Source organism: Glycine soja, chromosome 1 (assembly GCF_004193775.1).
Source record: "Glycine soja cultivar W05 chromosome 1, ASM419377v2, whole genome shotgun sequence".
NCBI lineage: Eukaryota > Viridiplantae > Streptophyta > Magnoliopsida > Fabales > Fabaceae > Glycine > Glycine soja.
Genome location: NC_041002.1, coordinates 43591418 through 43663506, shown reverse-complemented (window position 1 = coordinate 43663506; position 72089 = coordinate 43591418). Strand labels below are relative to the sequence as shown.

At 33.4% G+C, this 72089-nt stretch overlaps 2 protein-coding genes, 1 long non-coding RNA gene and 2 pseudogenes across 3 annotated transcripts; 2 read left to right on the top strand and 3 right to left on the bottom strand.

Annotated features, from left to right (window-relative positions):
- Positions 1 to 4562: 4562 nt before the first annotated feature.
- Positions 4563 to 5274, bottom strand: LOC114416455. Its single transcript, XR_003667473.1, has 2 exons — positions 4929 to 5274; positions 4563 to 4835 (listed from the first exon to the last, which is right to left on the bottom strand). It is a non-coding gene; the product is annotated as an uncharacterized LOC114416455 (long non-coding RNA).
- A 22698-nt stretch (positions 5275 to 27972) lies between these two features.
- Positions 27973 to 28896, top strand: LOC114380367. Its single transcript, XM_028339416.1, has one exon. It carries the CDS (start codon positions 27973 to 27975, stop codon positions 28894 to 28896), a length of 924 nt encoding a protein of 307 aa, XP_028195217.1.
- An 11283-nt stretch (positions 28897 to 40179) lies between these two features.
- Positions 40180 to 42849, bottom strand: LOC114380293 (annotated as a pseudogene).
- Positions 42850 to 50078: 7229 nt separating this feature from the next.
- Positions 50079 to 50531, top strand: LOC114380211. The gene has a single exon (XM_028339231.1). It carries the CDS (start codon positions 50079 to 50081, stop codon positions 50529 to 50531), a length of 453 nt encoding a protein of 150 aa, XP_028195032.1.
- A 13619-nt stretch (positions 50532 to 64150) lies between these two features.
- Positions 64151 to 65508, bottom strand: LOC114380140 (annotated as a pseudogene).
- Between the last annotated feature and the right edge of the window lie 6581 nt (positions 65509 to 72089).

Genomic DNA, 72089 nt, shown 5'->3' with positions numbered 1-72089 from the left:
AATACCACTGAAAGATGAATGTTAGCTACACTTTCTCTCACACTCTCCCTCAAAGATTTTCTCTATAATTGATTAGAAATTATTGGAAATCATTAATTTTTGGTAGATTTTACTTCTCATTTAATATAAATTAGGAGAGAGAATCATTAAATGATAAGCAAAACCTATCAAAAATGGTGATTTTCAATAAATTCTAATCAATCATGGAGAGTCTTAAAAAAAGTGCCACTAGCATTTCTTATTTTGTAATAGGCTTAGGATTTGTTTGATTCGTAAACTTATGGTACCATACAGGACAAGGAAAACAACACATGACAAAAATATACATTACATGACAATTTTTTATCATGTATATTGTTTGATGAATAATGGACAACACAAGTAAAATAATATAAAAATACTAAAATACCTAATTAATTATATTAATATAATCTATATTAAATTTAATGAGTTTACCGAAATAAAAATAGAGATAGATTAGAATAAAAAAAATTAGTGTTTCCTTTTTAAAATGATTAAGTTGGTTAGTTACTATTTTTTCGATTATTAAAAAGATAGAAATAAAAATATGTGTGTCTTTTTAATACTTTGTACCTGGGATAAAAAATTGTTTCATGATTTTTTAAGTAATAAAAAATAGAGATTTTGTTTTGTTCTGATATGCTTGATTTGTGTTGTCCCCTTATCCTTTTTCAAATCAAACATGGAACAAAAATATTTATTTTATCTAATATCATAATTTTTAACAAATCAAATGGATCCTTAGATTTAAATACTTCTACTTTTTTACTTATTCTAACTTTTGACATTTGCTTTATGCACTCAATTTCTTGCTTAGTACACCTCCAAAAATTTTGGTATCCCCATTTCACCCCTTTTCCCTCTCCCACTCTCTTCCTCTTCATTGTATCGCACCTTCTCGTCATCGCCACTAATGCCTTCCCTCGCTTGCATCATCACCACAACCTTCTCCACATTTGGATTCTGGATTAAAAGTTATGGTTTCATCATTCCATATTGAATAATCCAAAATACATTTGGTTTCTAGCTTACTCAATCCAAAATTATGAAACCATAACTCTGAATCCTAAATTTGAAGGTGGAGGATGTTGTGACGGTGACATAAAGGTGCAAGGGAGGGAATTAGTGGCTACAATAAGAAGGTGTGATGTAGTGAATGGGAAAATGGAGAGAAGAAGAAAGTGAGCGAGGAAAGAAGGATAAGATGGGGACATAAAAAAAAATTTGGATGCACTAAACATAAATAGGTAGCATAAAGCAATTGCACTAACTTTTGTTTCTTAAATTTCATTGGGCCTAACCCTACTTTTTTGCTACTTATGTTGTTTGCTTATATTTATATTTTATTTATTTTGCTACGTTGGATATATTCCATTATCCTAACGCTTCCTTATTTTTTTCTTCGTGTAGTTAGACCTAAGTCCATATTTTTTCATTTGGATTAATTGTTAAGTTATCCTTTAGATAAAAATGAATTAATTCAAGATTTACACTTCAATATTAGTCCTATGTTTTCAAGAGTGTTGGCTATGATATTGATTAATCCCAAGAGGTTCATTTCAAATATATAAAAAATGATTTCATAAAAGTTTAGATTAATTCCTTTTTTTTAAAAAAAAAAGTTAGATTAATACAAGCATGGTGCTCCATTAATTCAATGCTTTGGGATTTTTATTTTTATTTTTTTGTGCGGAAAGAAGGAAATGAACCCCAAAACAACTAAAACTCGCATGGATAAGTGGTAGAAATTACATACGCCAAAATGACATAAATAAGAAAAGAAGACACAACATGAAAAAAATATGAAGTCTATCGGATTGTGCATAGCCAGCTAAAGCATCAAAAACTTAATTCTCTTCCCTAACAGTATGAGATATAAGTTTGATTGAATGGTTAAGAAAGTAACTAGGGAAGGGAGAAAATGTCATGGTTTGATCTTTCCTGCTAATAAATAAAACTAATCAGTAACATTTATTGAAAAAAAAATACACCAAGAGAAACTACCTCCAACTGAAAGGAACCATATGAATCAATCCAGAACAAGGATGAATTTTAACCTGCAAATCAGATTCTACAACAAAAGTTTTAAAATAACGACTCCAAGCAATTCGGATTCCTAGCAGAATCGCCCAAAGCTCAGCTTGCACCACAGAGCTAGCACGAGCCTAATTTGGAAGCAAAGGCAAAAAGAACTCATCCACTATGGTCTCTTAAAAACTCCACCTGCAGCTGCAATACAATACTCCTTTGCTCCTGAACAGAACCATCACAATTAAGCTTGTATTATTGGCTAGGAGGAGGCACCCACGAAATAGCCTCAGGAGAATTATTCATAGCAATGTCGGTATAAAAGAAACTGCTATGTTGGAGACTCATCTAAATGGCATCAGTTTGCCTCAAAATACGCTGATCGATATCTGAGGGATGATGTCTCACATTCTACAAAATTAGCGTATTTCTACAACCCCAAAATTCTGTTTGTTGGGAAAATCTGCTAAATCCCAAAATTCTCAAATTAAAAAATTAAATTATTTTTTCAAATAAAAAGCGCTCCATCAATCCTCTATTGCAAGGAAAGGTTGGTTAAGAAGACAAACTGATAATCTTCAAATATAAGAATAAAAAAAACTCAATTTTTCCAAAAAAAGAATATATATGCAACTTTGAAATTATTCATTATACCCAGAAATACTAGGAGCAAGAATCACTCTTAATTAGAGTACAAACACACACAAATTATCTTTCTAATACATTTTTTACAAGTTAAACAATAAAACAAAATTACATTTGTTTTGCATATTCAATTAAGGATGACAATTTTCTAAAAATCAAGTATTATCACTTTAATTAATTGACTTCCAAGCCCAAAATTGATTTCAAAGACTTTAGTTGAAAAAGGTTTTGTTTTCAAATGTTTTTTTCCCCAAATGGTGAAGACACCTTATTTATTAATCTTATTTTTTTAAAATATTTTTTATATGTACGATTGTTATACTAAAGTTGGAACCAAAGATTTAGTCTCTTTTATATATGTACGCTTGTATCATAGAATCAAAGATCTCATGCATACTATTCAATCTCTCATCATTAAACGAGCCCTAATGACTACAATCAATTTAATTAGCCTCTAACATAATAATAAAAAGTCAAAATAGGCTAGTCAAAATAGCAACTTATAAGTTACTAAAGTGTCTTACTACACTTTTGTTCATTAATATTTTTTTACTGTCTTATGTACATAATATTAGCGATCAAATAAATTACCACACAACGATGTCAAAGATAAAATTAATTAACAAACAGTTATTAAAGTTAAGAATTACTCCCTTTGATTTTTTTGTACATTTAATTTTTTGTAATATTGTTAATCTAATTAATTGATGGTACGAACTTTTTGAGCTGCAGATTCTTTTTCCTACAAGGTCGAACATTAATTGCCATGTGATATCAATATCAAGGGTCAGATGAATATTTTATTCTTTACTAGTATAACGTACTATATATTCACAAGTGGTCCCCTCAAATAAATTCAGTCTATCAAATTGTGAGACATAAATTGTGACTTGTAAGTGCGTGAAATTCATCTCTTGTTACTTGCGCTCTACCCCTTTTTTCATCTTCTTCTCCACCTTCTCTTTCTTCTTTGTAAAGCTCCCTTTTTCTTTGGTGTATCTTGTAAAGCTTACTTGAACCTCCTCTTGAACAAAAAATAAATTGTTACATGATGTGTACCCTAACTCTTCCAAATTCCAACGACAAGAATCGAATAACAAATGCTAATTTTTGTGGGTGGCTATTGTTCACAGTTGACATTTGACAACAATATATTGCTCTAAGTTTGATTGATGATATATACGTGAATCCCAAATTACACATGTGCAATGTCTAATCTAGAATCCCCACTCAAATCAAAAGGGAAAATACAGTATATCACAAACCTAAGGAGTGGGGGCAGACAAATAGAATTGCGCAAACCTTAGCTTTAACGTTGGGCAATCCAAATCATGGGAATTTGGACTTAGACCGTAACACACACGAAGTTGGGACTAGTCAACATCTCTAGTCTACAATCCCACGTGATATAGTGGCAAAGTTCGGCTTATATTATATCAATTTTTTTTTCCATCTTTTTTTGTATACAATCTTCCTCCTATTCTTGCGATGTTTGAGGATGATGCCGAGTTATATCAAGGGCCATCAAAATAATGGAAAAAAGTAACTAGTCTTAGTTCAAAAACCATGAAGAATGGAACTGAGAAGTCTCTCTTCTTCTCAAGCAATTAAATTAACCCTTTTTCAACATCAACACACAAAATTAAGAAATTAAATTAACCCTTTTTAAACATCAACACAAAAAGTTATGGGGATCATTGGATGTATATATACTTTTACTTTAGTAGTGAAGCATTTGCCTTTTATGGTGAACTTTAGTGAAGAAGGAAACAAAAAAGAAACATTGTATACATCCTGAATCATGATCTAACTTCTAAGCATCATGGTTACAAGCTAGAAGGAGAAGCTAGCTAGAAAATAGTTCAAGATTTGTAAAGAGAACCATTCATTTGATCTTCTGAGTTTACTTACTTGAACTTATATTGTAGCATATATGGATATAGTGTTAGATAGACATTAACAGATACCAAATTTTGGCTAGTCATCAACTTTTAAAATACACTTTAAAAAGAGAAAACTTTGAAGCAAATTAAAGAGAGAATCACTCTACACAACCCAAGAGGCTTAACACATTTTGGTGTCTACTTTCTTCCACTTATTACTTCATCCTTAGGCACTCTCTTTCACTTGGGGAAACAAAACTACAAAAAACAAAAGATGTTAATTAGTCACTAAAATAGCCATAAAAAACAAGAAAGAAAGAAGCAGAACAAAAGAAGTAAAACCCAAAGAACCTTGACTAGTGTATAGAGTAGGGCATGATGATTAAGAGACCAATTTCTTTTTCCTTTGGGGGGTGTCTCCTGAAAAGTCAAGATTCAGGCAAATATAGAGGCAAAAAACAGAGAGGAGCTTCTTCCATTGTGTGTGGATAGAAGCCATGAAACTCAGGATGGATAGCGCAAGAGAAGATCAAGAGTGGAGAAGAGATCATCCATGGCGCTATCCCTCCTGAGCTTTACAGATTCTTCCACACTAAAAAACAAGAGCAGCACAACAGCACACACGAGGAAGGTGCAGCAAAGCTAATAACCCTTTTAAAAAAAAAAGCTGGCTATAGCTAGCTACCATTATGGAACATTAAATGCTTCTGATACATGGTGGGGAGGGACGTAGCAGAGGTATTTATAGAAGCAGAGAAGGGGACGTGGGAAAATTCAGACACAAACACAAAAGGGAAAAAAATAAAAGAAGTGAAGAAATTCAAAACAAAAAGATATACTTTTATCTTGTTTTTCTAGTTTCAGTTTCATTCTTCAAATTTAAAAGTTTCACTTTCATCTCTTGAAATATCTTTATTAGATCAAATTGATGATTTCATTAGTTTACCATATTAATTTGATCAAATTAATAACACTGATAAACTATGAAAAATGTTACTATATCAATTAAGCATTTTTTAGTTAAGCTAAAATGAGCATTGCTAATCAACAAGGAAAGACTAATTTAGTTTAAGAGAAATAATAACACAACCTTTTTAACATTCTTTTAATTATTGATTCAAATTTATTAGAAAACACAATTTTAATGGGTCCCACCTTGTATTTAATGAATTTCTCTATTAATTTTATAAATTTAAATAAATTTCAACCACTAAGAATGTATTAGAGAGTTTAATAATTCTCTTAATTTAATAGAAACACCTTAAACAATTAAAATGAAAATTTAAAGTTAGAAAATCAAATTGAAATAAGAGTTTAATGTTCATATATTGTTAGTATAATTTTTTAACAATTATTATTGGGAAATACCTAAGTCGCATATCGTCTAAAAATAAAATCATGTTAGAATATATAAATGAAGAGTAATCCTCGCCTCTTACCTAACTTTTGGGGTTAAGTTAGGTCTCTCACATTATTCATTCTAACATGATATTAGAAACAACCATAACCTCTTGAGTTAGATTATATGAGAGCCTAAAACCGATTTACCTATTTTTCCTTAAAATAAACAAAAATATGATGAGTAACTTTTTATATTTTAGAAAAGAATCACTTCATCTTATTGAGCCATGTAAAAAGGTTCACTATTTATTACTATTAACCAGTACCAAATTGACAATATTTTTATCAGGTGGTTGCTTGCGTAGATGGGTGGGTCTAAGTTTTTTTCAATTTCACTATGTGTCTTGCTTTTGTCCTTTGAATACCCCTGCCGACTACAATAAGAGTCCATACTTTCCTCTCCATTGAAAAATACGTACGGCTTTCAACTTTGAATTAAATTACAATTATGAACTCGTTTCAACTCCCAAATCAATTCATTATGAGGATAAGATTCATATTCAAATTTTGGTAAAGAAGATGGTTTCTATCAATTCCTCCTCTTCGTGTCCTTGGCTTGCTCTATCTTTTTCATGAATCAAATCCTATCATCATGTGTATTTTTTTTTTTCACCACTTTACTTCTGAGATTACTCAACATTATTATATTGTCCCTTTACTCCCCCCCCCCCCCCCCATGTATGCAACGTTTTTCTTGCTTTTCTTGCATCGCTAAAAGGTTCTTCTTAAACGTACATTTCTTAAAATACATAATTTAGGTCGGGACAAGATTATTTTAACCATAATGATCTCACAAATATAAAATGTGGTGAAATTGGAATTCTGATTCCATTTGCTTCGAGTTATTTTAATGTTTTTTAAAATTAATATCTTTATTTGAGATTAAAGAAAAATTCTAATTATTTTAAGAAATTACTTTATGCCATTTCAAAAAATAAATATAATTATTTTAAAAATAAAAGTAATAATTATAATTATAAAAACAAACATGGTTCCTTAATTTTACAGATCCAAAATTTGATATAAATATCAGTCTCAAAACTCAAGAGTAATAGAGTCCAATTAACTTTTGCTACTATATTATTTTAGGCTTAATATTTACGAGTTTTGTTAACGAGAATTTTAAGGATAGCGGTTATAAATTATCGGGAGGATACATTAATAATTATGACGGAATAATAAATTAATGATCTTTTTTATGATTTTTTAATTTCTTAATTAATGTTCTTTTTATCATAGATGTGAAATATTTATTAAGTTTACCGACAATTAATCTGTCAAAAACTTGATTCGTTTGACTCATTACATTTATTAAGATTTATTCTCCTTAGTATATTTTTTCAATCATAAAATTGAAACCAAAACTTTACTTAAAGATCCAACTTCAATTCCACTAACGTAATACGTCTAGGAACACTTGTTAATATTCCCCAATATTTATACTAGCATAAAAGTGATACTTTTGAGTCTTCTCTATGAATTCTTTTAATAATTTGAAAGGTAAGTATTATGGAATATAATTATTGATTTTCGATATCATAAATATTTTCCTTTTTAGTAATTAAAATTTTTGTACTTTTATTTCCTTAAAATAGTGTGCAATTGCAACTATGCAATTTGTGCATTTATTTCTTGAAGGTGTCATTGAAAAAATAATTAATACTTTTTGACATTTTATAGTGACAAATAATTTGGGACAAATATATATTAAAAACGGTGACATATAAAATTTTATCCATCATAATTTTTCTAGGTAGTGAAATGAGATAGAAAGAGTAGTAATTAATGTTCTTTTTATTGAAATTATTAGTTAGTTTCCTATTAAAAAATTTATAGTTTTTATTGATAACTTTTCATTCATTTATTAATTATATTATTATTCATCTCCTCTCTCTTTAGTTTCATATTAAATAATTAAAAATGAAATTGCAATATAATTAATATAATAATAATAATAATAATAATAATAAATTTAATCTTAAATTTTCAAAACGACATATAAAAAGGTACAAAAATTTTCTGAAAATTGATACTTAAAAAAAAATAAAATCGTTTCATCTAACGTAACCTAATTCAACTCTCCTCCTCTTCTATGTATTTGGTTTGGAAGTTGGGGAATTTCTGTTAAACCCAACTGAAATGAGTTTTTAAAACACACTAACCCTTTGATAAATCAAACTGAAAATTCAAATTTTCCACATTGTTACCCTTGGGGTTATTGAAGACTTTTTTTCGGTTATAGGTCCTATTTTTTTGACAAAAAGAATACTGGTCGATTCTATAAAAGTTGTTGTTAATCCGGCCGTCAATATAAAAGAATTACAGGGAGTTTTTCTTTTCTTCCTATTACAAAAGGCTTTTGACCCAATGCAATATCAATTTTCCTTGTAATTTCTTGTTTTGTTTTATATCTGTAATTGCTAGCTCCAGCACATTCACTATATTAAATAATAATAAGAATACCAGCGATCTCTCTTAAACTATTTCATGTGAAATTGAGGCAAGAATTACTATTTATTTCATACCATTATATAGTAAATAAATGTCTAATAATTTTTTATTATTCGTGAGAATTAGAAACATATATCAAAATACTTATAATAATTCATATATGTTGAAGTATTTTAATATGGTGCAATAATTCTTTAACTCCACGTAGGGCATGGCAATGAGATGAGTCAGGGCTAGATTTTGTTTACCTCACCCTGTCCTCGCCCCCAAAACTCAACGAGAGTGTAAATTTATTCTCATTTCCGCCCCTGACATGCTTATAAAATTCTATAAAAAAATAAAATTTTTCATAGAATGAAAAATATAATTTTAAATAGAAATCATAATTATACATGATAATATAAAATCCAATCTAACACTAACATAAAATTTAATCCAATAATTTCATGTTTTAGTGTTATATAAATGTAATGATATTTTTGTAAATTAATTATTAGCGGGACGAGTTTAGAGAGATTCGGGTCGGATATTAATAATGTCATTCTCGATCCGAAATCCGACGCTGGCTATTGAAAAAAAAACCAAAGCCCGACCCCAATCAATTAAGATTTTTCCCGTCAAAATCAGGACGAATCCGAGGCGGGCCCTGCGGGTTCAAACCTATTACCATGTCTAACTCCATGATTGCCTTTGGACCACTTTTTATCACAAATCCTCGGTTAAATGATTAAGAAGGCATCTAATGGTATTTTTAATGAGTTAAACTTGCACTATGCAAAGCATTAACACGAATTTAACGGAAAACGGATAAAAAAAATGGAATTAGCCAACTTTAATTCCCAAAATAATCATACACGTGCATACACTTACCTAATTGCTATTTCGAATTGGCCATCAATGTCTCCTTACTGAGTGCAACAATGTAGTTAATTGTCTTCCACTGTGGCCTCCTTTGACAACATAAGGGTAGAAAAGAAAGAAAAAGAGTGAATGATTATTTCCATCACATGTTTTTTTATTTGTATGAGTTTAATGACTGCATAAATAATATAAAATAATTTATATTCATAAAGTTCATATAATTTTTAAGATATTTATTATAAAAATGAGAAAAATTATCATATATAATGATTTATAATTAAATAAGAGTATAAAATTAACTTTTTTCATCAATTTATAACTCACACTCTCTCTTTTTTATTTTATCAATATATATATATATATATATATATATATATATATATATATATATATATATATATATATATATATATATATACTAGTCGGATTATCTATGTGATGCACAGATTATTTTCTTTTTTATATAATTAACATTTAATAGCAATTGAATTGAAAACATAAGTTTATAATTAATTCAAAATCCAATATATTAAATATTAATTTAATCAACATGTTCATTAATTTAAGAATTATAAAAGTTTGATGCAAAGAAGCTTTTAATGTTTTTATCATCAATGTTGTTACCTAAAATTAACAAAATTAATCATTGATTATTGTTATTTTTTTATTAGCAAAACATAACAAGCTCCTTCAAAACATAATTAATCCAACCTCAACAAATACTGACTGGAAACTCATATTAGCAACACATTAAAAGAAGTTTGAAAGGATTTGAGAACCCTCTTCTTAGTGCCACATGCTTTGCACGCCGTCAATCCTCTTCATAGCAAGCCTCTATAATGCCCCTTCCATAATTGAGAAGGAAATGCAAGGAGAAGAGAAATTAAAAGGGAAAAAAGAGATTGAGAAGACGACTTTGAAAGGATTTGCAAACATGGACCTAAAAATTGAGATTTGAGAGAATTCGAAGAAAGTAGAATGCAAGTGTGAAATTTGAGGGCATAAACTTTGGTAGTAGATAATCTCTGAGAGAGAAAGAGAGACACAGAGAAAAAAAGGCATAAATTCATAGGTAAATTTTAAAACTCACAAAAATTGAGTTTTGGTCCATTTGATGTGGAAAAGGACTTGAAAAATAAGAAGACACTGCTACACTGTTAAATTTCATAAAAATCGAAAAAACATTTACTCCTCGTTCAATGTTTGCATACTAATCAAACAAAAATTGTGCAATTCAAATGCCATTAAATAACACTACTCAAGTTGCCAATAAATGACCAATAAAAATAAAAATGGTTGGCAGGAATGTTTAATTAAGTTTTTGAAACATTTAATTAAATCATGACTAAAAGACGTTAGTAAATAATGACAAATTATGAATAATTTAATTAAAAGAATTGAATTACACGAAATTTTTTTATTGATGTGCTATATTAATAATGGTGGAAATTTTCGTGGAAAGATGTAGATCGCAAAAGTAACAATAGATTATAGATTATAGATAGATAGATTATATATAATAGATTATTATGGATACAAACTACAAAGAGAAGCAACAATAAAGGGTAAAATTTAAAATCTTAATCCCCATTTGCATTATGAACATAATTTTAAACATGATGACCAGAGGGGTTGCACATGTGTATTAGATTGGTAAAAGATGTTGTAGAAAGGAAAATAATTAATTTGTAACTTGTTGGATTTCTTTTTGCTAAAGAGATTTTCTCTATGGAAGATGAAAAGGACTCTAGGAAGCCTATGTAATCTGCAGAATGGTGGAAGATGTTTGGGGATGAAACTCTAGAGTTGAAGAGGTTTGCTATTCGTGTTTTGAGCTTGACTTGTAGCTCTTCTGGGTGTGGGCGTAATTGGAGCTCATTTGAAATGATAATTCAAGTTTATGACTTTATTTGTGTTATTAATTTTTTATTTGGTTTAGATAATAATTAGAATTTATTTTTAATTATAGGTTCATACAAAGAGAATAAACCGCTTGCACCAACGAAAAATGAATGGCTTGGTTTATGTAATGTATAACTTGAAGTTGAAAAGTAAACAAATTAAAAAAGCTATTGTTCTTCCATTTTATGAGATTCAGTCTGATGATGAGTGGATAATTGAAGACGAGTACGAGGTTGAGCTTCAGCATCCTAAAAGTGAAGATGATGGTGACAATGTTGAATTTGTTGGAGTTGTTGGATGAAAATCAAGTGATCTAACTATAGATGCTTTTGATTTAGATAATTTAGTTATGTTGGAACCTGATGTTGATGATGCTCAAGAAGACCATGATGCTGATGAAGATGGTGATGATGATGACGTAATTAGGGGATTAGACATTTAAAGAAATTTGTATTTTTTTTAGTTATTTGTGTTTTCTAATCGTATGAACTTATTACTTATGTAGTTATGTTTGCAACTTGGTGTAGTTTGTTTTATTATGCATTTATGTGCTTTAAAATAGTGTTAAAATGTTGAATTGGTATGATGTTTATTGGTAATTTACTATTATTTGTGTTTGAAGTAGAGTCTTAGGAGTCTATGAGTCAAGTTTACAGAGCTCCCATAAGTTCACATAGATTCTCGATTTTGACAACCATGATGAAAAGTACTCGCATCCTTTATAGGTGAATATGTGCAAAATTAATGTCAAATCATGTTTTCTATCTTTGAATTTCACCGTTCTCATTTTGTTTTGCACAAAAATCTATTTGAATTTGACCTGTTTAACATCTTCAAGTGTATAACCAATGAGTCAAAAAATACAATAGATTTTATATCTTAAAGTATATAAATTATAAGTCCAAAGAATCTAACTAGTTTTACGTCTTCAAGTATATGAATTACATGTCTAAATTTTTTATTTTTAGGTGAATGGACTACATGTCCAAAAACATAATTGTGATTTACATCTTCAGATGTATGGACTACAGGTTCAAAAATCAATCATTTTGGAAAGTGAGTCTAGTTTTGCTTTAATTGAGTCTTTCTATTTTGGGCAATCATTTCTTTATCTAAATCCTTTATATACTTACTGTTGATCCTCGTAATCATTATCATTTATCACATTTAGTGCTACATTATATGAAAATACATTGTCAACTCTGACTTTATTTCAATTTCATCATATTCCATTCATGATATAATATGAGATCTCTTTATTTTTACTAATTTCATGTACTTGAGTTCTTCTAGAACTAAAATATATAATTATTTCAAAGAAATCTTTCAGCATTCTCATTATCTCAATTTGACCGTCTTACTTTTAGCTGTTTTTCTTAATTAAAGATTTTTATATTTGAAACAAACGCGTCTAGAACACTTAATGCGTGTCTGAGACCGATTTTACAATATTGTCCAATAGGGACATCAAATTTTATTGAATCATTAGCAATTGATACGTATGATTTAGTCACTTCTTTTGACTATACCTTGTTAGTGACTTATCATTTGAACTTCGAGTTCGAATTGTTTTGTACCTGGATCAAAATAATGATAATTCATTTCAACTAATCTCCTTTTTCCAATTGCTTATGATCTCCCTTTCATGTTGGGAAAACTAATTCAAAATAACAATCAACAAATTGAATCATAAATAAATCTATTGTTGATGATTCAACATATGGAGATTCACACCCAACATATATTTTCAACATCCTTTGAGGACTCATCTTAGTGTGTTGCGATCGAACAATTGAACTTGTATCTAGAAAATATACAATATATACAAAGAAGACAAAAAAAATTAAATGGAAAATATATGATTGCTAACCGAAAATCAATTTAAAGAGGAGAGAATTAACTATAACTTGTTGTCATAATGTGAATCAATATTGCAGCATGCAAGATTGCATGTCTCCAAGAAAACATTAAAATTTTCATTAGTATATGAACATGGTTTACATAATGTTCAACATAAATTCCAATAGTCATACAATATTCATTAAAACGGTGAGATGTAAACTCATCACTATTATCAATACAAATTTTCTTAATTTGATAATTTGAAAATGAGCTCTAACTTGGATTAATTGAGCCAACGATATCACAAATGTCTGATTGCGAGTTGATAACAAAGAAACATGTGACCATCTACTGGATGCATCAATTAAAATCATGAAATATTTGAACGATTCACATGGCAAGTGCATTAGTCCACAAATATCATCCTATATCCATTCTAAAAATGAAATGAGCCGATTCCCAATTTTTCTTGGTGATGGTTTAATTATCAACTTCCTTTGAAAACATATAGTACCTAAAAAATCACTAGATCGAAGAATCTTATGGCTCTTCAATGGGTATTCAAATATTTTTTTTGTATGATAACAGACACGGGATGACCCAACCGGTCATGTCATACAACAAACTCATTTTTGTTTCGTAAACTTCTGGTTTACAATCGTATGCTTTTCAATTATACTAATAAACGTCTAGTGCAAGTTTAACATTGATTTTTTTACCTCGTGTTAGTCATTACATTATTAACTGAACATATAAAATATATTTCAAACTATTTCTTAAATTATTTTTCTTGATATTGTTCAGCATAAAAGGCACATCACATACAATGTATACATGTTTATAAACCAATAAAATCATTCAAGGATGAATATTGCAACTTCAGTACATGTAAAAACTATTATAATTAGCCTATATAAAATCAATCATGTGCAATACATAACTATAAAGCAATTTTATATTCTTTTTAATATATAATTAATTATGTCCATGATAAACAAAACGGACAATGATAACCCACTAAATACACTTATAACTATAAATATGACAACATACATATATGATGCTCAAAATAATTTGAATCTTGATCACTGTCAAAAGTACTACATTTCATATATTGGTTTAATAAAACATTTCAAAATATATATATATATATATATATATATATATATATATATATATATATATATATATAATCCATAAATACATAGATATGTTATTGGTTTCCAGACTTTACAAATCTTTTAAGCTAAATAATTTATCTTCTGACTAAAGCATGAATCAAACCATATGTCAAAATAAACATCATTACAAAATAATCTAAAAGTAACCCATATAAAACATAAATTATAAGTAATCAATGTTAATTACATCTATAACAATAATGAATAAAATTTATATAATATAAATAAACTATTCAAACAAATATTTTATAAAAGTATATATGTGCAATATTCAAACTAGGAAATGGAGCAATGTCAATCATATGAGTTATATAATTTTTCATATAAATTTCATACTTTTTTTTCTACGAGTATACCAGAAAAAACTCTAAATATTTCTTAAGTTATTATAGTTTGATATTGGTACTAAAGGAGCACATGAAATGCATGAAATTTTTTTAACATATCATTATTGATAATTTTGTCTAGACAATAATGATTAACCAGTGGTAGACACATAATATATAACATGTGAAAATATTTACACACAATGATTACATCAATCAATATAAATATGAGCATAAATAATCATGAATATGATTCCTACTTTAAAATTATTAGTCAATATGTATTTAATTATTTAAATTGCATATACTCAAGATCATACAAAATATTCTAATAACATTTATCAAAATATTTTTAGAATCTTTATTCAGAAGACACATTATATAAATTTTCTAAAAAGTTTCTTCTTTGATAGAGCCTTCGACTCTTAAATAATCAATTTCAAAATCACACAAATATTTTATCAAATACATAGTAAGAATAATGAAAGTAAAAAAAAAAATTGACCTTGAAACATGAATTCGAAAGGACAACTCTCTCTAATAGAATCTTTACAAGACTTTTCTTGTAAATTGTAACACCAAATGTGGATGACCAATGGAAGAAAGACAATCGAGATAATAACATACTAAATAAAATATAACGAGTAAAAGAGTAGAGAGAGAAATAAAGAACAGAAGAATTTAGAGAAAATAATAATTATATATAGTAATTTCATTCCAAGAAGAGTAGATTATATATAGATACAAAAGATAAATGAGAAGTTACAAGTAATAAATAAAAATAAAGATAAATCATAAAAAAATAAAGATATGGACAAACATAAATTATAGATTATTCATAACATCATGAAAATTAATTGTTATTTTTAGTCTATTTAAGTCTTTTTTAAGGTTCGATTTAACATAGTTATTTAAAATTTGCTTTACTGATTCTTTTTCATAGCAAAATTAATTAAATTTGTCACATAAATATATCACTTCAAGATGACGATGATGATATTATTATTATTATTATTTAAGTTGATCTTCAAGGTTTAATATATTTTTTAATATTTTAAAGAGTGGTATTTTCATTAAATGAGTTTTTAAAACAATTGTCTTAATTTATTTAATAAAAAAAGTTTAAAATAGATCATAGCAAATGTAAATTACATGATGGATGAAAGGTTCTTCGTTAAACTAAAGTTATTTTTGTTGTTGATGTATTAGTGCGAAATAAATTTGTTTTACTTTTAGACAACTTGTCAAAATTTAATAATGATAATTAGCTTCATGATTTAGGATGTACTTTTATTGATAATTTACATGGGTTTGTTTTACTTCTATGCAACTAGGAAAAATTCAATAATCATAATTTACTCATGTGTAAATTAATTGTTACAGTAAATTAACAAAAATCCTAATTGATGAAGCATTGGTGTAAATTAATAAAAATCATAGTAATTAATAAATTTGTTTTACTTTTATGCAACTTGGAAAAATCATTGGTGTATTAGTAAAAAAAAATCAATAATGATGTCATGGATATGCAATTGTGTTAAATAATCGAAGGGAAAGTTGATTGTCCATAGTGGTCTCAGAAGGCTCAAACGGGATTGCCTCACATGATCTATACCAAAATGAAAATTGATACCATAGATTAGTCAAAAAATCTTAATACACCAATTACTTTTGTGTTGGTTTTGTAATTAGTCAAAAAGAAAATTGATATCATAAATTAGTCAAAAATAAAATTGATAATGATAGATTAGCCAATTACTTTTGCACAATGTTATAATTTTTTGAAGAAAAAAATAATGAAGTGATTATGACAAAAAATACATAATATTGTGACTTCGATAAATAAATTGTTAAGAGGTTTATCTCTATTCAACAAAAGACAAATTTTGAATGTAGAAGAGTGACAAAGGAGGAATATAAAACAAACAAGTAATAAGACTAAATTATCCTTATAGGAAAGTGAAATAACAAAAATACATATTATTTAACCCTGTCTCTCTAACTCACGATGCATCAACAGGAAACATCGAGAGTTGCTAATTAAGAAATGAAGATGTTGAGTGGAATGCAATTTATTAAACAAATCAACAATTTGCATAGAGGAATAAACAAATGGTAAGGTAATGGTCCCTTGAAGAAAATAATGTTTAATGAAATGACAATTAATATCAATATGATTGGTGCATTCATGGAAGATTGAATTGTAGGTGATTTGTATTACGCTAGTATTATCACAATGCATAGGAGTTGGTGTAGAAAGTGAGATGCCCATAGAGTAAAGTAACCATCTCGACCAAACTATTTCTACAATAGGAATGCCATGGCTCAGCACTTAGCTTCTGTTAACGATCTAAACACAAATTGTTTGCTTCTTACTCTTCAAAGAAATAAAAGAATCCCCCCAAAATATGTCAAATCCTATGGTAGAATTATGATAAGTGGAATCACTACCCCAATATGTACTAGAATAAGCACATAACTTCCAGGAAGAAGATGAGGAAAAAAGAATACTCTGAAATTGGGTGCCTCAAAGATAGTGAATGATGAAAAGAAAAATTACCCAATGAACTGTAGTGGAAGAAGAAACAAACTAACTAACACATGCACAACATACCATACTGTTGAGAAAACCCTTTGACAACCAAGTGAGCTTTGTATCTCTTCATACCCATCGGGTTTGGCTTTGATCTTGTAGACCCAACAAGATCCATTTGCACTTTTTCCTAGAGGAAGAGAGACAATGTCCCAAGTATCTATCTTGTGCAAAGCAGAAACTTCCTCTACCATAGCCTTCTGCCAAAAGGGATCAAGAATACCCTTTTAGTAGGAAGAGGGTTTAGAGAGACTATGAATAAACATTAATAACGAAGCAAATGAATTTGAGTAAAAGGAATAAACAAAATTTGGAAATTCAAGGGACTTATAATCATGAGGATAATGGGGAGAAGGATCTACAATTATAGTTAGGTTCTTGGGGAGCCATAGAGATAGAAGAGGCATATGAATTTGAAGAGCTATAAGTGTCAAACTTGCTAAGCTCAACATCATAATTTGTTGGGTTATGATTCACTTGAAGAGGTGAGGAGGCAACAACTGTGGCCAAGGGATCAATACAATTGATATATGACTTTGTGAGATAGTGAGAATTAAAAGGAATAGAATAAAAATGTATGTGTTCAAGAAACACAACATGACAGGAGTCATAAAGCTTTTCGTTGATAGGATCATAACACTGATATATTTTCTGACCATGACGATAACCAAGAAAAACACATATTGATGAACGGGGGGACAATTTACTGTGTTCTACATATGGACAAAGTACAAAACAAGTAGAGCTAGAAACTCCCAAGACAAAATAATTAGAAGCACAACCATACGATTTTTTCAAAAAGGGACAAATTGAAAGTAATAAAAGATGGAATTTTGTTAATGACATGTACAACAGTAAGAAAATTGCTTCACCAAAACTCCTTTATAATAGAATCAAACAAAAGAGGGAACAAGCAATTCAACAATATAACATTGTTTTTGTGCAACAACTCCATTTTGTTTAGGACTATCAATACAAGAGGTCTCATGAATAGTTCCCTCAGAAGCAAGTAATTTAGGGAATTTACTAGAGGTATATTCACCACCTAGATCATATAAAAAAAACACTTGATAACAACATTATGTTGAGTTTTAGCAAAAGCACAAAACATATGATAAATACTAAAGAAGTCAGAACGATGTTTCATAAGATAAACCCAACAATAACAAGTAAAATCATCAATGAATGATAGACAATATCTAGAACCATCTTTGTTAAGAATAGGTGATGGTCCCATACATACCAAGTCAAAAGGTGCAACAAAAATTGAAACACTTTTACAAAATGGTAAAGAAGAAAACTTTGCAAGTTTGCAACTACAACAATTAGAAATATGATTCATGATTGGTTTGCAACTTTCCTAATCCTCATGTAGAAGCCAAATACTTTAACTGAGAAGAAGAAACATGTCCAAGATGAGAATGCTACAAATAAACTGTAGAGGAAAATGAATTCAAGTGAAAAGATGACACATCAACACTAGAAGCTCCAACTTCTAGAACAAGCAACTAATCCAAAACATAAAGTCATCCTTATCTATGACCTATCCTAATTAGCCTTCTTTGATTGTAGATCCTGCATATGACAAGAGGCAAAAGAAAAACAAAAAATTGATATCCAAAATTACATAATTGACTAACAAAAACAAAATTCAAAGTGAGATTAGGAATGTAGTAAACATTTGAAATGGAAAAATGAGATGTAGAGATAGATCTAGTGCCTGCTAATGGAATAGGAGTGCAATCAACAATCATGATAGATACATGTGATGTAGGGTATAAGCACACAAAAGATTTAAAATCAAATGACATATAATGTAACGCTCCAGAGTCAAGAATCCAAATATAAGAATATATGCCTGATGAGCTAGGGGCAAACCTATGTTGGGAGAGGCAAACATGGCATATAGTTGAGGCAAGGAATTTCTGAAAATGTTCAACAAGATCAAATCCTGAAGGTAGAGAGAAAGAACAGTCTTTAGTAGCATATACATGTCCATGTCCTTAATAGGTCATATACTTTATTTCATCCTTAATGATAGATCATATCAACTAAGAGAGTTTGTGGGATAGGTTAAGACAAGTTAAACTATATCCCTACCTTACCCAAAATTTTATAGAATCAATTTAATGAGCTCAGTCAAGGCCTAACAACGTATGAGACAAACTTGTTGACACAATATATTAATTTTAACATTATATATAGTTATATTGTAGAATTAAAGAAGTATACAATTACAATTAAGATATATTTTACAGTATATATTTTAAGACAAATCATATCAATATGAATATAATATCATGTTAACAAATATTATTTATTAAGTCAATAAGTTATATTATTAATACATAATTATTTAAAAAGTATTAAATGTGACACCTTTTCTTACTGCCTAACAAGACAAATGATACCTAGCTACTTCATTTTGTTATTTTTTCTTTTTTCATCCCCCAAAATTTTATGATTTTCAATAAATTTTAACCAATAAAAGAGAATATGTCTAAAAAAACTCACTATAGAGTATGTTTCTAGTATTTTTCATTAATTAATTTTTTTTTCTGAATTCTTGAATTAATTTTGAAGCAAAGGAAAATGAAAATTTAAATTAAAATGGCATTAATTGTTATAGTTAAATTAAATTATTTAAAATTAGACAGAATGATTATTGTTTTTGTATTTAACTCTTCTTAAAATAGAAACTTACCGTTTTCTTCTTCTTCTTCACGAATTAGGATTGCCGTATAAGTAGAAAACTAATTTAATTTAGCTAAGTTTATAAAAATAATTTATGACCAACCTTTAAAATCTTTTTTCTTTATCTTAATAAACTTGATGCTAAAATTTATCAATATAAACCTATTGAATTAAATTCTTACAACATAATCTTAAAAAAGTTTAAGTTCATTTAAATATTTTATCTTCTAATTCTATTAACACTCTTTCATTTAATAAGTTCATTTAAATATTTTATCTTCTAATTCTATTAACACTCTTTCATTTAATTAACTTAATTATAAGTCAAACTTTAATTTCTATCGATACTGCTTTTTTTTAGTAAAAATTAAAACTTGACTTCAACGTTAAAATAAAATTTCAATTTAAATTAAAAAAAATAGCATTAAAACCGCTTAAAAAATTATACATATGACATAACAACTATATTCGATAATAATTTTGACATTCACGTTCGTCCTGTGACATTATTTTTTTCCAAAAGAGAAAAGAAAGAACCTCTCACTGATTCGTAGGGTTACCTCGGAAATGTGGAGTGTGACTTTCGATCTTAGCATTTGTAGGCTTCCCCACAGTACATGTTCTGATGTTCAGACTCGACTCACGTTGTCCGAGGCATATTCTTCAACATTTCTCCTGAAAACGACCCTACAATATAAAACTATCTACGTATACATTTTACTTGGTCAGACTATCTATGTGTACATGTTGAAATTTAGTGTATAAAATACTCATTCCCAATTCTAATATAAGAAGAAAAAAGAATAATTGATATAGGTGTAAAATATATAACAAGTGTGATAAGTGGCTAATAGTTTCAACTTTTTAATTACTCCCACGCTCCAAAAATAAACGTTACATCTTTGAGGAAAAAAAAGTTTCAAAATAAGTTTTTTATTTGATTTTTTAATATTATATTAATTATTTTTTATTAATATCTTAATAGGTATATTTTAATTTTTTAATGTAATATTAATATTAGGATTAATTTTATAAAATTATTAATCTCTATAGTCTATTTATTATTTTGTATTAGTTTGTATAAATAATCTCAGACACACATTTTAGGGACGAAGAAAATATATGATAGAGATGTAATTATTTAACCATACAAATTGAACATCTGTTGATAGAATTTTTTTCCTTAATTGACATTTCACTTTTTTCAACGAATTAATTCCATGAATTTTGGTGTTTAATTCATGATCATGCAAATAGAACAATATGTATATATAAAAAAACCCTTACTTGATATTTTTTTTTTTTAGCAAATTAATTTCATGACTTTTGGTTTTTGGACAAATCCGAGAACTAAACAATTACATCAACTAGTGATAAGGCTAAACTAGTGTATAGGCTAAACTAGTGTATATAAATGAAGTTAATTTTCATTTTATAAGTTGATTTAGTAAGGTTGAATTATACTCAAATTCGCATTCTAAAATGATATTAGAGTCTATATGTAAATGTTTAGTCTTACAAATTTCACGCTTGAGATATTTTGTCCTTATGGGTGTGTATTGAAGATTTCACATCAACTAGTGATGAAACTCAAATAGTATATATAAGTGGGAACAACTTTCACCTTCCTAGTTAATGAATTTATCTTTCAAATATCCTTTCATAATCAATTTAAAATTTATTTTTAATATCCCTTTTAATTCTTGTGATATCAATTTTATGTCTTTCCTAACAGAGAAAGAGAATTCTCTTTTGAAACAAATTCTCAAAAAACTGAAGTCTTCTGTTAATTAGTGTGAAGAACAATTTAACTAGGAAATGAAATTATTTTTTAAATGAGTTTGAGAAAATTAAATGAAGTTAACTAACATTTTTAATTATTGTGATTTTTTTTATGAATTTCAGTCTACAAGGAGCATATACATATAAATCAGTGTAATAGTATGTTCTCTGACATATGTCTCTTCACACACCTTTAATTATTGGGTAAAATTGATTCCAAAGAACAAAATATTGAGTAGAGTTTATTAAATAACATCAATATGACCATTCCAATATTTCATTTTGTTTGATGTTTAAGGTTTCGGTCTATTTTTTCTCCTCTAATTTTAGTTTTTCTATTTTTGAAAATATGTAATTTTGATTCCATCTTTAATTTTTTACATATTTACTTCTTTTATTTTATTTATATTTTAATTGACATTAGGGATTTGAAATTAACATTTAGTTATAAAAAATAATTTAATTAATTAAAATATAAAATAAATGCATAAAGAATTGATGATTAAACCAAAATTATAATTTTTTTAAATAAAATTTTATATAGAAGAATCAAAATCACATGTCAAAAAATAAAGGGAAAATAAAATTATAATTTATCCTTCTTTTTTATTGGGGTCGTTTATGTCATTTTACATGTGTATTTTTCTTTTTATTTTTATAAACTTCTTTCTATTAAAAAATTAAAAATTATCTCATTATTACCTTTTTTTTCTCTTTCTTTCTTAAACCAAACAAAATAAAAGAGTATGTTCAATAGTAACATTTTTTTAAGTAAAAAAAATTGTAACATTTTTTATAGGCTTAAATAATCTTATTATAAAATAGATATTTTTTTTAGTTCTTTAAAGATTCTTGTTTTTATTTCAATCCTTTAAAGATGTTTGTTTTGTTTGTATATATTAATAATAATGTAAGACTGAGTTGGTTATCACATTATCAAAGAATTTAACAAGAAAGTCACATGTATTTTTCTTTATCTTTTAAAGCATTATCTGTTCAAAATATATTAGTTAATAAAAAATTTAAAATTATAATTTATGAAAAAAAACATGTGATTGTCCAATTTAATGAGTCAAATTGTGCAAAAGTACATCAAATTGTGTAAAAGTGAAGCGAGATTCACTTAGCAAATAGAAAATAATAACCCAATTTTTTTTTAAGTGAAAAAGGTAAAAATATATTTATATTATATACATATATAAAGTTAAAGTGGTATTTTTATATGTATATTATCTTATATACTTAATTTTGTACTAATGGCATGTATATATATGAGTACAAATTAATAATTTTTCCTGTCTTATTTAAAAGCAAAAATATTAATTTTATATTAATAGAAAAATTAGTTAAATTCATTAAATTTATGAATCTCAATAAAAAAATATATAATTTTTAAAATTATTTTTTATTAAAATTTGATATCAAATATAAATTCATTATTGAATGGAGGATATTTAATTTGAAAATAATTTTATTAAATACGAAAAAGTAGTTAAAATTATTTATATTTGAAATCAAGATACAGTAATTTTTTTTCTTTGAAAAGACATGGAATACAATTATATGTAACTTTAAATTTATACTTTTTACTTTGGTTCCCTCAAATTTATTGGCTAAACTTTGTCCTTCGTCCAAGATTGTTATTTGATAATAAGGATTAAAACAAAAAATTTAAATCTTTAAAAGATTAAAAAAACTTTAAAAGACTGAAGCAAAAGACATCCTATATTATAAAGAACGAAATATATTTAAGTTTTTTTTATTTACATATATGCGCAACAAAGTAAAATGATAAAGGTATTCTCGTCCAATCAAAATAAACGGTCCACCATGACTGAATTTATGACCTGACCTTTGTGGTGGTGTTAGGTGACTCAGTTTATAAGGGCGGCATAGTGATCGTGAGTTCCTATCTTACCGATGGAGAGACTCAGCCAATGGTATCTGTAATTGCTAATGCTTCTCAACGGTTGGATTGGTCAATTTAAGTCTCATCCATTAATGATAGTGTCAAAATAAAGTATATAACTGAAGAATAATACTTACATCTTTATCGTATAAATAAGTTTTTGAAGTTAAGTTAGACCAAAAATTCATATTTTAATATGATATCAAAACTTATCCTAGACTCCTTAATAGGTCATCTAAGATATTATTTACACACCGATCCCAATGGTATTGAGAGTGAGGAAATGTATTGAGAAAAACTTTAGTTCCATGTTGGTTAGATATATAGTTAATAAAAAAAAAGATAAAATAAAATATGTATAAGGGAAGATCAAATTACACTTGTGTAACTTTGACAACTATTATATCATTTTTATAACTTGATATAGAATGTGATTTTTATTAATTCAACCATTGAATTATATCTAGATATTACCAAGATCATTTGTGTCAAATTTTGTCAAAATTGAACAACGAGAAGGTAATCAAATGATCCATATTTTAATATATTTTGAAAAATTTATATTATGTCGATTTTAATCTTTGTGAATGAAGCAACAAATGATTTTGGATTAATATGAAAATTTTCATATGTGATTTATGTGAAATAAACTTTCAATCCAACGTGAGTTTTAACAAAACATTATTCAATTGAAAGTTATAGGATAATGTAATAGTTGTCAAAGTTACACCGTGCAATTTGATCTCTCCTCAATATATTTCGTTATTATAAAACTAGCAAAGTTCAGATCTAGTTCCTACAAAAAAATTTGTCTATTTTTTGTCATAATTTTTTTTATGAGAATCCTAAGACTACCCAAATACAGGGACCTATGACCAGGAGTAGGACTAAACAGTCAGTGGATATCCTCCAACAAATGGTAGCAGACATATTTAACAAGGCTCAAGTGGGAAAGGATGAAGGCCCAAGTGGAGAAGGATGAAGTCCTAGAGGCAGAGACACTACTAAGAATATTAATTTTTGCTGAAAGCCCAGATTAATTTGAAGGCCCATGCCAAATATGTTCTATTTTTTATTTTTTATTTTTTTTTGTAATTTTGGCCCAAACTGTTTAGAAGATTTTAATTGCTATTCATGAGCCTTAAATGCATTAAAAATAGGAGAAAAAAATAGCAATTATACCTCTAATTTATGGTTTCTTTTGCGAGATTTGTAAATAATTTATTCTTGTGAGTTTATACAATGGAAACTCCATTTTTGTTGACTAATGTTGAACTTAATTGGATTTTTAGGCTAAAGAAGAGAAGATTTTGAAATGCTGTTGAAGGGCTTGCTCAGTGAGCCAGATTGGCTAAGCAAGGCTCATCCGCATAGCGAGGGAGCCAGACTCGCTACACGAGAACAAAACCCTAGAGAATGTTGAGCCAACCCACCCAACGAGGATGTTGTCTCTTCTCGTGCTTAGCGCGTCCAAGTTCACTTAGTGCACAACCACTTACTCTCGCTCAGCGAAACATGCTCTTTGAGCACGCCTTCGTAAGGTGAGAAGCCCAAAAGTCTTTAAAACACTAAGAAGAAAGGGAAGTGAAGAGACAAGCAGCGAGAGAAGGAAGGAAGAATGCACCAAGGCTAAAGAGAAGACATTTTCTTCACACTTTTACCATTTTCTTTCATTCCTTCATCAATTTAACTCTTGTATTAAGCCCTCCTTGCTAATGGAGGGCTAAACACTTCATTGTTGGGGAATTTTTCTACTGAGAACTCTTGATGTAAAACGTCTAACTATCTATTTAATGTTATTGCTAGTGTTCTCTGCTTCTATCTGTGTTTATTTTACATATTTGTGGCTTGATCACCCATTTATATGCTTTGTTAGGTTTTGAGTATAGGAAAATGCTTAAGGTCCTTAGAACTTGGTAGAGCAGCTAGAAGTCTGGATTTCTAGGAATAATGTGTAGTGATCTAGTATATGTTGCATCTTGTGCGTAGTGCAGCTCTCTTAGAATGAGTTTGTTGAGTAATCAAGAACAAAACTAAGAGGATTAGGCTCTTTCATGTGAGGAATTACAGTTAGAGCAATTTGACGGTGCGAGAACATTAGAATAATATTAAATAGAGAAAAACTTATTTAGTTACATCAAGAGAAAGTTCAGTAGAATATTCCCCAACGATTTTATCTTGATATTTGTTCTGTTATACAGTTTTGTGTTTGCTTTGTTATGTGTTTTTAAGTCTTGAAAAATTAATTAAAGAATTTGAAACATGAATGAGTTCCTCTACTTTATTTTACTGCAATTGAAAATGTTTACAAACTGAATATGCAACATCTAAGTATAACAAATTCCCTCTGGACACGATACTTGGACTTACCGTTTTAATTACTACCTGTGCAAATTAGTACACTTGCAAATTGGATGAAAAAGTTTTTGGCGCTGTTGTCGGGGAATTTCTTTTTACTTGGTGTTATGTTACAGTTTGGAAACAAATATTCTTTATTCATTGATTATTTTTATACTGTCAACTATTTTCAATTTGATTTAATCTCTTGTCTTGGTTAATTACTCTATAGTAGCTTGCTTCTTGTATGCGAGGTAAAACTCTAGCAAGGGACTTAGCTCCATTGGACTTGGAGATTGAAGCTACTTGTAAAAGAAACAACGTAGCAAAGAAAAGAAGAGAGCTACAAGATAGGACAGCTAACCTCAGTGGCGAGAGAATTCTGTCATCTGAATCTTCTTCAACATCATTCTCAATTGAGTTGAGAGAAACCAACATTAGTGCATCTAAAGCAAACATAATGGTAGAAGATCAACCCCAAAGGGTGACTCTTGAAAATTATTCCAGCTCTACTATGCCACAGTTTTTCACTAGTATAGCGCGGCTGGAAGTTCAAGCAACAAACATTTCATACCTGCATTCCTTAATTCAGCTCATTCAAGGAAATCTCTTTCATGGTTTGCCAAATGAAGATCCCTATGCTCATTTAGCCACGTACATTGAGATATGCAACACTGTCAAGATAGTAGGAGTTCTAGAAGATGCCATTAGATTGAATCTATTTTCATTTTCTCTAGCTAGTGAAGCCAAGAGGTGGTTGCAGTCATTTAAAGGAAACAGTTTGAAGACTTGGGAAGAGGTGGTTGAGAAATTCTTGAAGAAGTATTTTCCTGAATCAAAGACAGCTGAAGGAAAGGCAGTGATTTCCTCATTTCATTAGTTCCCTGATGAATCCTTGAGTGAAGCCTTGGAACGCTTTTGTGGTTCGCTTTGGAAGACTCCTACTCATGGATTCACTGAGCCTATTCAGCTTAACATATTCATTGATGGTCTGCAGCCCCAATCTAAGCAATTGTTGGATGCTTTAGCTGGAGGGAAGATAAAATTGAAGACTCCTGAGGAAGCAATGGAACTGATTGAGAACATTGCAGCCAGTGACCATGCTATCTTGCGTGATAGAACGCACATTCCTACAAAGATAAGTTTATTGGAGCTCACATCACAGGATGCTTTGCTAGCGTAGAATAAGCTGTTCGCTAAATAGCTTGAATCACTCACAAAGACTTTAAGCAAATTGCCAATACAGTTGCAAGCAGCTTAACCTACTCATTCAGCAGTTATGCAAATTGGAGGTTGCAGTATATGTGGAGGAGCTCATGAATCTGGTGGCTGTATGACTCAAGATGATGCATCCAAAGAAGTTAACTATATGGCAAATCAGAATAGGCAAGGATTTCATCCAGGTGGTTTTGCAGGATATCAGCAGGGAGGAAACTTTTCTCATAACCAAGGTCAAGGTTGGAGGTCACATCCTGGAAACCAGTTCAACAAAGACCAAGGAGGTCCTTCTAATCGACCTCCCAACCAAGGGCCTAATCTATATGAGCGGACCACCAAATTAAAAGACACACTGACTCAATTTATGTAGGTCTCAATGTCCAATCCTAAGAGCACAGAGTCAGCAATCAAAAATCTGGAAATTCAAGTGGGACAACTGGTTAAACAATTAGCAGAAAATTCCTTAGGAAGTTTTGGAGCATATACTGAGAAAAATCCAAAGGAGGAGTGTAAGGCTATGATCACTAGAAGTAAAGGAAGAGTACTAGTGGGTGATGAAAGTAAAAGCAGTGAAGGGAGCTAGGAGCAGAGGAAAAACTAGAAGGAGAAGGAGAACAGATGAGAGAAAAAGAAATAAGTGAGAATGAGGAAATAGAAAATGAAGAAAAAAAATAAAAAGAGTCAAATTGAAGAAGTGGAGAAAAGAGAGACTGGAGAAAGGAAGACTAAAAGTGAGTTGGTCAAAGAAAGAAAGAGGAAGGCAGTCCCCAACTTGGGTAAGGAGGTCCCATACCCTTTGGTGCCATCTAAGAAGGACAAGGAGCAATACATTACTCGCTTCCTTGATGTTTTCAAGAAGTTGGAGATTACAATCCCTTTTGGAGAAGCCTTGTAGAAAATGCCACTTTATACTAAGTTCTTGAAGGATCTCTTGACCAAAAAGGGCAAATATATAAACAATGAAAGTATAGTGGTGGAAGGGAATTGCAGTGTTGTTATTCAAAGAATTCTACCACCAAAGTTCAAGGATCCAGGCAGTGTAACTATTCCATGTTCAATAGGTGCGGTGTCAGTGGAAAAAACACTGATTGATTTGGGAGCTATCATCAATTTGATGCCACTTTTTATGTGCAGAAGAATTAGGAATTTGGAAATTGCACCCACAAGAATGACACTTCAACTTGCAGCCCGCTCAATCACTCGACCTTATGGCGTGGTGGAGGATGTATTAGTCAAAGTCCGCCAATTCACATTTCTTGTAGATTTTGTCATAATGGACATTGAAGAGGATGCAGACATTCCATTTATTTTAGGTCGTCCCTTCATGTTGACAGCCAAATGCGTAGTTGATATGGGCAATGGTAACCTAGAAATGAGTGTTAATGATCAGAAGGCTACCTTTAACCTATTCGATGCAATCAAGCATCCTAATGACCACAGGGCATGTTTTAAAGTGGAAGCAGTTAAGCATGAAGTTGCCATGGTAGTTCAAGGTATGACATCTCAATCCCCATTAGATAAAGCACTAATAAATGTCGTTGACTGTCTCACAAAAGAGGAAGAGAAAGATATGAGAAAGTGTCTAGAAGAGTTGGATGGTTTAAAAGTAAGCCCATCAGAGGATTGTCCATTTGAAGAGCTAAAGAAAGATCCTCCTGCAGAGAAAGCTAAGGTGGATTTGAAGGTCCTTCCAGAGCATTTGAAGTATGTATTTTTGGAGGACAATGAAGCAAAACCAGTAGTGATCAGCAACTCACTGTCTCATGAGGAGGAATCTCGATTGGTGGAAGTCCTGAAGAAACATCGGGTTGTTAGTGGATGACATATATCAGACCTCAAAGGAATAAGCCCTCATATTGTATGCACAAGATCATGATGGAAGCTGAGTACAAGCTAGTAAGATAGCCACAACGAAGGCTCAATCCTTCGATGAAGGAAGAGGTACGCAAGGAAGTTCTCAAGTTGTTAGAGGCAGAACTAATTTATCCTATTTCTGACAGTGCTTGGATAAGTCCAGTGCATGTGGTTCCTAAGAAGGGTGGAATGACTGTGGTGAGAAATGAGAAGAACAATCTTATCTCAACAAGAACAGTCACAGGCTGGCGCATGTACATTGATTATAGAAAGCTGAATGATGCAACAAGGAAAGATCATTTCCCTCTTCCATTTATGGATCAGATGCTTGAACGGTTGGCTGGACAATCATCCTATTGTTTTCTGGTTGGCTATTTAGGGTATAATCAGATTGTTGTTGACCCTAATGATCAGGAAAAGACTACATTCACTTGCCCATTTGGGGTATTTGCTTATAGAAGAATGCCCTTTGTGCTATGCAATGCTCTAGCTACATTTTAGAGATGCATGATGGTGATATTTGTTGATATGGTAGAGAAATGTATTGAAGTATTCATGGATGATTTCTCAATTTTTGAGTCATCATTTGATTGCTATCTAACTAACTTGGAGCTGGTATTACAACGTTGCAAGGAGACAAATCTAGTGCTCAACTAGGAGAAGTGCCATTTTATGGTTCAAGAAGGGATAGTTTTGGGGCACAAGATTTTTGTCAAGGGAATTGATGTGGACAAGGCCAAAATCAATGTTATTGAGAAATTGCCTCCACTAGTCAATGTAAAAGGAGTAAGGATCTTTTTAGGACATGCTGGATTCTATAGGCGGTTCATTAAGGACTTTTCAAAGATTGCCAAGCCACTTTAAAGGCTTCTGTGTTTGTATTTGATGAAGAGTGCTTAAGGGCATTCGACACTTTAAAGGCTAGACTAGCATCTGCTCTTGTGATTACAACACCAGATTAGAGTTAGGAATTTGAGATAATGTGTGATGCAAGTGATTATGCAATTGGTGCGGTACTGGGACAGAGGAAAGACAGGGTATTTCATTCCATTTACTATGTGAGCAAGGTCCTGAATGACGCTCAATTGAATTATGCTACCACTGAGAAAGAAATGCTTGCCATTGTTTAGGCACTGGAGAAATTTCGATCATACTTGGTGGGATCAAAAGTCATTTTGTATACAGATCATGCAGTTATCAAGTATCTGCTAACAAAGGTGGACTCTAAGCCAAGAATAATTAGATAGATCTTATTGCTTCAAGAATTTGATATGGTCATTAAAGACAAGAAGGTATTAGAAAATTTGGTAGCTGACCACCTATCAAGACTGGTTAATGAAGAAGTCACTCTAAAGGAACTAGAAATTCGTGATGAGTTCCCAAATGAATCATTGCTGGTTGTGAATGAGAGACCATGGTTTGCTGACCTAGCTAATTATAAGGCTGCAGGAATCCTTCCCAAGGATCTTAATTGGTAGCAGAAAAATAAATTCTTGCATGATGCTCATTTCTATGTCTGGGATGATCCACATTTGTTTAAAATTGGAGTTGATAATTTGCTGAGAAGATGTGTGACCAAGGAGGAGTCTAGAAGCATACTGTGGCATTGCCATAACTCTCCGTGTGAGGGTCATTACAGTGGGGACAAAACATCAACAAAGGTTTTGCAATCTGGTTTCTTTTGGCCTTCAATTTTCAAGGATGCGCATGAGCACGTGACTCAGTGTGACCAATGCCAAAGGACAAGAAGCATATCAAGGATAAATGAGATGCCCCTATAGAATATCATCGAGGTGGAAGTTTTTTATTGTTGGGGTATTGACTTTGTTGGTCCACTTCCCTCATCATATGGGAGTGAGTACATATTGGTGGTTGTTCATTATGTTTCTAAATGGGTTCAGGCAATGGCTACTCCGAAGAATGATGCAAAGACTGTTGTCAAATTTTTAAAGAAGAACATCTTCTCGCGCTTTGGGGTACTGAAGGTTTTGATTAGTGATGGTGGCTCTCATTTCTGTAATATTCAACTTCAGAAGGTGTTGAGGCACTACAGTGTAACACATAAGGTGGCCTCACCTTATCACTCACAAATAAATGGTTAAGCTGAGGTCTCTAACAGGGAATTGAAGAAGAAACTAGAGAAGAATGTGGCTTCTATAAGGAAAGACTGGGCTATCAAGCTAGATGATGCTTTATGGGCTTATCGGACTGCTTTCAAAACTCCCATAGGACTATTCCCATTCCAAATGGTCTATGGGAAAGCTTGTCATCTACCAGTGGAAATGGAACATAAGGCATACTAGGCCTTAAAGTTTCTGAATTTTGATGAAGTTCTATCGGGGGGATAGAGGAAACTGTAGCTCTTAGAGCTAGAGGAGATGAGGTTGAATGCTTGTGATTCATCCAAGTTGTACAAGCAGAAGGTGAAGGCCTACCATGATAAAAAGTTGTTGAAGAAGAATTTTCAGCCAGGCCAGCAAGTTTTGCTTTTCAATTCAAGACTCAAGCTATTTCCAAGAAAGTTGAAGTCCAAGTGGTCTGGACCTTTCACCATCAAAGAAGTGAAACCTTATGGCGCAGTGGAATTAATGGATCCTTAATCAAATACTCTCGAGAAAAGCTGGGTAGTGAATGGTCAAAGGTTGAAACTATATCATCGTGGAAGCATTGAGAGGTTAACCACCATCCTGCATTTGCAAGACCCCTAAAGGTGACATACGTCAAGCTAGTGACATTAAAGAAGCACTTACTAGGAGGCAACCCAACGTTCTTACTCTTTCAACCTTTATTTTTGTGTTATAAAGTTTATTAGTTTAGATTTTGTTATAGTTGATACTGCTAGGAGAGAAGAGTGGAAGAGAGTGAGCCTGAGGAATGTGGTTGGTCACAAGTTGTTTGAAAGCTCATGGATAAGTTAAATCTTAGAAAAAATTCAATCATCCAACTCGCTCAGCGCGACACCCATGCTAAGCGAGACATATGATACGCGTTGAGCGAGTGATACCCTTGCGAAGCGCACCAACCCCTCATCTAGTGGCAGAGGGTTCCTCGCTGAGTGAGCCCATGCGCTAAGCCCAAAATCTTCTCGGGTTATGGATTTAATTGAATTGGGCTAAGCGAGACACTCTCGCTAATCACGCCACATGCCTCGCTAAGCGCACCTATGCGCTGGGCCTAAAAACCACTTTGTGTGAGCTTTAATGTCAATTAGGCTACGCAAGACACTCTCGCTAGGCCCAAAAACCTCTCTGTAAGGGCAATAGTGCTAATCGAGAGCACCTCACTAAGCGCCCCAACACCACTGCACTCATTCTTACTTAATTCGCTAAGTGCGCCATGGCTTGCTTAGCAAAAGTTGCAGACCAATCACAGCTGCAGATCTCGCTAAGCACGTACCTACACACTAAGCCCAAAAACCTCTATGGTTGAAAATTTGGATAATTAGGTTGAGCGAGCGCATCTCGCTAAACGTGTGTTTTAAATTTTGAAAATTCAAATGTTATAGAGTGCTCGCTTAGCGCGACACTCGCATTTAGCGAGAAAATCATAACTGCAAAAAGAAGACATAACTACCTTAGGGCAGTTACTTCTAGTTCTCACTATAATTGTGCCTTTTCTTCTCTTCCCTCATCATTTGCATTCCACTAGCATTGCATTTTTCATCCATTGTCTGCATTCCAAGTAAGTTCCCCTCTCTTGTCTTTTTAACTTATGTTTATGCAAAACCCTAGGGTAGAAGACATGTTTAGTTTATGTGCTTCTTTTGATGTGTATGCTTTGAGTACTGTTAGTTTAATGTGCATGTACTGATTAGTTAGTGTTAGTGCAAGTTTGTATTTGGTTGTTGAGTTGTTTAGGCTTAGCCTTAAGCTTCTAAGCCTGTATAGTGGATTAAGGAGTTGAGGTTGTCAAGCCTTAATTTCCAGGTTTGCGATGAACTTGCTAAGCGAGGCTGTTCCGCTGAGCGAGTTCATACGTTTTTATGAATTTTTGGGTTTTAGGAAGAACTCGCTAAGTGTGCCCTGTGCATTAAGCGAGTTCATGAAGTTTATCTGAATTTCTTCAATTTGAGGATGAACTTGCTAAGCCAAAACCTTAAGGCTTAGAGAGGTTATGATGTTGGTTGAATTTTTCTGGGATTTGATGAACTCGCTAAGCCGGCCATCCGCGCTTAGTGAGCACACTTAAATTAGTTTGAATCTTTGTGGCTTTCTGCATTCCAACAGTGGCTTAACGCGACACTCGGGCTAATCCCAATTTTGCCTCTGTAATAAAATTGGGCTAAGCGAGCCTGTCTCGAAAAGCCCAAAGCAATTTTAATTTCTGAATGTTAGTTCATGCGCTAAGCGCACCATGCGTGCTAAGCGTAAATACCTCTCTGTCAAGAATAAGGTTTAGCGAGTCTCTCTTGCTAAGCCCATGTTGTTATCTGTGGTTAGTCTTGCTAAGCGCCTACTGGCGCTAAGCCTAGGTTTTTTCCAGTTCATTGTCACGCTAAGCGCGCCTTGCGTGCTAAGCACAATTCCTTCTCTGTTTAGAATAAGGTTTAGCGAGTCACACTTGCTTAGCCACTAGTGTTGTCATGCTAAGCCCGTCTTGCGCACTAAGCCACTTTTAGTTATTTCTGTAAGGCGCGCTAAGCGAGACCATCTCGCTTAGCGCCACACCCTATGTTACAACTTGTTTAGTTAAGTTAATTTTCAATAAAATTCTTGACTAACTTCAATCCTTTTTTGTGTTTTGGTGCAGATGGCTTCTAAAAAGAGACGTGCATCATCTTCCAGGCCCCAGGAGCCTTATGATACGTCTAGATTTGTGTCTAAAATCGGTTGGGAGCGATATGAGACCAATGTTCATCACAGGAACATCCTCCCTAAGCAGAATGTGGAGCTGGCCTATTCACAGTACGATGAATTCCTTCGGGAATTGGAGCGTCGCCAGTGGCACAAGAACCTCACAAGGCAGATGGAGAACCACATTGGCTTAGCTTTGGTCAAGGAGTTCTACTCCAACTTGTATGATCCAGAAGACCACTCCCCCGGCAGTGCAAGGTGTGGGGGAAGACAATTAAGTTTGATGCCACCATATTGAACACCTTTCTAGAGACCCTAGTGGTGCTTGAGCCAAGGGAGAAATACTCAGCATACTTTCGCTACTGCCACATTCACCATGACCATCAAGCTATTGTAACTAAATTATGTTTACCAGGGCAGGGGTTTGTACTTAATGCCGATGGGGCTCTGTGGAAGCTTTTGAGGAAGGACCTGACCACCCTATCACAGACCTGGAGTGTCCTTTCCTACTCCAACCTTGCTCCTACTTCTCATACCTCTGATCTTAATATGGACAGAGAGCAAGGTTGGTGTATGACTTGGTCATGAAGATGGACATGGACTTGGGCTCCATAATTTCAGGCCAGATATCTCAGATCGCCCAGTCCAACTCCTCTTGGTTGGGCTTTCCAGCCCTTATCACCGCATTATGCTTAGCCAGAGGGGTTGTGTCTGATTCCTTGATGTTCAAGTCTTTGTGCTCGACCATTAATTTGGCATATATTAGGAAGAACTACTAGAACCCCGAGGATCCTTCTATCACATTTCCTGGGTCCCGAAAGGCCAAGGCTTGGGCTCCTTCAGATGCATCAGTTCTAGCCCCTACACCTCTAGCACCCATTCCAGCTCCAGTCAGCCCTTCCGCGCCCCGCAGTGACACGATCATGCCCATGCTGCAGAGTATTCACCATGGTCTTTGCCTAGTGATGCAAAATATGCAGAACCTATCCTAACAGCAATCGATCATAACCATGAAGGAGTATTTAGCATAGGTGGCTTGGCCCGAAGTCCAACCTTCCTTTTTGGGGGGAGGTGAGGCTTCTAACGCCCAGGATACACAGGTCTAGGTTGCTGAGGGCACTCCAAAGGATGAGGAGGTTGCTGAGGACACCCCAAAGGCTGAGGAAGCTTTAGGCGCAGCAGAGGCGGACTTGAATGATGATTATGTAGCAAACGTCACTATAGTGCAGGGGACCTGGGATCCATGGCCCACACCAGCATAGGACTGAGGATTGACAAGATTCCATTTAATTATCTTTTTTTTCAGACAACTTTCTTTATTTACTTAATTATTTTACTGTTTTTTTTTTGGATTTGAACAGTGGTTTAATCTAGCATTTTCATGATATTTTTTTTCAGTAAATGGTGTTTGTCTTGATATCTTGTTTTGAACTGAATTGATTGCATGACATGAGTGACTTGCGCTGTGAAATCATAAACCTTGAACAAGCTTGCTTTATGTAGAAGAGATAGAGTGTGGAAATTAGGGGCGTGGGTGAAAATGTTAGTTTGCATGACAGGGAAATAGTGAAGGTGAAACTAATTGTTGTAACCCCGTGAGTTGTGTGAACCTTAACTGTGAGAGAACGACTAGCATCAAGTACTGATTTTTTCATAAATCTTTGAATACTAAATGGATGAATGATTTGGAAATGATGAAGGCCATGTTGAATTTATTTCAGCCACTTAGCCAAACAACTACCCTATGTTAATGAATGATTGAATCCCTTGCACCCCTTTTGAGCCTAAATGTGAATGAATGAGTCATTGAACCCTGAGCTAAATGCAAATGCTATCTTTGTACACCCTGACTTAGGTTATAGGAGAGCATTGTTATGGATCAAGACAAATTTGTTCCAAATTTGTGGGAGTGTTTTGGGGTAAATTATGTTCGAGGGATATAAGTAACAACTACACAGAGAATCAGAACTATATTCTTTTGCAATACCTATCATGTGCTAAAATAAAATAAAAAAGTGAGAAAAACAACAAGAATGAAAAAAAAAACTTTGTGTGTTGTTAATTGTGGCATGTCAATAAAGGTTGGAAGGTTAAAGATAAGGTGATTAATGGGTGAATACTATTCTAGAACCTAAGTTTTTCATCCTAGAAAAACCATGAATTGTTCTTAGTCCAGCCTCATCAGAAGCCGAATAAAGTCCTTCAAATCCACATTGTGTGTACATAGGTGTATGGAAAGAGATGAAATGAAAAAGTTGGGAATTGTGTTAGTTGTTTATATGAAGAAATCACCTGAAACACTTGTGCGTATGAGAGAAACAATGGTTGTGAGGATTAAGCTTGGTTAACCTTCCTTGACACTTGTCATGCCTGCTAACCTATTTCACTTTTGCTGCTTAATGCACATGCTCATGTCTCTAAATGTAATGCACTCTAATTCGGAAGGTTGTTGGTTGATTCATGTTCAGTCATCTCTGTTAATGTGATTGATACTAATTAGACAAGCACCATTTTGATTGACCACTGTTACTTTCTTTTGCTTGAGGACAAACAAAACTGTAAATTTGGGGGAGTTTGTTAATTGTTATTCATGAGCCTTAAGTGCATTAAAAATAGGAGAAAAAGTAGAAATGTACCTCTAATTTATTGTTTCTTTTGCGAGATTTGTAAATAATTTATTCTTGTGTGAGTTTATACAGTGGAAACTCCATTTTTGTTGACTAATGTTGAACTTAATTGGATTTTTATGTTAAAGAAGAGAAGATTTTGAAATGTTATTGAAGGGATCGCTCAACGAGCTAGATTGGCTAAGCGAGGCTCATCCGCTTAGCGAGGGAGCCAGACTCACTAAGCGAGAACAAAACCCTAGAGAATGTTGAGCCAGAGAGCAGTGCGCTTAGCGCGCAGCCAGCCCGCCCAGCAAGGACGTTGTCTCTTCTCGCGCTTAGCGCGTCCAAGCCTGCTTAGCGCACAACCACTTACTCTCACTCAGCGATACATGCTTGCTAAACGCGCCTTCGTAAGCTGAGAAGCCCAAAAGTCTTTAAAACACTAAGAAGAAAGGGATGTGAAGAGACAAGTAGCATGAGAAGAAAGGAAGAAGGCACCAAGGCTGAAGAGAAGACATTTTCTTCACACTTTTACCATTTTCTTTCATTCCTACATCAATTTCACTCTTGTATTAAGCCCTCCTTGCTAATGGAGGGCTAAACACTTCATTGTTGGGGAGTTTTTCTACTGAGCACTCTTGATGTAAAACTTCTAACTATCTATTTAATGTTATTGCTAGTGTTCTCTGATTATATCTGTGTTTATTTTACATATTTGTGGCTTGATCACCCATGTATATGCTTTGTTAGGTTTTGAGTATTGAAAAATGCTTAAGGTCCTTAGAACTTGGTAGAGCAGCTAGAAGTCTACATTTCTAGGAATAGTGTGCAGTGATCTATTATATGTTGCATCTTGGGCATAATGCAGCTCGCTTAGAATGAGTTTGTTGAGGAATCAAGAACAAAACTAAGAAAGTTAGGCTCTTTCATGTGAGGAATTACGGTTAGAGTAATTTGATGGTGCAAGAACATTAGAGTAATATTTAATAGAGAAAAACTTATTTAGTTATGTCAAGAGAAAGTTCAGTAGAATACTCCCTGACAATTTTATCTCGATATTTGTTCTGTTATACAATTTTGCATTTGTTTTGTTATGCATTTTTAACTCTAGAAAAATTAATTAAAGAATTTGAAACATGAATGAGTTCCTCTACTTTATTTTACTACAATTGAAAATGTTTACAAACTAAATATTCAACATCTAAGTATAACAAATTCCCTATGGACACGATACTCGGACTTACCGTTTTAATTACTACTTGTGCAAATTGGTACACTTGCCAATTGGATGAACAAAAGACCCATGTCTATTTCTATCTTTTTGTTCAGACACACTACATGCATTGTTTTCGTTTTTCAATAGAGAAACTTTTGGCATTTGATAAAATTTTGTGAGAGCTTCTCTTTGGGTTCCTTGTTGAACCAATCTCAGACTTATCAAGGTAATCCTTGTGGCGTCTACCCTGACTTATCTTCTCTCTTTGGAAGTGACGTCATGCAAAACTCTATAACCTGTATCAAGCGATTCGCTCCTAGTAAGGATCACATCATCTTATATCAGAGCTTTGACTCTTGATACAAGTTCTATCCTATCCAATTCTTTTTCTTTGTAATTTGTTCAGGTTCGTGTTTTGTTCTTGTTCTGTTATTTGCGTTCTTGTTTGCGTCTTGTTGCATTCTTGTTGTGTTCTTGTTTTTCGTTCTTGTTCTTCTTCTTGTCACGTTCTTGTTCTTGTTTCTTGTTTCTTTCAGACTTTGTGTAAAAAAAAATCTGTTTGAACTCTGTTTCAAGTTTTGTTACAAATTCTGTTTGGGGACAATTTGGCTTACTAAAAGAATTTTGGGGTTGAGTGGAATCTTGAATCTATGTGCCTATTTGCCTATTGAACGAATTGCCTAAATTATCCTAGACAAATTTGAAAAGAAAGCATTATAAAAAAAAAGTTGCAGAAATTTTGAAAAAAAAAACAAAAGAAGAAAGAAAGTGGGTGTTTGATCTTTGAACACGAAATTGAGGAAGTTAGAGGCATTTTTTTAGCAAGAAAATCATGGACCAAATTCCCTTATTTGGATTCTCCTCTGAATTCTGAGCGTTTTAATATATAGTGGGCCTCAAAGAGACAACCGTAGCAAAAGTTATGACCATTTGAAGTTTACTTGTCATCTTCGTTAATTTTGTTCTCTTCTTCTCTATGATTAAGTAGCTTCTTTGTTTCTTCTTTGTTTATTCTATTTGTTATCCAAATCAAATCAAATCTAATCTGTTATCCAAATCAAGTCTAATCTATTATCCAAATCAAATCTAATTTGTTATCCAAATCAAGTTTAATTTGTTATCCAAATCAAATCTAAATTCAAATCAAGTCTAATATATTATCCAAATCAAATCTAATCTGTTATCCAAATCAATTCTGTTACTGAGTTTGTGATAATTAAATTGTCTTTCCTGTTATATTACCTTGTGTGTCTAATTTGATTCATCCAGGAACTTAAGAGGGAGTGAGTGGTAAAAGGCAAGAGTGAAAACATCACACAAAAGCCTATATTGAGAGCATCAAACATGAGTGAACTACCATCAAAGAGAGAAACACGTGAGTAGAGTGTGGTGAGGTCCTAAAACCTTTGTTTAAAATTACTGTAGATTTTCTTCTTTGTTTATTATGGCAGGAGCTGGTGATGCTGGTGGTGATTATCATCAACTGGACGAATCCCAACGTTTGTTATTGGACGTAATGACTACATAGATGCAACAATTGTTGAACCGTAACAATGAAGAGCTCTACATGCGAATAGAAGGACTAGAGCACCAAATGAATCCAAATGTTGGGAGACCTTATGGTGGGAACAGAAGGGTCAATGATGGACCGAAACGAATAGAGGGGCAGGACAAAATTGAGGGAGTAAAACTCAATGTACCCCTTTTCAGAGGCAAGAGTGACCCAGACTCCTACCTTGATTGGGAGATGAAGATTCAACATGCATTCTCCTGCAATGATTATCCTGAAGAGCAAAAGGTGAAGTTAGCAGCAGCTAAATTCTTAGACTATGCCCTTGTTTGGTGGAAGAAAAATCAAAGAGAGATGAAGAGAGAAGAAGGGCAGGAGATAGATACATGGATTGAGATGAGAATGATTATGCGAAAGAGGTATGTTCCAACTAGTTACAGTAGAACCATGCGACAGAAACTCCAGAGGTTGTCCCATGGAAGTTTGACTAAGGAGGAGTACTACAAGGAGATGAAGATGTCACTAGTGAGGGCCAACATTGAAGAGGAAACCAAAGCAGTGCATGATGGCTTCACCAACAAGATTTCTTTCCAGCACCATGACTAGAAAATTATTCCTAAACCTCTATCCCCTAGAGAAGTGTGTGATGACCAAATCAGAATGAGAGAAAATAGAGAACAAGAGAAAGAAAATAGTGGGGCACCACACAAGAATAGGAAAAAGAAGAGTGATACATCTGAGAGAAAGAGTGATACACATAAGAGAGAGAATGATGTAATAGTTTTCAAAGTTACACAGGTGTAATTTGATCTGAGAGAATTTTTTATTTATAATGTGTCACTTTTTGACTCAAAACTAGATTCGATTGATTTCTATTCCTACGTGTCACTTTCCTTTTTATGTGTTACTCTCTTATTGGTCCCACAATTAGCTACTCTCCTTACAAATTCTAGAGGTTAAAAACCACCATAAAATTAAAAAAATGCCACAAATTTTCCAACCCCCTTCCCTATTTCATCTTTTCCGTGCGGAAAATACAATAAAAAAAAATCTCAAATTCCAAAACCTAAAAAGAATAATTAAGTTAGCTTCCTACAACTCCAAATTAGTTCTAGTAATCGGCCTAACAATTAAACCGATATATCATGCTAATACTCTTCCTTGCCTTCTTCTCCTTCTCCTTCTCCTTCTTCCTCGTCGAATTCTCCTTTAGAGGAGCATTCACTTTCGTCGTCGTCGCTCTTGTCATTGTTGCTACCAAAGACATCAACGACGACACCTTCTTTGGTTCCCATTCATCTTTAATAGGGTCGCCTTTGGCCATGCTCTAGACCCAAACCCTAACCTTCTCCAAGATCAAGGGCTTCCTTTACAAAACCGTAATTGCATCCTTAATTCTCTTCTTACCAATTCCTCATAGTTAACAATGACCTTTACCTTGGGATCCTCATTGGCGTTCTCATCAGAGACGTTGAATACTTGGGGAACTTCAACGGTGTCGTCAAATTTGAGAAGTGAGGTTCCTTAGGAATCTTTTGCTTCGCCCTACCAATTGAGTGTGAGGCTACATTTGTAGCCAGAGACGATTTTCCCCTTGCTGGCATTGACGTAGGCCTCGCCTTTGAGGGCGTGAAGTGATGTCATTTTGAGGAAGAGGTTTCCCTCGCTGTCGAGGATTGGGAGGTTAGAGAAGAAGGTTTTGAACCAATCAAGGCAATTGTTCTCAGACCAATGCCAGTTGTGGATGTTGGTGCCGTCGAGGTGATCCTCCATGATCCACTGTTGTTGCCCTTGTCATAACGAGTCACTGGCCTCTTTTTGGGAGAGTTAGTGCTTGCAATTGATAGGCTTCTGAGGTTGCTTTCATGTTGGGCCACCATGTGTTTTTCTACTTTCAGGGAAGATAGGTTCGAAAATTTGCATTTTGAGATGACTTTTGTTTTTGTGGTGATTTTTAACTCCAAAATCATAAGGGGAGTAGCCAATGATAGAGCCAATGAGGGAATGACACATAGGAATGAGAATCAACCTGGTGTGCCTCCAGGCCAAAAAATGACACATTATAATTTTATAAGAATGAAAAACATACAAAATTTTTGCAGCAACTAAATCCGAACTTTGCTAATTTTACAAGGACACAAAATATATTTTAAGTTAAAAAAAATTAATAGTCAAAATTATATAAACGTGCAAAACAAATAGTAGATATGTTAAAATATTAATTATTAATATTTTTTTTATCAATAATTAATATTATTTAGAATAAATTATATTAACCACCTTGAGATTTCATGAAATCACACAAATATCTCTTGTTTTTTTAACCATTACAATAAATTCTCTTGTAGGTAGGGATGAGAATAGGCTGGGCCACTGACAGGGGATCTATGACATCACCTATTTAAAGCTTGGCCTGACCTGTTTAATAAAAATATTAGGCTTGGACTTTTTGAAAAGCCTTTTTAGCTAAATAGACTAGACTTTGGCTTATAAAAAGTCTATTAAGTCTGATAGGCTGACTTGTTTATTCATTTAAATATAATAAAAAATTAATATATATATATATATATATATATATATATATATATATATATTGTACTTTATATAATATTAAGTTAATAATCTTTTATCATAAATAAAATAAATATTTGACATAAAAATTCTTTTAAAATAGGCTAATAGGTCAGACCAAATTTTAAAAAGATTAAATCTTAATTTTTTATATAACAGGTCAGACCTATTTATGAAAAGTCTGACTTGGCTTGGCCTTAGGGGTGTTCAAGGGTCGAGTTTGACTAAACCTACTACCCAACCAATCAACATTTTATTGATTAGGTTGAGTCAGCTTTGTGCAATTTTATTAGCTGCCGTTATCCAAACCAACCTAATTCAAGAGTCTGCGTGCATTTTACTAATTATTAATCCAGTATAAATATTTAAAAAATATTATTTTTATTTTGTAAAAATGAAAAATTTTAAAATAATAATTTGCTTTTACCTAAGGCTTTGCATGTATATAATGACTAAATATACTCAAAAGTGATTAAATTGAGGATAATATTTTACTAATATAATTAATAGTTTGAATGCTAATATAATATTTTTATTCTAGATAGAAATAAAATGTCTATTAGACTATTACCATGAGAAAACATAAATAAAAACAAGACAAAGATAAAAATAACAACTTAAAAAAGAAAAATCATGGATGGTTTAATTTAATAATTTAAAACTATATCAGCTAAAAATTAATGTGTTTTATATTTAATAATTAATTCTTATATAATAATAAATTTAGTTATCGTTATGGGTTGGATTGAGTTGGGTTGGTCAAGTTCAAAAAAATAGAATTAGTTACCCAATCCATACATGAGCGGGTCTAATTGGGTTGGGTCGAGTTTGACCTAAACCCTTAAAAAATCCAACCCAAATGATTTAGATCGGGTTGATTACATGAGTTATTTGGACTCGTGAACACCCGTATCTGGCATATTCCTACCTCTACTTGTAGGGAGTGTCATTCAAATGCACAAGGGAGTGTTAGTGTAACATATAAGGCGTGTTAGTATAGTTTTAAACATAAATGAGAGTTAGTGTTGGAATAAAAAAAAAAAAAGAGGAATGTACCAACAAAGTTCAACACAATTGGTAGATGACTAAGTTTTTTAAGCATAATGACAAGGGTTCAATTACTTGGTTGTACATATGAAGAAGACTTTATTGGGAGAGATAAATCCAATTTAGTGATATCTATACCTGGAGGGTTAGTCTCATGGTTTTCAACTATGTCCATTTTAGTCTATATGAATGAGGTAGTCAATCCAACGATACATTTTAAGAAAACAATATCTTAAAAGTTATAAAACAGTGTAACAACTGCCAAAGTTACATCAATATAATTTGATCCATCCTCATATATAAATTATTAGTTTCTACATAATTAAAATATATTTAATTTCAATATATTGTATATATTATTAAAAAGTAAAATAAATATTCTAGTAAATTATTGAAAAGGTATGAATTTCTTATAAAAAATTAAATTACTATTAATATTATTATAGAAATCAACCAAATAAATCATGGATATCAATGGATTCGAATTTCAAGAATGAATTTGCAGAAATTGTGTTAATATTTGTCGTCATTTTAATTTTAATAAATTGTAATAATATGTATGAAATTTTAATTAATTGTATAAGTATGAAATTTACCTACAATAAATATTTTTAATTTTTTAATAAAAACGTGATCATGCGATTCAGTTAGTGACCTATTGATTCAATCGTTAACCCAATAACCAAGCGTCTTCATTGAATCAATTACCCTTTCTATTTTTAATACTATAAGTGCAAATATAATTTGTTCTATTATTTCCTTTTTCTCCTAATACGAGTTACCTTATAAAAATAAAAATCATAAAGCCTTAAGATTTTTAAAGTGATAATCATTTATAAAGTCTGATAACCTCCGCAGACATTTGAAAGAAATGTTTTACTACCCCTTCTCAATCGGACAAAATTGAAATAATTCTTTCTCTCGCTCCCTTGCTTGATCTATCCTCAAAGTATTGCTTCTTTAGATAGTTTTAAATCTTCCTAACTAGAATTCCTTTTTATTCTCTTAATTATATAAGTAAATAAAAAATATTAAATTTCATAATTTCAAACCATTCTAATGGCGCACCCAGTTATTCTTTTAGGATGAATACATTAATCAGGGTCTAACTCAGTTCTAAATTAATTAAATAAGTTGCATAAATTATAAATTCCTTTAATGATAAAAAAATGAGAGGTTAATATCCAAGAAAAATAAGAATTTACTTCATAAAACTTCAAAGAGATCCAACCAACTTCAAACAACACTAGAATCCTACCATTTTTAATCCAAAATCAAACTATACGTATACTTCACTCAAGGCTGGAAATGGTCGAGCTGAATCGAGTTTAATTCAACTCGATAATAAATGGTTCAGTTTGAAGTTCGGCTCAAGTTTGATACGAGCTTTTATTTTCAGCTTAATTTCTCTCGACTCAATTTAAACTCGAGAATAAATTGGTTTAACTCAACTCAATTTAAAATTATAATTATTTTATATATTTTTATTATTTTATGCAGAAATAAAATCAACAAGAAATTAATTAAAAATTAATTAAATCAATTTAATATATATATATATATATATATATATATATATATATATATATATATATATATATATATATTCAATTTATAATTATTGTACATGTTTTTATTTATTCATTTCATAGATAGGAGATTGATGGATCTAGATATAAATAGATAAATTTATATATTGAGTTGGTTCATGAATCAACTAAGTAATATGTAGCTTAAGTTCATCTTATTTATTTAACTAACTTAATTATGAATACAAGTTTAGCTTATTTGGTTCATGAATTAAGTTTAATAATGGGCCAATTAGTGGAGTTTCGAGTTAGTAATTTGGTTCATTATCAATCCTTTTGTATATATTAAAATTTTAATGATCCAACTATTAAATTAAAAGTTTTTTATTGAATAGGTTAAGTCTACATTTTTTTTGTAAAATTTGAAAACTACTTTCTCTAGTAATTTTAAGTAATTTTATCTCATTTAATGCTATTATATCTAAAATATTTTTTATTTAATTGAAATTTTAATTTCAATAACTCATTTTTATTTCTTATACCAAGTTCCAATGAATGATAAGTTAAAAAAAAGTTAACTTTTAATTAAAATTGATGCAAATAATGTAATTAAGTAACTTTTTTAGGTAGTATGAATTATTATTTTTTTATATTTAAAATCGGAGGAATTATATGAAATTTCATTTAATGAATTCCAGTTAATATATAATATACTTTTCTAAAATACTCCATAATCTAAATAAAACGTATCACATAGTGCCAAAAATATACCGAAAAACCCAAGCCACACAAAAATCTCATCCCATATCCAGATTATTGTCGAGCAATATAAAAACAAATTATTATTGTTGAGTTAGACTAATTTATGATTAAGTTAAGGTGCATAAAAATATTTTTAAAACCTTTTTTTTTTTTTTGAGAGAAAAAATCTTTTAACTTATGCGCTAGAAATATGTTAACCTCGTATCGTATATATCCCATAACCAAAAAAGGTAAAATGAAGAATAAACTGATTCCACCTTTTGAGGTTACTATGCATGCGTGTTTCCAAGGATCTGCTAACGTGATGTCCCATCATAAAGTTTGCTCTTAAGACTAGTTCCGTGTTTCCAATTTTCTGGATCGCAGGAAACCATCAACTCATGTGTACTACTACTAGTGTCCAATTCTTATTTTTTATTTTACCAATTAGTGTCCAATTTTTTGAAATGGTTATTTTTTTTTTATATTTCAAAAGTTATTTTTATAATTTAATTTTATATCATTCATACACTTATGTTTTGTATGTCTAAAAATATTAAAGAAAAAATTCACCAATTTTTCAAATAATCATGTGACCTTTGATTAACTTTTAATCATAATTATCCAAATATGGACTTACATTTATAGTTTTCACTTTTTTAAAAAAATTGTTGTTATATTTACACTGGTCTACCGTGTAATAACTTTACATAATTCAATAATTTTTAAGAGAAAAAATGCTATAGGTAATATAAAAAACTTTACATTATCATTCAATTACAATTTATTATTTATAATAAATTTATTAATTTTATAATAATTACTTTAAAAATTATATTAATAATAAATTATAATGAGTATAAAGATATTTTATATTATATTTACATGACTATTAAATTTAAATTTTAATTAAAAATGTTATCTTAAAACTTACTAGCCAGATTAAACCTCCTTTCATCTATATATAAATCATATTTAAAAAAAATATTTATTTAAAATTATTTATTACTTTTTATTGGCACCAAATTTTAGATAAATAAGATATTAATTTATATTTAAATAATCTTATAGTCAACATTTACTCGTATATCTTAACTTAAAGTACAATTATTTTCATGATTTCTTTTTAATTTTGGAAAGAGGAAAAAAAATACAATTAAACCAAATAAATATTATAAAAAAATAATGTCCTTGAGGGTGTATTTAAAAATTAGGAAGACGAGAACAAAAAGCATCAAAAAGTAAAAATAGAACAGGAAATCAAAGAGAATAAGGGGCGTTTACTTGTGATTTATTACCTATTTTAATTTTTTTTTTGTTTTTAATTTTAATTACAAAATTATCACATTTTTTTTCAATTTGTTCCCTGTTTATTACCAAAATCTGTTTCCTGTTTTTGAATATTTGTACACGAAACAAAGACAAAATATATTTTATATTTCTTGCATAAATCTTTGAATATAGGAAATAGATCGAAAGCAATGTGTTGTTAGTTAAATAAAGAAAATATAAAATGAAAATAGGAAATAAAACACAAGTAAACATCCCCTAAATGATTAATTACTGTGATTATATTTCAATAATCCCCCACATATTGTAAGACTCACCTAAATGTTCAATAATTTTTTTATTTGAATAAAAACTTTTTAAAGAAATATAAATAGTTGTATTCTAGAATAGCATTTTTCTATGAAATTTTATCCCACTATACACACGTAGACTACATTATTTAATTTATTCGTTGTGAATATCTATAAAACTACGTGCATTTAGCTTATAGGTTGCATATTTGCGATGATTATAGAAATTATGGATACTAAATCCAGATATGAGATTTAACTGTTTTAAGTGAGATTACATGCTCAAATTTCTTTTTTATTTTTATTTAAAAAACTCCAATATATCTACTAAGATTTTCAAATTATTGCAGTATCCAATCTCTGCATATAAACGACATAATCGTTTATTGGAGACATGACCAAACCAAAGTGGGGACGTGGGGTATGTTCTGATTTGTATGTTCTAAGTTCTATTCTGTACCAAACTACATGTAGAAGAGAGAGTAACGATCAAAGTGATAATTGTGATAATCAGTAACTCAGGGAATAGGGCTCCACATAGTGCCCCCATAGCTTTAGTGGGAGTTTTCCACTTCGATATTGCCTTGATCTGAATAATGCAACCAACGTGAGACCCGGATCAAGCACCCTATCCTCACACTCGTAACAAGGGAAACTCATGATCCACGTTCATTTAGTAGCAGCCACAATCTTTGTCCATGGGTGATTCTTGCTTTTTTTTTCTTTTTTTCATTAAGTTTGCCCTTAATTTTTTCTTTAAGACAGGTCTGGGTTTAGAAATTTACTCTTAAACTAGTATTTTAGTATATGCATTACACAAAATAAATATTTATTTTATATAATTAAAATTTGTAATAAATAAATATTTTTTATGAAAATAATAAATTTAAAAAGATAAAAAGTTAAGTAAATGACTAAAAACATTATGGTGAAGAAAAACTTCCTAAAAAGTTTTAGATTTATGATAGCTATTCACCTAATATCATTCATATATTGAGAGGGTTTTGAGTTATGATAAATAATTTATAATATGATATAATGTTATTTTTAATTATTAAAAAATTATATAAAAAATATTGGCATTTTAGTTTGAACTAAGAATATTAATTGAAAATGATAAATTAAAAGAGATAAGAAGTTAATAAAAAAATTTTAAAAATGTTCTCAGGGAAGCTAAAGACGCTTTAGTTCAATATAACTATTCTCATTTCTACCTAGAGAAGGATAAAGGGACTTTTTTTTTTTGAGTTGAGGGATTAATCTCATTTAATGGATCTTAAAATCATTAATTAATATTTAAAGGTTTAAATATGTTTAGATATATCATAAATATAGTGATTATTCTTCTAATATTATTCTTTTAAATTTGATATGAAATTACTAGAAATACATAATTTAAGTATTTTATTTTGAGATCGTCCTTATACCAAAGTATAATGATCCAAAGACGATTAAGGACTTAAGGTCAATAGCCCTTTCCAACGTGGCTTATAAAATACTTTCAAAGACAATTGTCAACAGATTGAAAGGTGTTCTACACAAGTGCATCTCTAAAGAGCAAATAACATTCATCCCAACTGCTTAATCTCGGACAATATTCTTGTAGCTACGGAGGTAGTCCATTACTTGAAATGCAAAACATGGGGAAAGAAAGGAGAGATGACACTTAAAATAGATATAAGCAAAGCTTATGAAAGGGTAGACTTGGGCTACCTTACGGCTATCATGGCTAGAATGGGATTCTTTCAACGCTGGATTCAATAGATGTCGATGTGCCTATCATCATTTGTATATATTGTTCTTGTTAATGGAGAGGATGTTGGTCCGGTGAATCCAGGGAGAGGCTCAAGGTAGGGGGTCCACTGTCCCCCTACCTGTTTATCATTTGTGCTAAAGGTTTAACATCACTTTGGAAGCATGGAATGGCCATTGGAGATTTGCATGGGGTAAGGATTTGTAGGGTTCCCTGGTTATATCTTATATGCTATTCGCAGATGACTGTTTTCTATTCTTTCAGGCGCCTCCGAAAGAAGGCGAGGTGATGCGACACATTCTAAGCTTGTACGAACTAGCCTCTGGGCAAAGCATTAACTTGAATAAGTCTAAAATTTTCTATAGTAGAAATGTGCCATCAAATGTACAAAATACTATTACTAATATTATGGGTGCAGAATGTCTAGGCATGGGGAGGTATCTTGGAGTTCCATCGTTAGTTGGTCGAAGTAAAAGGGCGGTGTTTGGGCACGTAAGGGACAAGGTTTGGAAGCGTATTCAATCATGGGAGGGCCATTGGCTCTCTAGTGCAGGAAATGAGGTTATGATCAAGGCTGTCCTTCAGGCTATTCCAACATATTATATATCCATCTATTTGCTTCCTGATAGCCTCGTAGATGAGATACATATATTGCTAAATTGTTTTTGGTGGAACTTGAAGAAGGACACTCAAGGAGGCATAAAGTAGTTGAGGTAGGAAAAACTAGTGTTGAAAAAGGAGCTGGGAGGCATGGGATTTCAAAATATAAGAGTGTTCAATTTGGCACTCTTGGGTAAGCAAGGATGGTCACTCATCAACAAGCCCAATTCGTTAGTGGCTAGGGTGTTGAAAGCAAGGTACTACCCTCAAATTGATTTCATATATGTGTCTATTGAAACTAATTCAAGCTATTCGTGGATGAGCATTTGGACATCAAGAGCGGTAGTGAAGGAAGGGATAGGGTGGAGAATCAGTAATGGTAATAGAGTGTGCGTTTGGCAAGATCTTTGGCTTAAAAATGATGTGAGTTCTTTGGCCAGAATCTTAATGCATGTTGTTGACCCCCATCTCATGGTTAATGACCTTATTGATGTGGGTCAAGGGTGTTGGAACAATAGATTAGAGAAGGCCTGTATGCACCATGATGATGCTCAGAATGTGAAAAGAATTCCATTAGTAGACACTTACAGGGGGAAGATATGGTGATTTGGAGATTCAACTTAAATGGAACATACTTTATAGCGTTGAGGGAAACACTAGCCTTGTGAGGAATGAAATGGTTGTAATTCTGCCTTGATGAAGTTTTTATTTGCTAACCTTTTTCATCTCCATGTGTATTCCTTCATGCTTCCATCACAAGATCAAGACAAATGCAAACTCAAGATCAGTCATTGAAAGGTTTGAAAGGATTCGCAATTATCTCATGTGTTGATACACTCAAAACTTGTGTTTTTCTTGAGGACAATCAAATGTTTTAATTTGAAGGAGTTGATAACTGTAAAATCTGAGTTAATTTGATAGTCAATTTTGGAGTCCCAGAGTGCTGATCAACGATGGAGGGATGCACTTCTGCAATGCACAATTGCAGAAGGTTCTAGGACACTATAATGTCAGACATAAGGTGGCTTCACCTTATCATCCCCAGACCAATAGCCAGACAAAGATGTCTAATAGAGAATTGAAGAGAATCCTGGAAAAGACCGTCACATCTTCAAGGAAAGATTGGGCAACAAAGCTGGACAATACTTTATGGGCCTACAAGACTGCATTCAAGACTCCCATAGGCCTTTCACCATTCTAGATGGTTTATGGGAAGGCGTGTCACTTGCCAATGGAGTTGGAGCACAGGACTTACTGGGCCCTCAAAGTCCTAAATTTTGACAGCTCACAATCTAGAGAGAAGCGAAGATTGAAGCTACTGGAGCTAGAGGAAATGAGGCTCAATGCATATGAATCCTCCAGGTACTATAAGCAGAAGAGGAAGATGTATCATGAAAAGAAGCTGCTAAAGAAGACCTTTCAGCCAGGACAACAAGTGCTATTGTATAATTCAAGGATAAGGCTCTTCCCTGGGAAGCTCAAATCCAAGTGGTCAGGGCCATTCATGGTCAAAGAAGTGAAGTCATTCAAAGCAGTGGAGCTGATAAATCCTGCCACATCTGATCCTGAGAAGACTTGGATCGTCAATGGTCAAAGGTTGAAGATCTACAATGGTGGTGATATCGAGAGGGTGACCACCGTCATCCATCTCTAAGACCCTTAAAGGGGGTCTCATGTCAAGCTAGTGATGTTAAATAAGCGTTTACTGGGAGGCAACCCAACATTTCTTACCTTTTCTTATCTTTTCTTTTCTTTTCCTTTATTTTATTTTCTTTTCTTTAATGCATAGTTGTTTTTCATTTTTTTTAGGATAAATAGATGAGTACTTGCCACAGTCCAAGGGGTGGAGGGCATTTAGGAATAACTGAAAACATGAATGATGATGTCACTCAGGCGCTAAGCGCGGATCCTCGCGCTTAGCGTGCTCACCGCGGGACCTGTGCTCAGCGAGCATTCTCCCGCTAAGCACGATATAATTTTCAAATCTGGGAGGGAAGACCAAAGGACGTCGTCCTTTGTGCGCTAAACGAGCCTTACTCACTAAGCGCGAGAACCATAACTGCAGACAGTTCGAGAACTGCATAAAAACCTTTTCCCCTTCCCTCATTTTTTTATGCAAACCTCTGCACTTCTCTCCCTCAAGTTTTCTCTTTACCTCAACCAAATCCACTCCCCATAGCACCAATCAGTTGCATTGCATTCTATTCACCACAGCTGATTCCTCTTACCACATTTGGCCTTCACGTCATTCATAAATCTTACATCTTTGCCTGCACACAAAACATACATTAGGTATTTGAATTTGTTTAGGTTTTATTTGTCATACTCATGCATTGTGCTATTTTTTGTAGGTTTAATCTCTCTAAGCTCTTGCCTATGGCTTAGGGAGAAGTTACATTTTGGGAGAAGAAGGAATTTGGAAGGATTTGGTATGAACTCGCTAAGCCGCCACTTTGCACTTAGCGAGTTCATGAGTTCTGGCCTGTAGGCTGAAGAACGCGCTAAGCTGGCGTGTCACGCTTAACGCATTCAACAATTGAGAGGAAGGCCCCTGGGCTTAACGCCCTAATTTGCACTAAGCCCCAACACCCCCTGAGGTGCTGGTGCACAGGCTTAGTGCCACCTCGCGCTAAGCCTCCACTCCAGTGTACTTGGCTTAGCGAGACCCTTGTGCTAAGCCCACAAACTTCATGCACTGGCGCTAAGTGCCCACTGGCGGCTTAGCGCCCTTATCATTTTTTGTTTGCTTATTGCACCATATTTTTACTAACCTCAATCTTGTTTCTGTTAGTTTGCAGATGGCTTCACGAAAGCGCAGAGCGATGCTCACTCATCCGCAGGAGAGGGAGCCCGCATGGGACTCCTCTCGATTCACATTCGAGGTGGCCTAGCACAGATACTAGGACAACGTTCACCTCCAGAAAATTCTTCCGGAGAGGAACGTGGAGCTCGCCCCCACCATGTACGATGAGTTTTATGGGGAGCTTCAGAGCCGACTGTGGCACTGCCGATTGACACGCCTCCCAGAAAAAGGATCGATGTCGCTCTAGTATGAGAGTTCTATGCAAATGCCTACGATCTAGAGGACAACACGCCCAAGTTCTACAAGGTCTGGGGAAAAGTCATTTGATTTGATGCAAAGACATTGAATGACTTTTTGGAGACCCCCGTCATCATCCTAGAGGGGGAGGAGTACCCCACCTATTCCTAGTACCTACACACCTACTCATACCACCAGGCTATGGCAGTCAGGCTATGCACACCAAGTGGTCAGTTCATTCTGAACACCGATGGGGATCCATGGAAGCTGTTACGGAAGGCCTCACCATGTTGGCCCAGACATGGAGCATCCTAAGCTACTTCAACCTCGCTCCCACCTCTCTCACCTCTGATCTGAATGTGGACAGGGCTCGACTCATCTATGGGCTGGTGTCACAAATGGATATGAACTTGGGCAACATGATTTCAGGACAAATTACACAAATAGCCTAGTCCAACACCTCCCTGCTCGGATTCTCGATGTTGATCACGACCTTGTGCGACATTCAGTGGGTCACTTCAGACACCCTAACCTTCGAGTCGCTAAGTCTCGTGATCAACTTAGCATACATCTGGGAGAACTGCTGGAACCTAGCAGATCCTTCCATCATTTTCCCAAGTCCGAGCCAAAGCCGCTCCAAACGCAGCTCCAGTCCCTCCACCACCAGTTCCTCCACCATCAGCTGCTCCACCTGTCACCACCAGCCAGCCTTCCTCTTCCTTCTCAACCCAATAGGAGCCTCTCGCCTAGATGATGCAATGCATCTATCATGGCCAACGCCTAATCATTGAGAACATGCATCAGCTTGCCATCCACCTTGTCATGGATCCTCTACTGGTGACACTAGAGGACTTCATCCAGTGAGTTGCTTGGCCGGGAGTCCAACCTTCTACTGATGAGGGGTGATACCTCTAGCGTTGGAGATGCTGCAAATGCCAGAGCTGACATTGATTATGTTGCAGATCTTACAGCAGCTCAAGGTGAGTGGGATCCATGGCCTACATAGGATTGAGTATGGGCCACCTCTTTCTTTTCTTTTTCTTTATTTCTTTTATTTTAGTATTTTAATTTTCTTTTAAATTTCAGTGTACTTTCTTTTTCAATAATGATAATTTAATTTCAGCAGTTAATTTCATTTCAGTTATTAAACAAATAAAAAAATTGCATGATAGACATAGGGAATCAGTAATTAGCTGTGACTTATTCTGGATGAATTGATGCACGAGATACATTGTGTACTGATGAGATAATGGTGAAGGCTCTGATTTTGTGAGCAGGTGCCATTGTGAGTGATGAAGTATGAATCAAAAGCACAAGAGTAAAGAGGTTAGCACATCTGAACGGAAATCATGGTAGGGTAAGCCAAGCACGTCATAAATGTCCGGTGAGATGTGTGACCTTATAACTGTGAGAGAACGATTGTACCTAATTTCTTAATTTTGCATGATTCTGAGATTGTGTGAGTACATACATATGGTGGAAATGATCAAGGCCTTGTTTGATTTTCTCAGCCATTGAGCCAAATAGCCAACCTGTACTAAAATGAATCCCTTGCACCCTGTTGAGCCTAATATAATAAATTGTTTTGAAACCTGAGTCGAATGAAATTAATGACCACCTTATCTTAGGTTTTAGGAGAGCACGAGTCAAGACAAATTTACCTTTAATTTAGGGGAGTTGGATTTTTGGTATTTGGTGAAAAATTGTGTTTCATGAACATCACTAACAACACACACTTAAATGTAAAGTATGATGAGTTGCTACAATATCAGTTCTATTTAAAAAAAAAAACTTGTGTTCAAATAAAGAGCTGATAGCAATTAAAGTGCCAAATAAATTTTGTGTGCTATTAGGAAAAAAAGGCAAGTTGGGGGCTGTGCAATATAAAGTCATGGGTTATCAGAAAAACATGAGGTAAGTGCTCTCTTAGAACTTAATTTTGTTTCCAAAGAAAAACCATGAGTTCTTTGTTAGAAGAGCCACATTACAAGCCTAAAAAGTCCTTAGTGAACCACAATATGTATGTATGATTGCTTTAACTGAGAAGAAGTGAAAATTTGGGAACATTAATTTAGTTGTTAAACTTACTTTTTAGCTGAGACACTTGTGTGCTGAGGGAAACACTAGCCTTGTGAGGAGTGAAGTGGTTTGCCTTGATGGAGTTTTTATTTGCTAACCTTTTTCATCTTCATGTGTATTTCTTCATGCTTCCATCACAAGATCAAGACAAATGCAAACTCACAATCATTCATTGAAAGGTTTGAAAAGATTAGCATTTATCTCATGTGTTGGTACACTCATAACTTGTCTTTTGCTTGAGGACAAGAAAATGTTTTAATTTGGGAGAGTTGATAATTGTGAAATCTGAGTTAATTTAATATTCAATTTTGGCTAATAATGATTGTAATTTCTTTACTTTACTATTGTTTATAATGAAATAAGGAAGAAATTAACATCTTTGCAAATTTTGATTGGCAAAAGTCAAAAGAAGAAGATTTCAAGTGATTTAGAGGAAAATTGATGCAAAAACTGAAGAAAAAGAATTGAAGAAGAATTGGAAGAATTGGACAGCTCGCCCAACACGCAATCTAGGCTTAGCGGGCAAGTTTAGGCTTAGCACGCAGTCTCGCTCAGCGCGCAATTTAGGCTTCGCACGAAGAAGGCCCATGAGGAAGCCCAAAGGCGCGCTTAGCACGAAAATCCGTACTGAGCGTGAAGTTAGTGTGAAAAGTAAGCTACGTTAGGCCTATAAAAAGAGTAGGAAGCAAAAGGAAAAGACACACTGATCTCAGAGCTCTCTAGTGAAGAAATCCAAAGCCTGAGCTTTTCCTTTAGGGGAAATCTGTCTTAGCCATTCCTCCGTTTCTTTCTCTTAGTCATCCAATCCCTTCTTCCATCCATATTAGCCCTTGAAGTGTAAAGCCTCTCATGGCTATGAGAGGCTAAATCCCATTGTTGGGACTCTGGCAGGCCAAACTCTTGTAATGTAACTCTTTCTATTATCTATTTAATGTAATTCTGTTTCTATTATTCTTCTCTGTGCTTTTACGTTATTATGGCCTGATCATCCATATGATGTTTAGAGGGTAATACATTGAAAAATGTTTATTTTCTAAAGAACTGGAGAAGGGTATCTAAATAAATTCATTGCTAGAAATAGATTGACATTTGTTTTGCCCAAATTTTGCATCTCTTGTCTTAATGTGGTTTATTATTTTTATCTTTGCAAAGAAATTTGGAAGAAAAGAATAAACAAACTAGGCTCTTCGTGCTGGAAACCAAAGATAGAGTGTCTTAGTAGATGTGAGTAAAAACATAGATTTTATTAGATAGAGAAAATATTTTATATTGCATTACAAGTAGTTTTGGCATGTTAGGCTCCAACATTATCACATTCTGACTTCATCTTTTCGCATTTAAATTATTGTTTATTTTTCTTGTTATCTTTTTCTTTTCCTTTTACCCCAATTTTCACACTTATAATTCCTTTTATCTTCTTTCTCTTCTAATTGCTCAATAATTAGGTTTGCATCACTTTAAGTATAACCAAAGTCCTTGTGGATTCGACACTTGGACTTCCATTATAACTTTACTACCTATGACAAATTGGTACACTTGCCAACAAGTTAACATATGTGCATTAGAGATGATAAAGGCCAATTCGTCATGGCATCTTCTTCAAATTTTTCATGTCTCACAGAGGTAGTTGAGGGAGAAGATATAACACTTCGAGAAGCTTTGAGATGGCTCTGAGAGCTGGATATTGAGGAAGCCATTTTAGAAATGGATTGTCAAACAAGTTGTTTTTAATGTTAATAACAACATATGCTATAACTCAGAGTTAGGGATTACTGTTTTGTAGTGCAAGAATTTGATTAAAGAGTCTCCAAACCTTTTGGTTTGTTTTATGAGGAGGCTAGCGAATGTAGTTGCTCATAGTCTTGCTAGGGTAGCTAATTCTCATGCTGGTCACCAACTTTACAATAGTTTGCCTAATTGTATTGATCATCTCATTGATTTGGAAATAATGAGTATGTTTCCATAAAAAAATGTTTTATTTTCAATGGGCCTAAGGCAAAGGCCTAAATGTTGCAATATGCATAGTCCTGGCACTTGTATTTGCAAAATAAACCATCTCAACATAGGAAAAATCAATCACGTATTAATAGGGATATATCATTATAGTTCACTTTTATCTATGGGGCAAAGGAAACTGAATCTTTTTCATTTTGTGACTTCTCATATCAAATTCGTATTCAATAATTATAAATCATGAAATAAGCAAACATATTGTAACACCAAGAGTTATTCCACAAACACTATCTTGAACAAATTAGAATATTTTAATTGACATGAAGAAACTCTTGCAACACATAACTTGTCCAATATTCCTTAAAAACCTAACACACCAATATTGAATGAGTTTGAAAGTATAGGGGAAAATTATTATTGTTAATGATATTTTATAAGAATGTAACTAAATATCACAACAAAAGAAGAAAAATTAATGAAATATTACTAGTTTTTTTATTGGAAACATGCTTATATTATATATGTTCTTACTGGTTTTGGCAGAACCATCTCACGGTGGTGATTCTCCATGAGTTCCTCCATGAACAAGGGTGGGAGTACCTACAAAGACACTCCGACGGTCAAGTTAGAAGCATAGAGATAGATAGGTAGATAAGTGTATGGGTTAGAATGAGAATAGAATACCTAAACTTTGATCATCTTCTTTTTATAGAGGGGAAATTGGGTACCTAGATCTCAGTTTCCCTTTGTAATAAAGGAAAGGTATAATCTTTATCTTATCTTTCCTTAAATAATATATATTTCCTAGATTTGTAGACCACCTGTTATCTTTTAATTGACAGATAGAGTTTTTCCTCTTTCCTTATTTAAACTGCTAGTCTATTTCTAAGTTATCGACTAGATCAAATGTTGTGTATGATGTTCTGTCGATTCTGAGTAATAAACTACTAAGGCCAAGTAATGGCTTGCCAAGTCCGAGTAGAACAAGTCCCACAATCTCTAAAGCGGGCTGTAAGAGCTATAATTCTTCAACCTTGGATTCTTTCAAACAAGGTGTTCAAGTTTTTATGCGATATCGAGTTCGGGTAACGAGACACTCGAAGCATCAATCTTTCAACCCTTATGTCCATTTAAGATGCATATAATGTTTTCACGCATTTTGAAAAAAGGCGTAATGATAGTGTCCTTTGAATTTTGAAACATTTGATAGGACAACTAAGAGTCGCATCTCTTCCCAACCGTTGATCTATAGGTTTTGGGAAAAGATCTAACAGTCCAAATAGGTACGTCTTTTTGTTTGTCAGAAGATTCCAGAACACTATATGAAGGTGGGGAATTCCTTCTCACTTCACTGTTCCTTTTCTGGCCATCCTTCTTATCTTCAGGATCAACTTTCTTTTCTCCAATGTCTTTTCCATTTATTTCTTCTTCATCCAGGTACGTTGTTGTCAACCCTCTAATATTTCCTTTTCTGGGGAGGGTTCTGCTCGCTCCAGCGATGGTCGAATGTTGTCACCGGAGGTCAGTCCACCTTCATGGTGATTTTGACATTGTTAGGAACCAAGTTTTCGACGTTTTTGTTGGTGATGTCATCATTGGAGGCGTCCCGATCCCTCTTAATGCTAGTGCCATCGTCCCTATAAGTGGTGCAGCTGCTGGGAAAGGGTGTTGTTCCTATTCTAGTGTGCATTTTATTCCTATGGAGGATGAGGCTGAATCCCCTCTACCAAATGCTCCTCAAATGTTATAGATTTAGACTTGGAGGCAATAACTATTCAAATGATCCGACATAGGTCGCTCATTCTTCCTCTAAGAAAACCTATTTCAGTTAAGGGGTTTCCTTCCATTATTCTCCTGTATTACTACTAGGTTCATGAGGAAGTTGGATTCTACCCAAGTAGTTTCCTAACTTACTTGTTTGATTTCGAGTTCCTTGAGTTGGTTGAGTTATTTCACGTTGATCTCTCGAATGTTATGTATGTTGAGTCTTGCTGGGAAAATGAATATGTTTTCATGCGTGATTTTTTGTGTGAGACTCATTTTACATACATGTATTCATCTTTTCCCTCCACACTTCACCTTACTGTCGCCTTTGACAAGTTTGAGGTTGATGTGTTGAGGGAGTTAAATGTTGCTCCTACCTAGTTGCATCCGAATGCCTAGGTGGCCATGTGTGCCTTCAAGGTGTTATGCGACTTGTTTTTTATCATCCTAACTACCCCCAAATTCCTTCATCATTATACTGTGAAGGAAAATAAAAGTGGTGGTTGATTATCCTTTACCAGCATTTCCGATAAGGCAGTCATAGGACCCTATACTACCTTGTACAAAAATTTCAAGGGTTATTTCTTTCGAGTACACCTTGGACCCAAACCTATGCCCATTTACTTTACTTGGAAATGGGTTCTGATGTAACGACCCCAAATGCCATTACATGAAATACTAAGGCTTTAACATAGAAAGATTCATTTTTAGTCCCTTTAAAACTCTTGAATCAGTCTAATCCATGAAAATACGTGTACTTTTATTTTTTCATGCATATAAGTGCATCATATAAACATCACCCATGAGAAAGGTCCTCAAGTTGTAAAACATATAGTTGTGTATGCTCCAAGATACTTCATCATCAAAACATCATGAACAAATCTCCAAACAAAACTCAAGGATCCCATCAAGGGAATAAATACAACATAGATCCATGAAGATGTATAAATCATAAACTGATCCCCACCAAGACAAAATATAAATAAATGACAAAAGGTCGGATGTCGCCCCTAAGTCCACCACCAAGTCTACATCAACCACAAGTGACATGCTCCTTAAAGGCTACATCATAATCTGCTCATGTATCAAATGACACGATCTTCACAATTCAATATAAAATGCAAGGGTAAGCTCATTTTAAAAGAAAACAACACATAAAAGAACTATGAGATCAAGATGTTAAAAAAAGATATAGAAATCCTCTATTGTTTTAATAGTCATGTACTAATACAACTGCTCAAGTAACACATCATTCTTAAGTCACAAATATCAATGCAGATGTCTAACTATGATGTTATGTTATGTTGGCTCTTTACCCTCAAAAGATTCACATTTTGAGCGATTAAGCCAAGTACATCCCTTAACATAGTTGCACTCTATGATATGACCATTTGTGGAGACTTGCATGAACCTTGTGGAAGAAGTGTGGTTTTATCAAAAATGGGTGAGCGTGGGTAGTGACTTACCTCAGTAAGACTTGCAAAGACCTTAACCTATCTAGGGATTCGCCCACCCATCCATTCTATAGACCTATTCGGTGTTAGCCATCATGAAAACCTCCAACACTAGGTTGAAGGCCTTGTTAGCACCCTTAACTTACGTGCCTACTCATATTCGATGTCATTCATCAATGCATATATGTTATGATCATTCAAATTAATATCATGTGTCATCCCAAATTCATTCACCAATACCAACATCATAAGAGGTTGTAACATCATAGATTCATCATTCATATGTTCATTATACTCGTGAACCCGCCTATAGTTCAATAAGCATAACAAGACATTCCAACACCTTGAATTCTTGCAAACAACACACCAAAGCTCATGAATATGAATCTCATGATCTCAACATAAAATCAACTCTAATAATAAAATAACATCATCTTAACCAGATCTCATATCATCATAAATTCATTAAGATCTAAATATAGTTAATTTATGCAAGGAAAACAATCATTAAACACATCCACATCAAAATTGGTCATTGGACTCAACTTACCACTAGACTCAAAACTGACAATTGAACTAAAAATAACTCATTGGACTCATAATGATCATTGGACTAAAAAATGATCACTGAACTCAAAACTAATCACTAGATTCAAAATGGCCGCTGGACTCAAAACTAATCATTAGACTCAAAATGGTCACTAGACTCAAAATTGATCATCAGATTCAAGATGGTCACTGGACTCAAAATGGTCACTAAACTCAAAATCGATCATTGGACTCAAAATGGTCATTAGACGTAAAATGGTCACTGGATGTGACACCAGATGCTGGACATGGAAATGATCCCTGGATGCGACACGGGATGCTAGACGCAAAAAGGATCACTGGACGTGACATTGGACACTGAACGCGAAAATGGTCATTGGATGTTGGACACACACTAGATGCAAATTATGTAGAATTTCAAAATTTCTGTAGAGTTGACCTCTGATGGCTTCCAAATCATCCCAAAACAAACTCAAACACTTTCCCATCAATTCCAAATACATAAACAACAACATCAAAACACTTCACAAATAGGAACTTTTAATCAATATTCATCCAATAAACAACAACCCAAATTTTAAAACTCAACCTCAAATGCTCAAACTTCCATTTTTAACAACATGATTCATTTTGCAACAACCTTGAAACCAATTCACAACAACCTAAGCAAAAAGGGATGATGACTCTTTAAAGAAGAAAGGGAAAAAGGAGTGAGCTTTGGGTCCAAGTGAGGAACTTTCTTTCAATCCCACAACAACCACACTCTACCAGCATCAACTCAACCCCAAAGCAAACCAAAAACAGAATCAAAACCCTTAAAACCAAGTTTTTCCATGAAAGTTCATGGTTGCTCTAGGGAAAACAAAAATGAACTCAAAGAGAGGAAGAATGTGAGATTATCTCACCTAGGGTCAGTTAACAACCACTATAAGGAGGAGAAAAGAGTTCTCTTTTTGCAAAACACCAAGGTTCTAGGTACTCTAATGGTGGTTCTTGGAGAATAAATAATTGTGAGGAGAAGTGTGTTGAGAGAGAAAGAGAGTTTCAACACAAAATGAGGGTTTTATGGAGATATAAGGCTGAAAAGGTTTTTCCTTCTAACACCTAAGTATCTGCTAAACTCACATCCCTTTCACTAACCATCACAAGCCCATTTTTAATTTTTACTGCAACATTATTCATTTTTTATATTTATATTTAATAATACTTTCATACTATATTATTCTTCCAATGACTAAAATTTTAATTAAATAATGTCTCTTAATTATAATATGTAACTGCTAATTAAATTAATTTATAACTATATGGCATTCATTACAAATTCAAACAACTTATTACATTTTATTAAAATTTTGAATTATCAAAACTCAATACTAATTCTAATACAATTATTATTACATTTCATTATGATAAAATTTTCTGAATTTATTTTTATTAAAATATTTGATAAAAACTTTAATTTCATTGTCATACAGTTTTTTATGAGTATTTTGTTGTCATTCTATGATACCAAACACATATGTTTAAATTTAAAATAAATTTTAATGATATTTTTTAAAATACCTAAATTCAAAATATAATTTTTTTTTGTTACAATTAAAATATACTTTAATTTTAAATAACTCCTCAATCATATATAATTTTAATAAATTACATCTTGATAGTTAAAAACATTAAAATAACCTGCTTTTAATTTAACAGTGTTATGAGATTTAATTTAAGATCTTATCTATATCTTTTTACATTACTATATAAAAGTATTGTCTTAAAAATATAGAAATAAGGTGTTATTCAAGTGCAAATTGTACTCTACCCCCTCCTTTTTCATACAAAAATATTCTTTTATGATATTTATATTTACTAATATTCACATACTATTTATTATTCCAATAACTTACATTTAAATCAATTTTAAAAAAAAAACTTACATTTAAATCAAATTTAGTATCTTTATTACAATACATAACCACGAATGAAATATAATATATAATTATTAAGTACTGATTACAAATTATTGAAGCATTATTATCACATTTAATTAAAACTTCAAATTATCAGTTATTGAATACAATTCTTATAGGTTGAAAAAAATGCACTTCTAATACAAATATTACATTTTATTATAACGCAATTGTTTGGATGATTTTATGATATTAAAATATTTGATACAAAATTAAATATAATATATAATTATTAAGCACTGATTACAGATTATTACAGCATTATTATCACATTTAATTAAAACTTCAAATTATCACGTTACTGAATACAATTCTAATAGGGTTGTAAGAAAAAAAATGCAATTCTAATAGAAATATTACATTTTATTATAACACTATTTTATGATATTAAAATATTTAATAAAAGCTTTAGTTTCATTATTATTCTCTTAAAATATTAAAATATTTAATAAAAATGCAATTCTAATACAAATAATTTTTAAATTTGAAATAAATTTTAAATTTATACTTTTAAAATGTAGCTAAATTTGGAAGACACGTTGAATATCAACTTCTCTCCAACAAAATTAAAATGAAATAAAAATTTCCTCAAGAACGAAGAAGAAGAAGAAGAAGAAGAAGAAGAAGAAGAAGAAGAAGAAGAAGAAGAAAAAAAAAAAAAAAAAAAAAGAAGAAGAAGAAGAAGAAGAAGAAGAAGAAGAAGAAGAAGAAGAAGAAGAAGAAGAAGAAGAAGAAGAAGAAGAAGAAGAAGAAGAAGAAGAAGAAAGAAGAAGAAGAAGAAGAAGAAGAAGAAGAAGAAGAAGAAGAAGAAGAAGAAGAAGAAGAAGAAGAAGAAGAAGAAGAAGAAGAAGAAGAAGAAGAAGAAGAAGAAGAAGAAGAAGAAGAAGAAGAAGAAGAAGAAGAAGAAGAAGAAGAAGAAGAAGAAGAAGAAGAAGAAGAAGAAGAAGAAGAAGAAGAAGAAGAAGAAGAAGAAGAAGAAGAAGAAGAGAAGAAGAAGAAGAAGAAGAAGAAGAAGAAGAAGAAGAAGAAGAAGAAGAAGAAGAAGAAGAAGAAGAAGAAGAAGAAGAAGAAGAAGAAGAAGAAGAAGAAGAAGAAGAAGAAGAAGAAGAAGAAGAAGAAGAAGAAGAAGAAGAAGAAGAAGAAGAAGAAGAAGAAGAAGAAGAAGAAGAAGAAGAAGAAGAAGAAGAAGAAGAAGAAGAAGAAGAAGAAGAAGAAGAAGAAGAAGAAGAAGAATAGCACTATACTTTGAGTTTGATTCTCTCGAAACTCTATCGCAAAGAGTTGATGCTATCTTAGTAAGGATAAAAATAGGTGCTATCTTAGTAAGGATAAAAATAGGCTTACACAAAACTATAATAAAAAAATATCATTTTAACATAAAAACTCAAATAATTGTTATATATCTCATCTTTTATTTCAAACATTATTGATATACACTTTATGTACTTGGACGTCAAGAAGATTTACCTACCATGAGAGACCAACAAAAATAATAAGATCAGAATTGCTACTCAATGAGTAAAGAAACTATCTTTTTAATTTTTCCCACATATTAATTATATATTTTATTCAAATAATAATTTTATTTCAGGTAAATTAATTTTACTTGATAAATCAATGTTGCCTCTATGAGACAACATCAATTTGGAACAATTATTTTATAATAAATATTAATTTTATACTTGTAAGGCTTACATTGCCTTTATGAGACAATATTGACCTGGGAGCAACAATTCAGGTAAATATTAATTTTACTTAAATGTTTATAAAGTCAATGATTCTTCTATGAGACATCATTGACTTAAAAGTAACTGTTCCGAAATAAACATTGACTAAGTCTGTTGAGGACATCTTGAACTCACAAATTTTAGTTAGAATTGGTATAAAGAGCAAATATGTAAATGACTTAGTTGGTATGATAAGTGGATAACATCTTTCCCATTTTAGTAACCAGATCACAAAGAGACGGACTCTCTCTCTCTGTGCGTGTGCGTGTGTGTGTAACCAGATCACAAAGAGACTGACTCTGTGTGTGTGTGACACATGATAAAATGTTGATGTGGCAAGATCTATGTTAATTACGCAAGTGAAATATTAACACTATAATTTTTTGCCTCAACTCTTTTATATATTATAAACAAATCAATAGACAAATATTTATTTTTCCAGATCATTTAACAAGTACATTCAAAACTACTTATTTAATAATATATATTCAATAAATTTTCTATGCCTATAAAAAATAACATCATTTTAATAGATGTCATTTATGAATAAACAAAAATATTTTATCAAATAGTACTTAATAAAATATTATAGAACATATTTTTAAAGTTCTAATTCCTATGTCTTTAAATATTTTTTGGTTTTATTAAAATCAAAACAACTATTGAATTTAGAAAGGGTACATGAAGAAAGATGATTGCATCATGACTTCACTTGCACACTCGTTGATAATCACTAATGCGACCACCTAAGTTGCGTGCGTTTGTCGTCTTTGAGTTATATATTCAATATACATACAAGGGAAGATCCAGCATAGAATTTTGTGAATAAGTTGTCAATACCATACTTTCCATTGCTTCCAAATCAAGAGTGCATAAAAAACAATTCCATGACCAAAAACAATCCCAATTTGACACTAATAAAATTCCAATCAACTGTACAAGCTAACCTTTCTCATTCTTGATGTGACAGTACCTTTGACTCTTTCCCATCAATTTTTCCAGTCAATGGAGGACCATATAGCTTGCCATTGCCTTCAAATGAAGAAGCTGGAAATGATTGAATTTGGGTACTTGTTGGGATCTTTCCCACCAAATGATTGAAGGAGAGATTTAAATATGATATAAATGACAAACTTGCAAGTTGGATAGGAATTTCTCCACTCAGAGAGTTTTGTGACAGGTCCAAGGACTCCAATTGTTTCAGGTTACCTATCGATATGGAATTTCACCAGACACAGCATGGTTTGACAAGTTGAGGACATGGAGTGTTTTGACATCCATTAAATCCTCTGGATAGTCAAGGATAGTCAATTTGAAAGTTAGATTTTGCAAAGGTTCCTCCAACTTGGTCAACAAGTTGTTAGAAATATTAAGATAATTATGTTTTCCATATCAGTTGGGCACTATTCCTCGAATTTGGTTATCTGAAAGATCTAGTTCGACTAATCCAGACAGGTTTCTCAAGAAACTAGGGAATGTTTTCAAGTTGCAGGATGCCAAGTATAGATAGCTAATGCTGGGAAAGGAAAATGGGTCAACATTAGTAACATTCAGATCAACTGATAAGTTGTTGTTTGAAAGGTCTAGTGTAGTTAAATTTTTAAGCTCATCAAAACCTTATTCAGCTGCACTGACCCATTGAACTTGTTCGAAGAAAGTCGGAGGGTAGAGAGTGTACTGAGCTTCAAAACAGATGTTCGAAAAGGTCCGGATAGATTATTGCTACTTAAATCGAGGGTGTCCAATATAGAAAAGGTCACATTTATGAATTTATCAAGTTGACTGAACTGATTGTGGTCAAGCAAAATCCATTGCATGGATGGGAGTGTAAAAATGGATGAAGGAATGCTCCAAGTGAAAAAATTATAACTCAAGTCAATGTAGACAAGATTGTGCAGCCCTTCAAAATGAGACGATGGAATTATACCATTTAAATGATTACCGGAAAGGTCTAAATCAATAAGGTTTTTGGGCATGCCAAATGATGTTATTGGACCGGTGAACTTGTTATGTGACAAATCCAGGTAACTGAGTTTTGTTAGGTTTGACAGTGAATTGGAAATGTTCCGTTAAATCCACAATCAGAGAGATGCAACTCAGATAAGTGTTAAGAGAGCGTGGAAATGCTCCAGCAAAGTGTGCGTCTATAAACTTTAAGGTCTGGAGATGTTGAAGACTGAAAAGAGTACTTGAATCCTCGAGGTTACTCCCAACCAATTGCAACAATCATCACTTGCATTCCACGACTGCAGGCTGCTGTAACTTCCAATGAATGTGAGGTTGTTCTTAAATTGGAGCAGCAAAGACTTCTGATCATCAAGACATTGCCCACCACAAGGAAGTGGTTACAAAGGCACAACCAATACAATGGCATCACCACAAGAGTTGAAACAACCTGAATTTTCATCGTAGATATTTCTATGTGTGACAACAGCAGTTACAAGTTTAATTAATCTGTTCAAAAACTGAAATAAAAATGGTACGTACCTAGTTCAAATGAAACTCACAACTTTTATCTTGTGTTTAGATCAAGAATTTTAAAATTTCAAGGAATTTGAAATGCCTAGAATTTGAATTGCTTTGATTTTAATTTCCTTCATTTTTCAAATGTTTTGTTTGGATAAATCAATTCAAATTTCTTCCATTTTAAATTTTTTGTTTGGATAGGGCAATTCAATTTCCTCTATATGCAAAATTTCAATTTTATATTTTAAATAGATGAAATTTTAATATTAAACTTTATAGAAAATAAACACAATCTAATTTTAAAATATTAATTAAAAAATATTTTCAATTTTTTATAAATATAAAATATTGATAATTTTAATCAGGGTTGTTTTGTCTGACCACAACCAATGATGTTTTTAAACCGACATCAACCAAGGCTATTTTTCGGTCGACATCAAATAGGACTTTTTTTGTCAAAGTATGCTGAGAATATTTGTTAGCTGACGTCAACCGAGACTATTTTTTGACTAACGTTGGTTAAGTCTATTTTTCAGCCGATGTTGACTAGATTTTTTTTATCAACGTCGGCTAGGGTTTGTTTGGTTGACACCAGCTAAGGTCTTTTCAAACGACATTGACCAAGACAATTTTTAACCAACGTTGGCCTAAAAAATCCTAGCAGGCGTTGACAAAAAATCTACCCAATATCAACTAAAAAATAGCTTGTTTGATGCCGACCAATAGAACCTATCCGATGTCGACCGAAAAATATCATTGATCAACGTTGGCCGAAAAATCCCTAGTCGAAGTTGACTAAAAAAATAGTCCTGACCAATGTCGGACAAAAAACCCTACCCAACATCGGCTATAAAATAGTCTTGGCTGATATTGGCTAAAAAATAGCTCTGACCGATGTCAACGGAAAAAACTTTAGTGGATTTCGATTGTAAGAACCTAGTCGATGTCGACTAAAAATAATCATGCTCGATGTCGATCAAAAATACCTAGCTGGTGTTACTAGAAAAAACCCTAGACAACATCAACCAAAAAACCTAGCTAATGTGATTAAGAAATAACTCTGGCTAATGTCAGCCAGAAAATCCTAGTCGATGTCAGCAAAAAAATCCTAATCAGCGTCGACTAAGAAAATCTAGTTGACATCAGTCAAAACACCTTAGCTAACATCGGCTAAAAAATAACCTTAGCAAATATTGACTAAAAATTAGTTTTGGTCGATGTTGGCTGAAAAAACCTAGCTGACGTCGGTTGCAAAATCCTAACAGGTGTTTACTCAAAAGTTAGTCATGACCGATGTCAATAGAAAAAATCTAGTCAACGTTGGCCAAAAAAATCGTTGGTCAACATCAACTGAAAAAAGTCCTTGACCGACATTAGCAAAAATTTCCCATGACTGACGTCAGTGAGAAAATAACCCTAACCAATATCATCTAAAAACAATCTTAGCCAATATCGGCAAAAAATAGCTTTGGTTGATATCATACAAAAAAATTCTAACCAAAAAAACCTCGACCAACGTCAGTGAAAAATAACTTATGTCGATATCGGCCGTAAAAACTTTGGTCACCCGTAGTTGTGAGTGTTGAGCGAGAAAGAATCGCGAGCAAGAATGTGAGTTAAAGTGAGCATCTCCGAAAAAAAAAATTAAAATTCTATATTTTTTGAGAGAATTTGAAATCCCACTGTTTTAGTCAATCAAAATGATTCATAAAAATACTAAAAATTAAATTTTATCTCAAATACTCTATCCAAACAAGTTATTTTTATCACGAATCATTTTAAATTCTCCCATTAAATTGCTCCATCCAAACACATTGTGGAAAAGTCTTCCTTCAAAGCTTGCTTTCACCAAATTGGCACTCCGCACGCAGCAGCAGGAATTCCCAAGTTTCACTTTTGATGGATCTAAATTGGACCACTAACACCTATATATTGGCCATTTTTAGTTATAGGTGTAATTAAATATTAATACTATTAATGTTTTTCCCTGGGAATGGGATTAAAAAGAAAGAAAGAAACAAAAAGAGAGGACAGCTAGTCATGAAAGAATGAAAAAGAAACAGAAAGAAAGAGTGTGGATGTAAATAATACGAAGGTGGTAAGTGTGAATGTATTAGATGGCATTGATTTTGATAGACAAACAGGGGTGTAGCAAGTAGCAGAGGTGCAACAAGCAATTCAAGAACAGGGTGCAAACATCAACAAAGAGGTGCAAACAGAAGGCAGAGCAAAAAGGGTGATCACCAAACCTTCATACCTGAAGGACTTCGTGCGATGATGGATGAGCTGGCGCTAGAAGGATCTACAAGGATTTGTTGTCGAGAATCAGGAGGCAGCCATAACAAATTCCATGTTTTGTAATCTTTGCACCTAGCACAGAATCACAATTTTGTTAGGAATTCTATTATAAATATGGATTCATTGTAATAAACAGATCATGAATGAAATACTTAACTTTTTGAAATTCTATCCTTCTCTTTTCTCTAGAGGAACTGGTCCTCGAAACCAGCCCAAGTCACCCCTAACATTTGGTGCTCTCGTCACCATGGCCGACCAACCACACGGCACCTCATCCTCCCCGATCGAAACCGCTATCCTCAAGCTTACTACCTTACAGGTCTCCCTCGGTGAAACTGTTCAATCCATGGCCCAGAAATTCGATGAGCTCTTGCTACGGCTACCCTCCACATCCCCTTCTCCATCATCACAACCTATTCCTTCCATCTCCCCTGTACCTTCACATCAACACCGCATGAAATTAGACATTCCACGCTTCAATGGTACTGACCCCTTCGGGTGGGTATTCAAAATTAACCAATATTTCCAATACCATGCGACCCCCGAACATGACCGGCTTACCATTGTGTCCTTCTACATGGACGGCCGAGCTCTTGCTTGGTTTCAGTGGATGGCCACTAATGGCCAACTCACCTCCTGGCCTACCTTCATTTAAGCCTTTCAGACGCGTTTCGCCCCTTCCCACTATGATGACCCCACCGGTAACCTCTTCAAGCTCACCCAGCGTGGTTCGGTGACTCAGTATTTGTCAGAATTTAAGGAATTGGCTAACCGTATTGTTGGCCTTCCTCCCCAATTTCTCCTCAGTTGCTTCATTTCAGGCCTTACTCCCAAAATTCGTCGCGAGGTGCAATCTTTGCAGCCCCTGACTTTGGTGCAGGCCGCGGGTCTTGCGCGTCTCCAGGAGGAGAAGCTCCTCGACACGCATTCCACCTTCCGCAATCACACTCCGCCGGTCCTTTCCGTTCCTCAACCTCGGCCGATTTCAATGCCTGGTCTTCTCCAAGCTCCTTCTTCTCCTGCACCGTCATCACAGCCTCCTCCATTGGTGAAGCGTCTGTCGCCGGCTAAGATAGCTTCTTGCTGTGAACGCGGGTTGTGTTTTACCTACGAGGAGAAGTACCATAGAGGTCACAGATGTGACTCTAGGGTTTTCCTCCTGGTAGCTGCTGAGGACGACAACCCTGACCCTATATAGAGGACTTGGACCTGGGACCCGACCCACCCAACAGCCCGAACCCGACTACGGCCCAAATCAGTTTTAATTCACTGGCGGGTAACTTGGCACCCGAAACTCTCCAACTATTGGGCCTGGCCTCCGGCCACCACGTCGTCGTCCTCGTCGATGGGGGCAACACTCATAACTTCATTCAGGAAGATTTGGTGCAAAGAATTGGCCTTCCCACACAGGACACTACTCCTTTACGGGTCTTAGTTGGTAATGGACAGCACTTGGCTTGCTCTCGGTGGTGTCCGCGTGTCAACCTTACCATTCAGGACTTCACCTGTGACGTGGACCTTTATGTATTACCAACTGTAGGTGCTAACATTGTTTTGTGCGTACAATGGTTAAAAACTTTGGTGCCCGTGCTCACTGATTATTCCCTCATGACTATGAAGTTTTTCTATGACCAACGCTTAATTGAGCTTCGCAACGACACTGATCTCACCATTAACATGCTCACACCACCTCAACTTCGCAGATTCTTGAAACACAATGAACATGCATCATGCTTCCACATTGCGGTCCTCACGGAGGCATCTCCAGACGAGACCCCACCCCCCTTGGACCCTCACATTAAGACATTAATTGATCACTTTGGGACCTTATTTCAGCCACCTACGTCCCTTTCGCCGGCGCGAATTACCGACCACCACATCCATTTACTTCCCCAGGCTACCCCTGTTAATGTAAGGCCTACAGGTACCCCCATTACCAGAAACAGGAGATTGAACTTCAAGTGGAATCAATGCTGCAGAAGGGCCTGATTCGACCTAGCACTAGTCCCTTCTTTTCTCCGGTGCTCCTTGTCCGCAAGCATGATGAATCATGGAGGTTCTGCGTGGACTACCGAGCCCTCAACGCCATTACCATCCGCGATAGGTTCCCCATTCCAACAATTGATGAATTGTTGGATGAATTGGGCCAAGCCTGTTGGTTTTCGAAACTTGATCTGCTCTAGGGGTATCACCAAATCCGCATGCATTCCTCAGACATTGCGAAAACGGCCTTCTGCACGCATCACGGACACTATGAATTTAAAGTTATGCCCTTCGAGCTATGCAATACTCCCTCCACTTTTCAGGCGACGATGAACATGCTTTTCCGACCATTCCTCCACTGGTTTCTCATTGTCTTCTTTGATGACATTTTAATTTATAGCATCACTTTTAATGATCATGTTCTTCATTTACAACAAGCTTTTCAGGTTCTGTTGGACAATCAATTCGTCCTCAAGTTGTCCAAATGCACTTTTGCTCAACCGCAAGTGGAGTACCTCGGCCATGTGGTATTGCAGCGAGGTGTAGAACCAGTCTCTTCCAAGGTGGATGCGGTCCGTCAATGGCCCACACCCCATTCCGCCAAAGCCCTCTGTAGCTTTTTGGGTCTCGCTGGATTTTACAGAAGATTTATTAAAGGGTACGCCACCAATGCGGCCCCTTTAGTTGCGGCCACCATTACGGATCCCTTTTAGTGGACTAACCCAGCTCAATTGGCCTTTGAACAATTGAAATAAGCTCTGACAGAAGCCCCTGTGCTTACTTTCCCAGACTTTCAGCTGCCATTTACGGTCGAGACTGATGCATCCGGCATTGGGATGGGTGCAGTTCTCTCCCAAAGGGGTCACCCCATAGCCTATTTCAGTAAACCTTTTCCTCCAAAGCTCCGCCATTCTTCCGCATATGTCCGTGAGCTATTTGCGGTGACGACGGCGGTTAAGAAGTGGTGCCAGTATCTTCTTGGCCACCGATTCACGATCATCACGGACCACCGTAGCTTGAAGGAGTTACTCACACAAGTGGTGCAGACCCCTGAGCAACACACATACCTGGCTCGTCTGATGGGGTATGACTTCCAAATTCAGTTCCGTTTCGGCGCCACTAATCAGGCAGCGGATGCGTTATCACGACTTTCCAAGGAAGAGTCCTCCTTCTCCCTCATTTTGTCTGTACCCTGTTTGACATTTATGGAGGAGTTGAGGAAGCAGTTAGCTCAAAATGAGACCTATTAGTCACAGCTTCAGGACATTCAAGCCACTCCTGCCAAATATCCTGACTTCAGCATTTCAAACAATCTCATTCTACGCAAAGGTCGCATATGGCTTCCTCCTCACCTACCTCTGCTTACCACCCTTCTCACTAAGTACCATGCCACCCCTACCGGAGGACACCTTGGCATAGCTAAGACCATAGCTCAATTAATGGACAAATTTTATTGGGATGGGTTGCGAGACGATGTAGCAAGGTTTGTCTCTAATTGCTTGGACTGTCAGCATTCTAAATATGAAACAAAATGCGTCGCCGGTCTCCTGTGCCCTCTGCCGGTTCCCCACCGTCCATGGGAGGACCTCTCCTTAGACTTCATCACCGGTTTGCCTGCCTTTCAGGGGAACACCACCATCCTTGTGGTCGTTGATAGGTTCTCTAAAGGCATTCATTTGGGAATGCTTCCCACTTCACACACGGCTTACACAGTTGCAGCTTTATTCATGAACATTGTCGGTAAAATTCATGGTCTCCCTCGTAGCATGATTTCTGATCGTGATCCCCTGTTCCTCAGCCGGTTTTGGCAAGACTTATTTCGTCTCAGTGGCACCCACTTACGGATGAGTTCTTCATACCATCCTCAAAGCGATGGTCAGACAGAAGCTCTGAACCGTGCCATTGAACAGTACCTCAGGGCTTTTGTTCACCGGCGAC

Bases quoted from the DNA above. Each gene is read 5' to 3' on its own strand.
- LOC114380367 (XM_028339416.1), top strand. From the start codon at position 27,973: ATGCCACTTTATACTAAGTTCTTGAAGGATCTCTTGACCAAAAAGGGC.
- LOC114380211 (XM_028339231.1), top strand. From the start codon at position 50,079: ATGGTTTATGGGAAGGCGTGTCACTTGCCAATGGAGTTGGAGCACAGG.